Raw genomic sequence first — 69,670 nt, 5'->3', positions numbered from 1 at the left:
TGTTTCTGCCTGGATCTTTCCCAGGCCTCTGTGAAGTGGCTGCCCAGCAGGCCTTTGGCACTTGGGGATGGTCCAAGGTGAGAATGGGGGTTATTCACACCTTCCTGGCAGCAGGGGTTTCTCCCCCACAGTGGTTAACGATGTGGCAGCCAGCTCCTGAGTTCCTCCTCATTGACCCCCCAATTTACGCACGCACGCACACACACTTCCCTTTGGGTCTATTATGGTCAGTCTGCTTCATTAGAACATGTATTACAATCACCTAGAGTACAACAAGCAGAGCTTGGGCTCCTCCCTCTAAAAGGTATATTAGGGAGTTCCTGGTAGGATGCTGTTTGACAAGACCCTGTCAACGGGAAGCACGTCTTCTTATCAAAGAAACAGGCTAATGGCATGTACCTGCCTATTAGGAGGGATTCCTGTTTACTGCTCAATTACCCAGCTCATCTGAAGGACGGCATCTGTCCTCAGGATGCTGTGGTAGTTTAGGATGGGATGAGTAGGTGCCCTTTACTGCTACAGTAGCAGTGGTGATTTAGATAACTCAACTCAGACCCCACTATTTAAACAGTGGCATTCTAAGGTCCTTCCATTACAGAATCCTCACACCATAACGTTTGTGTGGAATTCCTCCTTGTTCTGCATTGGTCTACTAGTACAAAACAGTTTAATCTCTTTAGGGACAAATATCACGAGGTGACATTGATTCCTTTGTGACTAAATGTCTAGATGAGAAACAAACTAAATGAGTAAGCCCACTTTTGAAGTGGTAAGTATTAGCAGCATACCATGGTTACCGTATAGTGTAATATATTAGTAGGCCTATGTCGCTTGGTTTCCTGTGGAAAGATACATCTGAATCAAAATTGGAGGTTCTCATTAGCACAACTATAGGAGGACAGGATGGCACCATGGCCGACTCCAAGCACTTCCACTGACTCTCCCCTAACAGTAGCCAAGGAGGCCACGTCCCTTTAAGACGTAAGATCAAGGCAACACCTCTATTCAGAAAAGCTGTCTTAGCTTGGAGTCTGACAATGTGAAACATGGACAGTGCTAAAGCAGCATCAAAGCCTTTCATTGCCACAGAGGCGGGATCAAAGGGTCTGCTCTGTTGAAGAGCGGTCGTCACTTCCCCATTATTTATCATAAGGAACCCATGGGAGGGAGAAAACACCTGAGTGACTCTCCTCATGCTGATCCTCCACAGCTCAGGTCATGGAAGAGAGGACCCTGGCCCGTGGTGACCCCTGCGCCTCCCTCTTAACCCATGGCTTCAAGCATGTGATTGACATCGGGTCAGAGGAAGTGCATGGCATCTCCTCTCCAGGTGCCATTTGGGTGGAAATAGCTAGTCCATTTATTACCCAGTGTTACTGAGTGTGGGACCGGCTGGCAGGGGCAGAAGTTTCCATGGAAAAAAACCCAGGAGAAGGAATATGCAGGGGCATCTGAGGTTGAGGGTGGGAAACCTAGCCATGCTTGTTGGACCTGTTCAGTTCAATGGCTTTTAAATGTACATGTAATTGGCTCTTTGTGGCATGACTGCTGGTAGGCCCAGGAGAGGGTAACTCCTTGCCTAACTACAAAGCCATATGCTACTGGGAGTCAGTCTCGCAGCTCCTCTGTCACCGGCCCTGCTAAAGACTTGCTAAATGATCACAGGGCTCATTGGACCCGCAACGCTGCTTAGAATGTTCCAGATGTCATCTTCGAGCCAACAGCAGTATGTCAGTTTCTCTCACATTATCCAGAAAACATAATGAGAGATAATGATTGCCAAAGGAAAGGGCCACCAATTCACATTTCCAATAGCATAAATCTTTGATAGATGAAAGTACCTTGATTTGTATCATTCTGCCTGTGTCATTAATAATAATTAGGGGATCACGGTGGGAAAGAGGCAACAGTCCAAATCCTTGGTGAAATCTTCCTAAAGGGTAGAGAATGGCTCCAGTGTTCTATTGACTACATAGCCTACTATCATCCTCACTGCACCATCTTTCTGGCGGCAAAATTTGACAGAATACAGTAGCTGTAAAGAGAAAGAGAAGGGACATTTAAGTGTAAGAATCTAAGCCACACTGCCCTTCTGTGACCGGGAGAATGCAGCCGGCTGCAAGCCTGCCGTCCTCCCCCGGCTGGCAGACTGCTGCCACAGTGACCCCTGATCCACAGCGACCCCTGATTAGTGCCTGAGCACAGAGAGAAAGGGCGGCTGGGCAGCCTGCCTGCCTGCCTCCAGTAAGGCCGAGCTTGAGTCAACACATTTGTGAAGGGATGCAATTTATAAACACTGACATCTAAATATAGTGGAGAGGAACGAGACTTTGCCCAAGCCTTCCTGTTAGGAGAAAAGTGATTTAAATGTTGCTGTGTTGGGACTGGGAGCGAAGCAGAGCGTTTCAGCTGAAAAGGCCAGAGGGAGAAGAGGAGACTTCATAATGAGAGGGTTGGTACTAGGCTAAGCACTATTTTGCCCTCTTCGTTACTTTTTATTGTCTTTTCTTGTCCTTTTGGTTGACTCAGTGTCTTGCATCAAAATACACTCAAGTATAATTTACAGAAGTCCCTCGAATGTGGGGGGAAAATAAGACTGGTTTGGATCAGTTTGCCACCAGAACCCTGAGGATTTTGGGGGTAAACCACAGCATAGAATCTGTGAGGTTTCTTTCTTTTGTTTTCCTAGGGGAGGCTCTATGGCTGTGACTGGACTCACAGTCTCCAGTAAATCACAACTCTGCTATACTTAATGCTTAGCTTGTCTGAGGACATGTGCAGGCAATTTTGGCAGAATATGAAAGACAGAGCTGTTTTTTTACGCAGCAAAATGATTCCCCCAACAAGCAAAACGATACACACGCACTTACAGCTGCTATACTGCACATTATGTGTCCTTGTGCCTATTGCATCAACACAGTTTTTTCTGAGTGATTAGTGATCTGGTTGATTACAATCAAAACATTACTCATTGCTAAAGTCAACCCCAATACATTTGTGCATTTATCAGATGTAACTAAATATTGTTTAAGATACGGCCATTACTTCTGTTTGCTAAGATTATGTGTGCTTCAGTTAGCACGGTTGTTGATCCAATCCAATGGTGGGATCTGGGGATGACGTTGGTGGAGAGCGAATCAAGCCGTTGTTGTCACTATTTGACGATGCTGGTTCAAAATAAACAGATCCAGAGAGACCTGTTGAGGTTTTACTTGACTTCACATTCACATTCAGTAAAAGACTGTGAACCTGGACTCCAAACCAGGAGTTGATGGCTAAATCAAATGTTAATGGGATGGGTGGATTGGCATAGAGATGAGTGTTTACAGTATATAACTGGGCCTTCTATAGGCCCCAACACTCTTACTCCTCATTAATATGCAAGCTAGGCACCTCCCTCTGTTAACCCTCAATATAGATCTAGACAAAAGCCTGCCAGCGAGGGCAATGGTCGGTGACAGTCAGTGGCACATAAACCCAGATCCAACACAATGCTATGGGAATGAGCTGTTAATATACTGTATGAGCACATCATGGGAATTGTAGCTACTTGCAATAGCCCTGCCATAATAAATAAGAGCCATATGTTTAACACAGAGTCGAGGGCAGGGTTTATTCTCCGGAGAGAAGAAAGGCTTTCACACCGGCCACATTAATTGGCCTATTAGCATTTCTAATAGAATGTGCCTCAGCACTTGCCCTTGGTGTCTGGCTGTTTATAAAATCTGCATAGTTAATTAGATGATAACATTCGAGATGGTGCATTCATCTATTCCTGCTCAATATGAGTCTGAATCAGTGACCTAAGCAAAAAATACATATATATTTTTAATACACTGCATATAGCCATTATTATTTTTCCCTAGGTCAGTGGGTCAATTAAAATTGCATAGAAACTTTTCATGTTTTTCTCCTCAATAAATAACACTCCCAAGTTACACTGATACTACATACTGCATAACTGACAAATGTGGGAATGTGATGTTGTCATAAACATGATGACTTTGACAGCCATGACTTTGACATCAGCAAGTCATGACCGTTGATGTGACCTACAATTATGTCAAACTGTCATAATGCAGTAGATAATACCAAGCTCAAAGTCATATGAACGATAACCTATGGTAGGAATTATGATACAACATTCAAATAAAGCATCACTAACAGTTGACTCTACATAAGACTAAGCTACAGCAGGAGGTCAAAGTAAAAATATCAGTTTTTGTTTTTGGGAAAGTGCTGTATCCTAAAAACATCCTACAATCAGCAGGGATGGTTTGCCGGTCCCTTGAAGACCTGATAGAGATCTTCAGCAGCACAGGGTCAACAGCCAGAACGCACCACGTGAGACTGTGAAAGTCAGTCATGACCGTGCAGGCTAGAGGAAGCCCACGCCTTCCCCTCTGTGCTCGGTCTCTCACATCTCTGACCTCCATGGCAGCAGCTCGCTCCATGTGGTACTTCCATCTCCCCTGCTCTGCACTCTGGGGGGCGGCTCTCATGTGGTGCAGGGCCCTCTGCCGTGATTAGTTCGTACATTGTTTTTACAAACTCTGAATGAACCTCCATTGGCAGCTACTGTTTTTATTGCCTTCCTCATCCTTGTCATTAAAAACGTTTTGACACCTGAAGCCCACTACCACTTCACATTCTGACATAATTGGCACACACCCATTTACAATTCAACTACATGGAACCTTTTTTTGTGTGTGTGTGTGCTGGTTGGTATGGGTACCATTATCTTGGTGGGGGTACAGAGAGGCCCTTTTGAGGCCCTCAAAAATAAACAATTATTTCAGGTGTATATTTGTTCAGGCTCTCATGAACCTATAATAACATCCCCCAATTTAGATGAATCTAAAAGTAGGGTTTAAAAACTGAAGATGTTGTAGCCTCTTGTTTTTCTGGCCTGTTCCAGGTATTTCACGGAACCCTGTGGTGCTGAGCTACTGTAGTCAGTTGTGTGAGAATAGAGCTCATGCAGCAACAATGCAAGTTCTGTCCTTCCTTACACTCATCACACTACAGACCACAGCTGAAGACAACTTTCTTTCTCCTTTGTACGTTGAATGACTTAATCTCCACCAGTATGTCATTTTATCTGTCACTGTTTCATTCAATTAGTCCACAGAATTTCAGCAAGTCACAGCTGCAACTCATAGCCATGTCGTTGTATTCATTCAGACAAGGTTACCCAAAGAGTTTGGTGCACTTTTGAGAACTTTCCCTGCTTTGTAACTGATACAGTAGTAAGTCACGTGTGGGGCTGACATATGGCCACCAGGCATGTGGAATGGAAGGTGGAGTAGAGGGTATAGGGGTTCCTTAAATCTTTTGACTGAAGTCAATACAGCATCAGTTAGATACAGTTGAGAGCAAAGTAGATGGCCAAACGGTGGCATAAGTCTTGAGGATTGGGTTTCAAGTGCTTTGACTTTCTCCCTGGTACTTTGTGTTGGGGAGCTCCTCTCCTCTTTGTGTCTCAGGTTCACTGGAGTGACGGCAGTTGAAAGAACAGAAATCAGACACGGCTAGGCTCAACGGCACACCAAACTAGAGTGTGCACTGAACAACTCTCGCACTCTCTCTGGGAATGGCCTTCCTGTAGGATATATGCCTGAGGCCTATACCCGAGAGCCATACCTACATGAATATAACGGAAAACAAGAGTATAAGTGCTTTGAATGTGACTTTCCATTTGGGAGAGACTTAACATGTCTAAATATTACAAGATATTAAATCATATTGAAAGCAGCATTATTTTTGATGATGTAAATGTAGATATTGAAAGCTCCTAATAGCAGTTTGGTATTCAAAATAATTGTATTATGCACAAAATTGTTAGATTCTTACTTTACAAAGACTTTATTGTCTTCAAAACCCATTCCACTGACAAAAGTTGCTCTCGGTAACATGCAGTACCAAAGACATTCCTATGTACTAGAAACACCAAAACTTGAGAATAAATGTTTGTAGGCAGGGCTATTTCACTGAATGCCCCCATCACCCTGGCAACAGGATCACTCCATCAGTTCAGCCAACAGATGGTGGGTGTGCAACAAGCAGCATATGTTCCAATAAGCACCGGCTATTACTACAGATGGAGGGTGGGAAGGAGGCTGGCACTGAAACATAACCTGACATTTCCTCCTCATTTGGTGCTGCATTGTTACATACCACAAAGCGAGATTAGCCCTATGAGGTGAATAGCACTGGAGAATCTGAAGGCAAATTACTGACAGTCCATTGCATTTTTAGACTGAACGTTAACCAAACTGGGTTTGACAACTGGCTGTATATTACTAGGCAGGATGAGAAATAGGAGGAATGGTTTGCTCATGCTGACATACTGTGTGTGTATACATTCACTTCCCCTTGCTGGGTTTTATAGCTCTGTAACAAGGGTGGGTTTCATGGTACAGATGTATGATCTTAATTTGATCAACCTGTTGCAGGGAATTTAAAACTTGTTGTCGATCTGAGGTTTAAAAAGGCTTCTGAAGTTTGTAATTTCCACTTTGGAATTTCAGACTTGATTATCCCGTAGGAAAAATGTATCAACCCCTACAAAAATGTCCATTAATTCTAATACACATTTACTGTTACTGCGGGATTATTTTCCTGCTGTAGCAAACTGGCTCGTATTAAGATCCTACATCCGTAGGGTAACTTTGTTCAAAGCAACAGGTGACTTAACAAATTCCCATGGTTTGTTAAGAATGTCCTCTCTCTTTTAGTTCCTTCCTAGGACACGATTTAACCAACATACATTGAATTCAATGGTAGTAGGGCATTATTCTAAAGTGAGTTGTCACATTAACACCAACTAAACCATGCTTAGTGCTGTCAGGCAGACAATACAGAGCTATTAAAAGAGCTGGTTTCAAAGTCAATACTATTACTCAAGCTATTTTGTATTACAGTTCACACTTAACTGTCATCATATGAACAATTGGAGCCATCGGCAGTCCTTTTTGTTTTAAATAAAGGCTCTAAATGGGCTTAGATTCCAAATACAACAAAGAGAATACTGAAAGCTATGGGCTACAGTGTTGGCGAGGGCATGATACTGTTTACTTGACATGCACAAAGGCAGACTAGCACTCACACTCACCTCAACCCAGTAAATATATGCCAAGATCCAGCCAGCACACTACGTGCACGCTCTTTAGGTTGTGTTCTGTTTTTCTTCTCCATTGGTTTTTGACTTTGCGGAAGTCCATCCACAAATCTGGGACCGGTTCCAGACTTTTTAAAGAAAGGTGTCTATTTATTGTTCAGGCTGTAAATATCCCTGGCTATATTTGCTCACTTTGGCTCTTGCCATTTCAAACTATTTTTTTTTTTTTTTTTTTTACTATTGTAGTATTCTATAGTTGTCCTATCCCAGCAGCGCGTCATTTTTTATTTGTAAACTACTGTGTTTTGACTCAAGTTATAGGCTGTCCTAAAGGGGCTTATTATAGAAAACAGATTGGACATTCTATAAGTATCACCAACACTATAAGTAAACATTTATTGACATTTTTGATTGTTTATATTTTCTAAACATACACACAAAATGTTAAATTCAAGCCACAACTAACGGGTACTTGTAATCAACACCTTGATAATGACAATCGAGAGTAGCCAACCAACTGCAGTAAAGGCCCTTTCACAGTTTTTGGCACATGCTACCATCTTCACTATCCCCCCTCCCCTCTCTTCCCACACCCAACCGCCAAAACACAAAGTCAAACTGAAAACAGCAGTGTGCAGGCTTTCATTTCTTTGGGTACAGCAGTCTCGGGGCTCTGGAACGGTTGGCTGTGCCGCCGTGCCTGCAGGCCCCACCCATCCTTCTGTTCCATAGAGGAAACAGAGATGACAGTGTGCCAAGTCCTCTGGTTCCTGTGGCAGAGACCCGCCGCTCTTGCACTCCTGTCTCTCCCCCGGCCTGGCGCACAACAGGCGACTTGCTCCCTGTTATGGCCATGAGGATGGGTGCGCCCCGCCCGTCACGCATTCAGCCACCACAGCCCCCACGCGGCACCTTCAGTTCTGGCCCACTTGGCCTTGACCACAACCACAGAGCCTCTGGGGCAAAGAGACTATATTTACCATTAGGGCACATGAAGCCATGCCATAATTAAATGGGTAATTGGGGACTGTGAAACTCAAAAGGGAAGATGTGTTGCTGTTGAAGCTCCTTTGCCTCTTTCTAGGCTGCTTTTTAACTTACATGCACATATATGCTTCATTTAGCATGGTTTATGGGGGCCAGATTTAAAGACCTTGGTACCAAAATTAATCTTCCATAACTCCACATCTGAACCAGCAATCTTCCGGCTAATGGTCCTCCTCTAGGCTACCTGCTGCTACACCTTTGACATCATACTAATCGCAGCTAAGACAAACCCCTGTAGGTTACTCATGGATTCAGTCCACTGTTTTCCATAATCAGATTATATGAAAAAGGCTTGTGCAGTAGTGCTCTAACCAGCAGTTTCCTTTCATGGTGTCTTCATAGGACTTTCATTGTATTTTGTTTAAAAGCCCATCTATCTCAGTATCGTACTGAACCCTGTGACATCACCGTATCAACAACCTTTTCTCCTTTCTTTTTTCTGTAGAAATCGATCGGATCCCTTTCCTGCTCAGTCTATATGTTGCTCTGCCGCCAAGGTCAAGACATCTGTTTATATTGCTTTGTTTTTCATTTTAGCACGTGCTTCATTTTCTGCAGATAAGAGGAAAGAGCTGTGCTTTGACCACTTTGGCCAGGGAATGTGGTGAATTACCACTTGTAGCAGGTGTTCTCCTTGTCAGGAATAGGGAGGCCATGCTTGGTACACCATGCATGTCATCACCCAGCTCAGATAGACCCAAACACTCTCTCCCCATGGGCAGCCCCAGAGATTCTCCGAGTGTAAGCCTAGCGCTGCTAGCTGCCTTCTCTGTGGGAATATGGCAGCATTCTAAACACTGATAATGGCAGTGGAGCATGGCAGTTGATTTTGATAGCATTGGATGTTGCTCTTGTTCAGGGTCTATGACTTCTTTTGAAATGTGACATTTTGAAAATGATGACAATCACATCTGCGTGAATAATCACACAGTAAATTACATTGAAATGATAAAATACCCTAAGTGATACTTGATATAAATACATCAACAAAGTCAAGTAATCTCTCACCACATCTCTGAAGTGATGCTTTGGAGTTTGCTCAGATTCAGAGTAACTTGAACACTACCTCAGATCCCACTGGCCCCAGACTAACATCCTAGCAAAGGGAGAAAATGTAGGGGTAAGAAAGTGGTGTCAGTTGAGCCATTTTTAAACATTTATTCAGCATCGCTATCAAGGGAAATACCGTGTTCTTTCAAACACTGATCTACATATATTTAAGGAGATTGTGTATCCATGGAAATAATCAGAATTCATGTAAAAATTTAATAATTTGTCAAAAACAAAGTGCTCTCTTGGCACAATTTACCCCGGGTATGGGGTAAGTTGAGCCACAGGACAGGGTAAAGTTAAGCAGCCTACACATTTCTGTACCAAATTAAATATTACCACTACCCTTATAAAACAATGTCTATTTTTATTTCCCAAACACAATTCAACCCAATCACAGTCGCTTTAAAATAATTTAAAGCATATTTTAAAACACAGGTTTAGCACCTAACATACACTTTGTACTTGTTAAAACACTTTAAACATAGGCCAGGCCTTGTTGTTATCTCATATCCCAGCGATAATACCTTGCATTACGCCAGGGAAGAAAATACTTACATTTGCTCAACTGGCCATTGCCTCAATTTACCACAACGCAAACATTTTGACTATATTAGCCCACATAGCTACAAGGATGCACTTTTATGCTAGGTTTAGAACCTCATATTGAAGCTTATACAGAACTCAACTGACGTATGAAACAATCTTAAAAGTATCTAGTTAGAAGTTACATGATGCTTGTATCTAAACCTAACACATTAAATAAATTTGACTTGGTGAAAATATTTTTGGAGGACCCAACTTGCTTACCACTTTTTCCATGTGGTTTCTTCCCTCACAGTCTCCATTAAATGATGACCTCTTCCTAAACATTTGGTCAAATGACACATTTTGTGTCTGGTTTCCTAGAAACAAGGGAGGCTCAACTTACCTCTTTGGCTCAACCTACCCCACTGTCACCTATCCCTTGTTATTTTGGTATGTCAATACTTACTTTGGGATTTCAGATGCTAAACCAAGTGAAATGTAACTGCTCCCTCAGGTCCTCTTTCACTTGTTACATTCCTGTACCTCAAACAGTTAGTAAAAAATTAAAAAACATCCTACTAAGCCCTTATTCCTCTCCTTGTGACGCATATCCTCTCCTATTGCAACCAATATCTCATACAGTTACATGACCTACATTTCTCCAAGCCAATCCAACTGATAGTGAGGTTATGGTAACACAAACTGTGTTCACAAAGTTCACCACAAGTCGGTCTAATATCAGACATATCCCCTGAGTGTGTTGGGCTGTGCTGCTCTTAACAGGGCAATTCTGTAAGATGGTCCCAGCAAGGCATGTCCACTCAACACTGACAGTCAGGGGAAATCAAGATGGGGGTTCTGCCACCTACATTAAAAACAGAGGGGCAAGACAATTCAGATTTATTTTTCTTTTCTCAAGGCAATGCAGAATGAATGGATGCAGCTTGCTCATGCAACAGTATAACAAACGCAGACACTCACCTAGGTGCCAGATGGTATCTCCTTCTGTTTGGACATGTTGATCTTGGCCTGTTATGCTCTGTGAAAAATATAAAATATGATTAATTATGAATGATATATGATTATGAAAAACAGTTATTCAAAAACATTTGAAAAAACATTACGTTTTAGTCAGCTGGTTGAAAGTCATTCAACCAACAACAGAATCAAATTAGGTTGCTACTGCTTTGTTGTTGGCTGGTTGGAATAAACCTCAAATGGCACTATGCCCTGGCCCAGGCAGCAACCTGCAGCTAGTGGCCTGTCTGTAGCCTACCATGTGCCTGTGCTCTAGGACCTCTGCTCTGGGGTCTGTAGTGTTGAGGAGAGGGACAATGCTGTCCTGATGGGGATCTGGTCTGGGGTCTGTAGTGTTGAGGAGAGGGACCATGCTGTCCTGATGGGGATTTGGTCTGGGGTCTGTAGTGTTGAGGAGAGGGACCATGCTGTCCTGATGGGGATCTGGTCTGGGGTCTGTAGTGTTGAGGAGAGGGACCATGCTGTCCTGATGGGGATCTGGTCTGGGGTCTGTAGTGTTGAGGAGAGGGACCATGCTGTCCCGATGGGGCTCCTCTTTGCCTCCACTGCTCGCTGTGATCCACATGCTTCCCTGAGGAAAACACCACACAAATATTTAAATGCTCTTTTAATTATGAGTTTGAGACTTGGTATAAATATTTCGCTGTGGAGACGAAACATTAAGAATCACTCCAAACACAACCCATACAATTCTGTGCTCGCAAAGCGCCACCACCATCTCCCCACAACCCTTGGGTAATGATTACTGGTTGAGTCTAAGACATAAATTGAAGACATACCTTTGTGTACACTGAATAAAAGGAGTAAAAAACTTTTTTTTGCAGCATATGGGATCTATAAACTCAGGACAATACTTGTATGAAAGACAGAGACTTAAAATGAACATTGGCAAGGAGACAATAAAAAAAGCCAGTTCTTAAACATCGGCCTCACACACACACATGGTCGTGGTGGCTCTGTTTTCGTCTTGTTTTTACTTAGCCACTCTAATGATTAGAGGGGCCTCATTATGTTATTAGGGTCAGAATGTTTGTTTCACCTCAGAGGAACTCAATATTCTGGGACCATAACAATTTTTTTACTGAAAATCATTGTAGGGTTTATTGTTGGGCTGTGACGATACCAATATCTCAATATTTTTTCCATGGCAAAAATGAAAACACGAAGCAGACGAAACTCTTTGTTCCGTTTAAAAACCTGCTGTATGTCAAATATTGTGCGCTATAGCTTGGAAAATAAATACACGTGACTGGATGACAACATAACGATGTCTGTTTCCAACATTAGGCCTGTTTTCCTAAATAATTTAAATCAGCTTCGTGTTTTGTTTCCTTGCTACGATCCTAAAGAGTATCGACATCCTGCTATCGTCCTGGCCCTAGTAAGCATGACAGTTTTGGACAAGTTCCCATTCCCATCTATACTTCAACACTTATTTTGAGTTGTTAGATTTTGTTTACAGAACTAGTCGCTTATTCCAAACTTAAGCCCCCTTTCCACACTCAATATCTCATAGTATTTGTGGCCCACAGAAATAGGGTGTCATACATTAATTCAAATACTGTGTTTGGACAAAGAGCAGACATTACAAGTAAAATCATAGCAGCCCAAGCAAAACCAACCAAAGCTAAACAAAATGTAGTTCATATTTCACGTGTTGTTCAATGTCAAGAGAACAAACAGATGGAGAACATTTTTCGTCCGGGTTCTTTTCATCTCCAAAGAGAACCACAGTACGCTGGATGCCAGATGAGCAGTGGGGGTTGAGGACTTTAACAGGCTGGTCCTGGGATGTTATAATTTGGTTGTCTTGTTATGTTACCTAATATAGATCACATCCTATAAAAAGAAACCCAGAATTATTCTTGTTATGACAAAGCATCTTGAGGAGCCAAAATGATCTTCCACTGGAACTTTGCCAATGGACTGAGGCCCAGATGGATCTTATTATAGACTGTAGAGACTACTGGGTAATGTTCCCCCACAAGGGGCACCAACAGTCCTACATGGTAGAGTACACATTCTCTCAACTATAATTCTTTCCTTTTATTCAGAACATATGGATAATAATGATAGGCTGACTCTCCGAGCGTGGCAAAGAGTAGCAATGTCTTTGCCTCAGTAATCAACCAACATTGCAGCATAACTTTGAGGATGATCCATATTGTCATGGATTTTTTTTAAACATTAGCCTAAACAAATAGAATAAGCATATAAAAATGTTTTGTAGATAAAGTATATTGAACAGTGATTACCCACTAACTGGGCAGAATGACCTATTAATGTGGCATTATTAGCACGAATGGACTGTGTTGATGTAAATATGTGTGCATTGTTCACCGACACTCGAACCTCAACATGTTTCATTAGTAAAATGAATGGGTCTCTCACCGGGATGTGTTATCCGTGGTCTGGACTGGATGCTCTGGCCACGCCTGCTGCAGATTCCCAAGACCAGCTCTCTCAGAAAACGAAACAGGGATACCCAGGATGCCTAAACAAGAGGATGAGCCAAGTTCAGTTCAGAAAAACAGTTCCCCGCTAAGTGTACACACAAGGTAGGGTTTCCCCTACATGATTTTGACTTCTATTGGTTTCAAAGACAACTTTGGAGCCACAATGTCTGGAATTTGCTTTTGGGGCCTCATCTAAGGATAGCCACCACAGACATAGTAGCTAATAGCTATAAATCAAACTTACCACCAGTTATAGTAGCTCATATCTACACTAAACAAAAATATAAAACGCAACATGTAAATTGTTGATCCCATGTTTCATGGGATCAAGAAATGTTCCATAAAGCTTATTTCTCAAATTTTGTGCACAAATTTGTTTATATCATTGTTAGTAAGCATTTCTCATTTGCCAAGATAATCCATCCATCTGACAGATGTGGCATATCAAGAAGCTGATCAAACAGCATTTTACATTTACATTTAAGTCATTTTAGCAGACGCTCTTATCCAGAGCGACTTGATCATTACACAGGTGCACCTTGTGCTGGGGACAATAAAAGGTCACTCTAAAATGTGCAAAACAATGCCACAGATGTCTCAAGTTTTGAGGGAGCGTGCAATTGGCATACTGACTGCAGGAATGTCCACCACAGCTGTTGCCAGATAATTTAATGTTAATTTCTCTACCATAATCCGCCTCCAACGTTGTTTTAGAGAATTTGGCAGTATGTCCAACCGGCCTCACAACCGCAGACCACGTGTAACCACGCCAACCCAGGACCTCCACATCTGGATTCTTTACCTGCAGGATCATCTGAGACCAGCCACCTGGACAGCTGATGAAACTCTGGGTTTGCACAAACGAAGAATTTCTGCACAAACTGTCAGAAACCGTCTCAGGGAAGCTCATCTGCGTGCTCGTGGTCCTCACCTGGTTATTGACCTGAGCGCAGTTTGGAGTTGTAACCGACTTCAGTGGGCAAATGCATACTTTCGATGGCCACTGGCACGTTGGAGAAGTGTGCACTTCACGGAAGAATCCTGGTTTCAACTGTACCAGGCAGATAGCGTGTATGGTGTCATTTGGTTGGGCGGTTTGCTTATGTCAACATTGTGAAAAGAGTGTCCAATGGTGGCGGTGGGGTTATGGTGTGGGCAAGCATAAGTTACAGACCACGAACACAATTCCATTTTATCCATGTCAATTTGAATGCACAGAGATACCATGACAAGCTCCTGAGGCCCATTGTCTTGCCATTCATCCGCAGCCATCGCCTCATGTTTCAGCATTATAATGCACGGTCCCATGTCACAAGGATCTGTACACAGTTCCTAGAAGCTGAAAATGTCCCAGTTCTTCCATGGCCTGCATCCTCAGACACGTCACTCATTGAGCATGTTTAAAATGCTCTGAATCGACAGCATGTTCCAGTTCCTGCCAATATCCAGCAACTTCTCACAGCCATTGAAGAGGAGTGGGACAACATTCCACAGGCCACAATCAACAGCCTGATCAACTCTATGCTAAGAAGATGTGTGGTCACACCAGATACTGACTGGTTTTCTGATTCACACTCCTACCTTTATTTCAAGGTATCTGTGAGCAACAGATGCATATCTGTAATCCCAGTCACGTGAAATCCATATATTAGGGCCTAATGAATTTATTTAAATAGACTAATTTCTGTTATGAATTTTATGAATAAATGACTAAATGATGTATACATTTAAATCATTTAACTATAACTAATTGAATTCTACCCTGTTTTTCTATATTGATGAATAATGTTAGTTCATAAGAAAAGAGATTATGTAGCATGTAGGGGGGGAGAAAGGAATGTCTGTGTGTGTCTAAAGAAAACTACGTGGATCATTAACCTATGTTTGAGACCAGCTATAACTCTTTAGAGATAAGGGAAGACAGCAAGAGCCACTCTAAGTTTTCCGTATCTGGGGGGGGGGGGGGGGGGCCTGGAACTGTCAGCTAAAGGGTAATAAACTGTGGTGAGATTTCAGGAGAAAATCAAGATAATAGTGTGTAAATGTATGTGCATTAGTGTGTTGGAATGAACTTTTGGTCAGCTTTGTCCTAGTTGGAGAAGAGGCGGGACCTTTTCTTAGCTATGACGCTGTGTGTAATATATAATGTGATGTACATGGTTTTTGGAGGGGAGATCTCTCGAGAATAAACGCTATTGATTAATTTGGACACGGGTCTATGTCTATTTTATGCAAATAAGGATCTTACAAATTCTTAGAAATGGACAGAGTGTTTGCTTTGTATAATTAAATTGGTTAATGAACATATAGGAAACAAATTCCTTCATCAATTTCCTCATATGAACTGTAACTCATTAAAATCTTTGAAATTGTTGCATGTTACATTTATATTTTGGTTCAGTGTATAATCAATCCTACCACGACTACCACCACTGTTACAGTAGCTAACATCTATAATCAATCCTACCACCACTGTTACAGTAGCTAACATCTATAATCAATCCTACCACAACTGTTACAGTAGCTAACATCTATAATCAATCCTACCACGACTACCACCACTGTTACAGTAGCTAACATCTATAATCAATCCTACCACAACTGTTACAGTAGCTAACATCTATAATCAATCCTACCACGACTACCACCACTGTTACAGTAGCTAACATCTATAATCAATCCTACCACAACTGTTTCAGTAGCTAATATCTATAATCATTCCTACCACCACTGTTACAGTAGCTAACATCTATAATCAATCCTACCACAACTGTTTCAGTAGCTAATATCTATAATCAATCCTACCACCACTGTTACAGTAGCTAATATCTATAATCATTCCTACCACCACTGTTACAGTAGCTAACATCTATAATCAATCCTACCACAACTGTTTCAGTAGCTAATATCTATAATCAATCCTACCACCACTGTTACAGTAGCTAATATCTATAATCAATCCTACCACCACTGTTTCAGTAGCTAATATCTATAATCATTCCTACCACCACTGTTACAGTAGCTAATATCTATAATCATTCCTACCACCACCAGTTTCAGTAGCTAATATCTATAATCATTCCTACCACCACCAGTTTCAGTAGCTAATATCTATAATCATTCCTACCACCACTGTTACAGTAGCTAATATCTATAATCAAACCTACCACCACTGTTACAGTAGCTAATATCTATAATCATTCCTACCACCACTGTTACAGTAGCTAATATCTATAATCATTCCTACCACCACTGTTACAGTAGCTAATATCTATAATCATTCCTACCACCACCAGTTTCAGTAGCTAATATCTATAATCATTCCTACCACCACCAGTTTCAGTAGCTAATATCTATAATCATTCCTACCACCACTGTTACAGTAGCTAATATCTATAATCAAACCTACCACCACTGTTACAGTAGCTAATATCTATAATCATTCCTACCACCACTGTTACAGTAGCTAATATCTATAATCATTCCTACCACCACTGTTACAGTAGCTAATATCTATAATCATTCCTACCACCACTGTTACAGTAGCTAATATCTATAATCATTCCTACCACCACTGTTACAGTAGCTAATATCTATAATCCATCCTACCACCACTGTTACAGTAGCTAATATCTATAATCAATCCTACCACCACTGTTACAGTAGCTAATATCTATAATCAATCCTACCACCACTGTTACAGTAGCTAATATCTATAATCAATCCTACCACCACTGTTTCAGTAGCTAATATCTATAATCCATCCTACTACCACTGTGTACACTGACTCACATTGCCCTCCAGCAGCTCCTCCTGTGGCCTCCCTGAGTGAGCCAGCAGGTACTTTGAGTGGAAGAGCAGGCCGTCAAAGGTGTTCCAGGGCATCAGCTGTTCCATGGGGAAGGGGCATCCGCAAGCACTGTTGGCGGCCACCAGGTGGGTCAGCCCTCGGACAAACAGAGAGCCCAGCTGAACCGCCCGGGGCTCCACATGAGACACCTGCAGATTGAAATTGAATCAATAGAGCTCATATGATTCTCTATTCTACATGGCAGACAACCATATCTGTTCTACACCAAATGTTTCTATGGGAGTGTTCTGTAATGTATCGTCCTAACTGTATGGCATGACAACAATAGAAGAGTATGCTATAGCACATACTTTATGGAGCCAGGCCAGTTACAGTAAATACACTCTGCCCCAGAGAGTTGATCTGCACAGAGAGGAGAGGCAGGGGTAGCAGCATGACAAGAGCAGTAGCTAGCTAGCCAACAGGCAGATGTTACCTGTACAATTCTCTACATATTAACTAGGACAGGAACGCTAAAAGGTTTAATTTGGCTCTGTATTCCAGCATTTTGGATTTGTGATCAAATGTTTTATATGAGGTGACAGTACATAATATCAGCATTTATTTGAGGGTATTTTCATGCATATCTGTTTTACTGTTTAGACATGAAAGCACTTTATGTATCTAGTCCCCCCATTTGAAGGTATCATAAGCATTTGGACAAATGCACTTATAGTGTATTAAATTTTGGCAAAAGTTTAGTATTTGGTCCCATATTCCTAGCACACAATGACTACATCAAGCGTGTGACTACACAAACTTGTTGGATGCCTTTGCGGTTTGTTTTGGTTGTGTTTCAGATTATGTTGTGCTCAGTAGAAATTAATAGTAAATAATGTATGTTGTCATTTTGGAGTCACTTTTATTGTAAACAATAATAGGATATGTTTCTAAACACTTCTACATTTATGTGGATACTACCATGATTGCAGAAAATTATGAATGAATCTTGAATAATGAATTGTGACAGAGGCCTAAATAAGCATAACCCCCAGAAAATGCTAACAACCTCTGTTTTGGTAATAGAGGTTAGCATGTTTTGGGGGCATGATCTTTGTGCATTTGTAATTTTACATAAAGTGCTTTAATTTCTAAATGGTAAAACAGATATTAAAATACCCTCAAATAAAAAATGACATTCTGTATTGTCACTTCATATGAAACATTTGATCTCAAATCCTAAATGCTGGAGTATAGAGACAAATTAAGTTTCAGCTTCACTGTCCAAATAAATACATAGGGGAGTGTATTTACCCTCAGGTCTCACCTTGTCCCTCCCATAGGAGATAAGAGGGCTGATTAGGCCCTGCCAACACACAGAGACCTGCCTCCTGCCTGCTCCCCATTCAAACACATCAGCCCAGAGACCTGCCTGCTCCCCATTCAAACACATCAGCCCAGAGACCTGCCTGCCGCCTGCTCTCACTTCAAACACAGCTTCAGCTAAAGCAAACTAAGAGAGAAGAGAGATCAAGCTAAAAAGGCTGTGGTCAGCAGCCTGTGCCTTCCAGGCACACTGCCCCTAAACAAAGCACTCATCCCATATCTAAACACACATACAGGCAAGCAAGGGAAGCTACTACTTTGGGGCTTGTTTAAAACAGAGTATAGGCCTAAACTGGCCAATTTGACACGTAGTAATTTGACAATGTGTGGCTACACTTGTCCTGTTTATTGGTTGAAAGTGGCAGTTAAGTAGGAAACACATACTTGTGTGTGGGATCCCTGGCCAATTAGAAAACCAGTTACAATTTCTGTCTTTTTCTCTAAATGCTGAAGTAAGAATACTAATCTCCAGCCATGGATCCACCCTCAGTGAAGAGGGTAAAAGTTGGGAAGAGCCATGTCTTTAAGTAGATGGGTGCAGCTGTCCTCAAAGCAACTTCCCCAATGCATAAACATTCAAATCTCCTCCAACCAGACGCCCGAGACAGTCGACACTCCTGGGGGCACCCCTCTGTGTTTAGGACAACCGTCTCCTGTCCATTACACAAGAGAGGATCTTACCAGTGTATATTTGAAACAGCACCGCACATCCCATTCTGCTGTACAAGCTTAGACAAACAAGTGTCTCATGAACAGGGTTGCAAAATTCCGGGAACTTTCAATAAGTTCCCTGGTTTTCCCGAAATCCCGGTTGGAGGATTCCCGGAATACAGAGAGAATAAGCAGGAAATCTGGAATCCTCCAACCAGGATTTCTGGAAAATCAAGGAATTTATTGAACGTTCCTGGAATTTCACAACCCTACTCATGACACCAGTAGAAACTAGGAATGGTCTAATTTGGAGCCCTTGCTGTTGAATAAATGGGTTTATCAGTGTGAGTGTGGATGAGGGCTGAATGCTGGCTCCCAGCAGCTCCCTAATGCAGTGGCATCCCCTGATCCCCAGCCCTAGGCTGAATGGACATTCCCCCAGTATGAGAAAGCACTGCAGGGGGAGAGAGATTAGAGAGAGAGGAGAGAGATAGACTCTCCAGGGGCATCAGGCTGCTCCTGGAAAGTCTCCTGCCATCTGTCTCCCCCTCCTCCTCTCACTGACCCTCCCCACCCCTGGCCTTCTGAGATTTCAGGCAGATGTGACATACTTCCCGATGGGATGCAACAATGGTGTGGGGCAACAGGTGCGCGTGGAGCCCTGGAGTAGGAAAGGCAGACAAGCTTACACACACTCTGATCTGTCCAGCAGCAGGCTGTCCCCACCCCGCCCAGCACGTGTGCCTCTCTCGCTCCCTCCTCCAGTCCACCCATTCAACACCTGCTAATGTACACTTACTAAATAGAAATCTCCCCAACACAAACAATCACCCCATATCGTCTGGGATCTAGTGTTACACAAGCTGGAGTTTACTGAAGCTGTTATATAAACCAACACACACAAAATCCTTACAATGTTCAATGATCACCAGAGAAAGAAGAGTTACACATGATAGTGTCCACAGTGAGTCGATTTCTATTAATATCAGAGTAACAGTAACAATCCTGATTTGACAAGACCAGAGAAACTGACTGATGCTAGCTTTAAGGAGGATGCTATGGAGGCACTGTAAATCAGGAGGTGGCTTCCTGAATGTCTCCCACTGCTTTAATTTGTCATTGCTATCATCCATTATCTCTACTGTAAGGAGCCACTATCAACCCGGGCCCAGGAAAACCGCCGCCCGCTCTGAGCAGCCGGGGCAGAAATAGCAGGCATAGTAAGGTTTAAATTAGGGTGGGGAGCTGCAAATAGCTGCTGTGGTCAGTGTCAGGGACAGCTTGGAGTCCGTCGCCAAAGCATTGCTCTCAGGTTCAGGCCACAATTAGAGCAGTTTGGGCAGGAATGTCGCAATGCAACCCAAAATTACACCCCCACCCCCAGCAGTTTCTCCTGCTGCATCTTCTTGCATATTGAGAGAGTCAACCGAGTTTCTTCTGTGGGACTTGCTGTATCGTGGAAAAACATCTTCTTGAATATGCAGTTCTCCCAGCCCCATTCTCTTGTTGTTGTCCTGGATGCGGTTAGGGATGTATTTGTTTGAATGTGTCTACACAGTTGTCATTTAAGTGAGTGAATAATGCCTGCCGGTGTGGAGACAAACATTCACAAGACCTAGGGTGGGTCAAATAAAATCAGTGCTCCCTACCTGCTATTGTCTCTCAGTCTGTTGTCAGTAATTTGCTATAAGCCAATCATCCTCCATCCGACCTTCAACACACACTCTGAGGCCTTTGTCAGGCCATTATTTTAAGTGGTTGTTTATTTGCAAACACCTCAATGACTGGGTAGGAGCCATATGATCATGGGCTATACACTATACACTCTCCAACCTTATTAGCAAGTTGTCCTCACATGCAAAATTAGAAGACTTGGATGAGTAGTATAAAGATGCAGAGCATATACTGGAAAGACTTCTATGCCTTCCGAAAAGCTTTCCAACTATCTTCAGTTTTTCGAAAATAGAAGGGTCCCACTTTAAAACAAACAACTTTAAAAGCTAAATGAAGTCTTCACAAACTCTTAATAAGGCCTACATAGATGCTACACAAATAATTTATAAGAAAATGTATAACTATATAAGTAACAGGTCTTTATATCTGACACTTTCAGAAATGTGATATAAAGCATATATAAAGCATCTATAAAGACCTTAAATGGTTTGTCTGAAACAGCCAGAGGACACTAGCATATCTCACTCACCCTTGTGTGAAGCAGTTCTGTGTAGGATTTGTACCTGACACAGATAGCTTGGCTGAGATATGCATCTATGTCTTCCAATGAGAGGTGGCCCACCTAAAAACAAGCATGAGAAGTGTTCTAGTCTGAGGGTAATGGAAACACAGTCTTGTATACAAAACAAACATCCAAGAATGAGAAATCACTGAGAAAACATGAAAAAGGCATTATGCATAGAGCACCCTAAGTGCAGCAGTAGACATAACTATTGTTCCTTATCAGACGCTGATAGCTTCATTGTCTAGAGAGAACCACAGAGAAAAAGTTTCAATCAGAGCATCGGGGGGGTAAATTATCTACGTTATAATGTCAGTTCTCTTTTCATAACTAAGGTCAATAGTATGAGCTAGAGCAACGGCAACATTGTAAAACCCCAGAGGGGAGACTGGTTCATGTAAACTAACACTCTACTGAGACGAGAGACTGAAGTACAGGCATTTGTAAAGACAGACGAAAAAAAACACTTCACACTAAAACATTGTATTTTCCCCACCTGCATGGCAATGTAGGTCACAAGGCACAGCACAGCCATCAAAGAGCCATCCAGACGATCATGCTCCACTGAGAATTCATCCAACTCAAATACAGCCAAGAAGGTGGAGATGCGGAGGCATTTTGTTTCGGAGTCCTTCCCAAACCATAAACGCTTCAAATCTGGTTTTCCAACATGGCAAGGAAAATATTATTTCAAAGTGAGATAAATCTATCTACAGCACTTTGCATTAATATTCAATCAAATTCTTATTCCACATGAGTGGTTAAATTAATGTTAAGAATTCACAACATACCAGAGTGGTTCAGGGGCAAGGGAGAGACTACTTTGGGGTCCTTTAGTGGGTTTCCAGGAAAAACAAACCATTCCCTCACGGTTGGGGCCCGTCCACCACTGTCTGAGAAAAGATGCATGATAAATGGCAACCTGCTTCATTGAGTTGGTGCCTGGTCGTAAAACTGACAACAAATAAGAATGCAATGTCGTAATAACCATGTAATATTGTAATAACCACGTAATATACAATACCTGGATTTGTGGGTAACAGAATGCCGTAGATGCGTTCTCTGCAAGGTTGATACACAATTGCCTGTGGAGTGAGCTCAGCATCCTCCCTGTCTTCAAGTGTATTACTGCATTCCACCACACCATCATACAGTACATTGTATACCATAAAACACTCTGCTCGCATGTGCTTTTCTTTGGCTGCCTGTAAAACAGGATTCAAAACTAACATCATATTGTTTGGGCTTTTTATGTTATTATCTCTTTAAAACTGCAACAATGTATGTCTGTTTCTTCTATTGAATTACCTGGAGGATGTCAGGACTCAAGTAGCTCTTCATCAGACACACAGGGCTACGAGGAGAGGTATCACTAATGTCCCATAGCGGCTGTTGACCAGGAAGTAGATAGTACTGTACTCCTTTCTCCAGAACCTCTCTATCTGTTAGAGGCAGACAGCTAACACCATGGACTCCCTCTCTGGACAGCTTGTTGCTACTGATGAAATCTGCTAGAGCATAAATCTTCTCCCCTTGAGGTGGAGACTGTGGATGTTTCCTCCTGTAAGCTGCCAAGACATCGCTACGCAGCCGCTGCATCCGCTGCTCTGGCACCACGTCATTACCAAGGAGACACGCGAGCAGAGGGAGCTCACTCTTCTGCAGCTGGAGGGCGTGGCACAGTTTGTCTGTGGAAAACAGCACAGTGGTCATGGTGTCTAGCCTTAGCTGAGCCACAGACAGATAGGGGACTGAGTCATAGATGATGAAGTCTGTGTCCTGCCCCAGGATGCCCATACAGTTGTGACGGAGGGCAAAGCTGGCGATCTCATAGTCAGCCTCGCGAACAGAGCACCAGGTCTCCTGGCCCAGAGACTTGAGGGCAAAGCGAGAGAAGGTGGCCAGCCCTGAGGGGAGGCAGAACAGCTCCCGGCCAGGCTGTTGACCATGATACTTTAAATAGTGGAACACCCTCGCAACCTCCTCGTTGACCTTCAGTCGCCGATTCACCCACTCCGCACGTTTTTCTTCTTCCACTACCCCGTCGAAGAAAAACACAAGTCGGATACCTGCAGTCATGAATGCACCCACAAACTCCTTCAGGCAATGCATATACTCTTTCCACTGACCACCATACACCCAGGCTTGACAGCTGTACCAGTGCCTCAGACAGGCCATGCCATCCACCACCAGTGTAGGAAGAGTGGTGCTACTGCCCTGTTGGTGGCTGTTGACATGCTGCCTTGCCATCTCCCTGAAGTCCACCATCACACAGGTTTCTGGACAACATTTCTCCATAAAATACTGCAAGCCTTTTACACCCATTCCTGATACAAAGACAAACAAATTAGATAAATACGTTTTAAATAGTGTGCTGAGCTATTCCGAAAGGAGCAATATTTTACACAAGTTCATACCAGTCAATGTATATCATTCAAGTGAATTAATGACTGACTAAATGGGTAATGCTCACAGAATAATCAGGAAAATAATTTTCACAACAATTGAAACAGTTTCAAAGGTGCACGCTCACTTTGCGCGCGCTTAGATGTGCCTCACTGTCCATGCATTTCAGTCTGCAGGACTTGCATGTAACAGTTGCTACCTAGCAAGCTAAACAACCCCTGGGCCTGGCAAGCAACTACGGGTTTGCACTGTATCTGCATTCAATGCATTGCAGTCTGCGTAACTGTGTGTACGTAATGCACCAAATATCCTTCCTTAATGTGGTCTTACTTACTTCGGCGTTAAGATAACGTGGCAGCATGTGTGCTAGCTAGTCTTCAGCAGATAGGATCACTTCCTGTTTTGAACTGGACGCGTAGTTGCGTCAGCACGTAAGAGCCAAAAACACACGTGCGCGCAGGGATACCTTTTGTTTAACTTTTACACTGTTTAAAAAAAAAAAAAAAATGTAACCTTTATTTAACTAGGCTATTCAGTTAAGAACAAATTCTTATTTACAATGATGGCCTACACCGGCCAAACCCGGACAACGCTGGGCCAATTGAGCGCCTCCCTATGGGACTCCCAATCACGGCCGGTCGTGATACAGCCTGGATGTAGACTGTAACGTTCTGCATCAAGGTAACTTATGGGTCTGCAACATTTGTTTCGGTTTTTGAAACATCCCCACAGTAGCCGTTAGGGATCTTGCAACATAAAGCTTTGACCTGTTTATTAAGAAGTAGGCCTAGGTTATGATTCAGGCCTAGCTTAAATGTTGTCCCTCTTCATACCCTAATAATTGTTGACCCTTTTGAAATAAAGTTGAGGAAAGTGTTTAATCAATAGTGAAGTTGGTTAACTAGGCATAATATTGAATTGATGTTAGGCCTACTGCTGTTGAGGAGAAATAGATCATCCAGGAGTTATATTACTGTGCACACAAAGCTCTATCTTCTATTGTGGCAGTGTCTTGAAAAGTGTGAATGGGTAAGAGCATATGCGGGCTGTCACCACAGGTGCTTACATCTGTTCATCTCTGGGCAGATGCTCCAGGGACATGGGGAGCCATTCTAAAGGGGCACCGCCCCGTTAAATCCACCATTCAGTGGGATGGCGTTGTGTCGTAATTCAGATTGCCTTGCTACAGAATTGGGGTGAGGGGCTCATAACAACGGTCTGATGGTATTTTATCACTGGAGCTCATCCTGTGGGTGAAATAGCGAGGGTGGTTGGTTTTATGGGGGTAGGGATGCAATTGGCTAAAAACAAAAAAGACTGCGGCAAAGTAACAACAATATTTCCTGCTAATTTATTACGCCTATTTTAGCCTACCTTAGGCTATGCATTTATTTTAGTTCATAATACAACGATGCAAACTATTTTGCAGTGCATACTCTAGTTTGTAGGCCCAGAGGCCTTAATGTATGCTATACATCTAATCCATTGAATATGGGGTTTTCTTATGGTCATATGCTTAAATGACTAGGGTATAGACCTAGGCCTACTCTTGATATTGCAGTGTGGATCACCTCTAACCTTTTATTGACTTTCTTCACCCCCCCCCCCCAAGGACCCACCCTTGACACACAAGTTTTTTTTTAAATACCCAGAAGAGAGGCAGATGTTCTCGGTAAAGCACGCGACTGCCCACCACTCTGCTAAAGAATTCAAGAGTGGCTCAGCAGTACAAATCCGTCCTAAAGAATGCACACAAATACAGGCACGCGCGCACGCACGCTCTCACACACAGACCCACACAAACAAAGTTACCCCAATCTCCCCCCATGACCCCAACAACATACAGGGCACAAAAAACGACCTCTTTGAAATGTGTTTTTGTCCACTCACAGAGCAGCTGGCCAGAGTAATCGGACTTCTTGAAGACAAATGAATCCCATCTCGTTCATAGAATCACAGGTAAGAACACGGGTAGGCTATTGTCATTAAAATAGGGGTAGGGCCAAAGCGAACAGATGATTTGCTATTGAGTTTCTGTCGTCATGGGATTATGCTCCGCTGTTGCCTATCCTTCATCTGGAAGCAATCGAGCCACGCGACAGATTCTTTATCATTGTAATCAACACAAGCCTTTTGCAGCATCACATAGGATGCCGACGAGAGATCCATTGTCCTAAAATAAATCTAGCCCTGGAGGTTCAGCGCACTAAACAAACCTCGTTTTATGTCTGTACTCCCGTTCAGTTATATCACTTAGGCGAAACGATGGAGAAGAGATGCCTCAGCACATCTCACCTGTTGCCTGCATGCCTATTTGACAAAGCAAAACTTTAGACACTTCTTTTATTAACTGGTGTCTGTTGATGTTGTTCAAAACAATATACATTCATGTATTATTTACAACTAATAACATATTTATGCAACACAGTTATAACAGCAGGTCATCCTTTTGATCCAAAGGAGCAATTGCCATACCGCGGTACTTCAAATAAGGTCCTAAATTGATGATTGGGTTGTAGAAGTGTACTGTTAACATAGCAACTCAGGCGTTGGCCTATCTGGTCGTTATGGTGTGATGTTCACAGTGTTTATGTTCCCACGAGCAATCTATCCAGAAAAAGTTCTGGCTTCCCTAACCATATGGTCAGAATCATACCGTTGCAGTCTCTTTAACATGCTCCCAGTCCAATTTGGATGAAGACTGCAATATGTAGAGAAACAGTAGAGACATGCAGTTGAAGTTGGGGGGGAAACGACATTTGGTGAGGAGCAGATGGTTGGCTTGGGGGGCTGTCCGCGTCTAAAGGCGTGTCGTGCCCTTCAGATAGAATCCCCAAGGGCTCCCTCTTGTATTCAAAATCAATGAAAATTAAAGCGCAAAGAAAAGATGAATAGTCAGACCTCGAGTCCCTCCTTTGTTCATTGGAGCTACTGGTGGGCAGGAGTTAAAGTACAACAGCCCCCTATAGAAACACTTAAGTTAAACAGTCTCCCCATAGTCCACCTTCAGAAAGAAGGGGGAGTTCGAATAAGGAGCTTTCTGCTTGATTTAACCAAGACAGAATCGCGTGGCATAAATTAAGTTTGAAAAGAATAAGTGTAGTGAGCATGATTCTGAAGGATTTCACCATGCCTTTCAGTTACGCTTTGCTGCAGTAATCGAGAAATGTGTGCCACGTCAATATAATAAATCCCTGATAGAAGACCGATATGATGATAGAAGGGTTGCGGGAAGTGGTGAATGCGTAAACCTCAAGCACGCGGAATTGCGCACACAGCAAAGACCTGTAAAAACGTGGAGCCACATCCTTCGGATTACTGCATTGAATCAACTGGTTAAATACAATTCAGATATTAGAACACATATGGCCATGTAGACACATGAATAATGGTATTAGTCATAGTGTTTAAATGTTTTCTCTCCTACTTTTCCTTTGGGTACAAAGGTAGGCACCTATTCCAAATCTTTATTTGGATGTGTCATATCTTGAACATTATAAGGACTGTAAACAAAAAAACACCAGTCAGACATTATACACACAATGTCTTAGTAAACTCAAGAGTAGATTAAAACACACGAAACAAAAACTTAGCATAATTGCGCATGGGATCAACGCTTTCCTTGTATTTAAACTCCGCTCAAAAATGTAAATGTCGTTGTTGCCACCCGCCAGAAATTGAAATGCCGTTTCAATTAGCGTCCTAATTAAGACCACCCCGACACACACACACACCCTCTCAGTGTCACCAGAGAGAGGCAGAGTAATCAGCTTAGAGCCACCAATACAAATGATGTCCTCTTTCACATGACACAAATCTGTTTCTAAAAGTTTCAGCAATGAAAAAGAATGGACAGTTTACCAGATTTGATAGGCTAGGCCTAGTTGTTGAATAATATCGAAATAATCAAAAAAGGGATGACTTTTTCTCTGGAATAGCAAACTACTTGTTGTTTTAACTGGACATTGTTGTAGGGACGGCAGCGTGCGCCGAGGGGAGCTCTTTCTCCCTAGTACATTGTGGAGAGAGCAGGTGCTGCTGCCTGAATTAACATACAGCTGAGAGAAACAAAGAAGAAACTTATTCTTACCCCCGCACAATAACAAAGTGCCTTAATGACAGCCACGCGAATGACACACACCAGCTCAGTTTTTACTGCCCAGTGTATAAGAATGGAAAATCTATACATATATGCCTAAAGTCAACACAATATTTACAGTTGTAAAAATAAATAAAAATGAAAGCATTCACCTGTTGATGCTAAAAGTTTTCAAAACTTATAAAAGTGTTGAGGAAACCCATTGTACATGCGTAAAGTGCAAGCATCTACGTTTATGTAGTTTGGTTATATTGAATTATATCGAGATAATATCCTTAGTTTTGGGCAAGATTTTTCAAGAGCTATGGGAAAACCTGTTTAGGCTATAGTTGATCGATTTTTCCTTTTGATTACATGTAAATTCATGTTGACCATTAGTTTTACATTATGGTTAAATAAACTAATTGTAATGGTGTGAACAAACAGTTTATGTTGGCAAACAATAACAACATTTAAAAAATGAAATAAAAAGCAAAGTTTCAGAGAAAATGGGGATGAAAAGCTGAAAAAGAAGTTTGAAATAATCTTACATTGGAGGCCTGAGCTATTTGGAGCGGGTACATGGAGCCTACATGGGTCTTACGATGTGGAGATGTTCTGTGATGTCATTTGAGGTTTATGTCAGAGAGGGATGTAAAGGATTCTTGAAGGTAAAAAATTTGTTGGAATGTAAATGAGAATGTTTTGTTTTGTGCCATGGGGAAGGAGGGTTGCACATTTTACAGCTCAGTGACCATTTGGCGATCTTTTGAGAGGGAGGTTTTGAAAAGTGTCCCTTTGTGACAGCTCGAGCCAGATTGGGGAGTAGCTCATTTGCATCTCATTACTCTAGCAGCGCAGTCTGTATATAACCAGCCGCAGGCTGACTGGGATATCAGACACACGCATAGCTACATAGGGAGAATAACTGAGAAAGCATTGGGGAAGTGTTTTGGATCAGTACAACTTTTTCTCATTATCAATCAAGGGGAAATAAATAAAACACAAGCAACCCTAAAACTGGGTTGTCTCCTTTGCACCCTCAAATCAGAAGTTGTATTGAACTGCATTATCTCATAACTGGATTGGAATTAACGCATTGGCACGGAATTTCGAGTTCATTCCCACATTTTTCGTCGGGATTTTTTCGTCGCCAGCACCACTGTTGAGGATTACATTGTACTGTAAACTTTGTTCATGAAGATACACTGAGAAGCATCGAGATAAACTCCAGTTCCATTCAAAACGTCTGAAGACCGTACTCATTTTTTAATTGGGAATTTTGATAACGGAAAATAACTTTCTCGATGATTTTCTGAGCTGGGTCAAACATAAATTGCCCTGGCTCGTGGACATTTAACTATTTATTGAATATTCTCACCACAATGGGACGCCAGTCGCTCGCGATAGCTGTCATCCTTTGTATCTTGATATGCCAGGTATTGCGAATTTGACTCTCCCTTGAATTGATTTGTAATTTAAGTGTAGGCATATTCATTAGTCATGTGTACATATAGAAAACATATTACAACCTTAATGTTTTTATTGTGTTTTTACAGGGTCTTGGTTCAGGCGTTTTCGAGTTGAAGTTACAAGAGTTTCTCAACAAGAAAGGAGTGACAGGCAATACAAACTGCTGCAAAGGAGCCTCTGGGATTCAGCAGTGTGAATGCAAAACGTTTTTTAGAATCTGCTTGAAGCATTATCAAGTTAACGTAACACCGGAACCCCCTTGTACCTATGGCGGTGCGGTGACTCCTGTCCTCGGATCAAACTCCTTCCAAGTGCCTGAAACAACTGCAGAAGCATTCGCCAATCCTATTCCATTTTCTTTTGGATTCACGTGGCCGGTGAGTGTTTCAGCGCATTTTTGTAAAATTATACAATGTCGGCTTTGTCAGCAGGCTCAGGGCTCACCACTTATGGGGCATTGACAATGTCAGTAACGGTCGTGAAATGTAGCCTATATTAGGACAGGAGGGAGACTTGGGCACGTTTAACAAATGCTATCAGGGTGGGAAACTTCACATCCTCATAGATGGCATATAATTGGCAGCTCTGCGTGAAATTCCGAAACGTTTCATTTTACAGCTATGAGTAAGTGTGAACGTGGTTGAATTAAGTGTGAAGCCTAAAGGTGGCACACCTCTATTATTAGGCCTAACAGACGCCATCCTTCACATGTGAAATAGCCTGATTTTTATGGACAGTGGTGCCTCAGCATCTTATAACCCTTTGGCACAGTTGTTCATTATTATATTTTTTCCCCTTCTTTTTTTTCTCAACAGGGGACATTCTCTCTGATCATTGAGGCCCTACACACAGATTCCGATGATGATCTTTCAACAGGTAAATTCCATAGAGTGCAACAGGTCACCAAACAAATGTACATCGTCATTAATTGTAAATATGTATAGGGATATATGTACTAATTCCTGTATTCACCATTTTCAGATAACCCTGAACGTTTGATCAGTCGCTTCACCACTCAGAGGCATCTGACAGTGGGAGATGAGTGGTCCTCTGATTTACAGACTGGTGGAAGAACAGAGCTGAAGTACTCCTACCGATTTGTTTGTGATGAGCATTACTACGGGGAGGGCTGTTCTGTTTTCTGCCGTCCACGAGATGATGCCTTCGGTCACTTCACCTGTGGGGACCGTGGTGAGATCATCTGCAACTCAGGATGGAAGGGAACCTACTGCACAGAACGTAAGTAGACTGCATCCTCCTTACTTTTCCTTTCCCATACTTAGCCTACTTTAACATTTGTTGATCCGTTTTTCTTTTTCTTTGACAAAAGTATTCTTAATGTGGTTAATTTGCAGTCTTTAGTCAGAATAAATTATGTGTTATTACCAAATAGTTTCACTTATCAAACATTTGGGTTGCAACAGGTGTCTATGCTACTGTTTAGGCAAATTTAAATGAGAGAAGTTTGCCGAATAATCACACGCGTGCCATAGATTAAATGTAATGCCTGATTGGCTACTTGGCAGTGCGCTTGGCGTTGATTGGCTTAGTGCGGTGAGGCATTGTTGGAAGCGGGCAGCTGCTGAGTGAGAGTAGACAATGGAGCAGCTGTCCTACACTGGCACCATGTACACCAGCTGTCCACTCTTATCTGCACAGACTCGGGGACATTAAGGGGAGGGGCTGTATGAGCAGAAAGGAAAAAAAGGGACTTCTGACCCATAGTTAGGAGAAAAAGAAGCCTTTGTGTGTGAATCTTTTGTGTGGGAGCAACTGTGTTAAGCAGAATGTTGGTCCCCCTGGTGACAAGGGGAGCGTATTTTCTAGGTAATGGCTAATGGGGCCACCAGCCCACTGAAATGAATTAGCCAGTGTTTACTGAAAAGGGCCCATCTGAAAAGAAGCTATGCTGGTATAAACACATGTTCCAATGAGTTAGATTCCCATGATTCACGTGTGATGGTTTCTTTCATTACAGCGATCTGTCTTCCTGGTTGTGGTGAGGAGCACGGGTTCTGTGACAAGCCTGGTGAATGCAAGTAAGTCCCAATGACCTGTCCAGCTCTGTGTTAAACACCAGTCAACAGGATCACAGTTTGGTATAGTTTCATATATGCCAGTATCTAACCATTTGCATTGTGTGTGGTTACAGGTGTAGAGTTGGCTTCAGTGGGCGTTACTGTGATGATTGCATCCGCTACCCAGGATGTCTTCACGGCACCTGCCAGCAGCCATGGCAGTGTAACTGCCTGGAGGGATGGGGTGGCCTCTTCTGCAACCAAGGTGAGTTCTGTTTATCTCCCATATGCAACTAACTAGTGCTCTTCTATCATTAACCACCATATTCAGACTCTACTGGTTTTGAGACGGCAGGCAGTATCTCTTCTTTAAGACACTATACCAATCAGGTTCAGAGAATAGGACACTGCAATCCGAACTTGGTGAAAACATTGGTGGGGTGTGCTTTCTTCGCCTCAAAATAAGTCGTAGAACATCCTGGATATCACTGTACATTAACTCTCAGAAGACTAAGCCACATGTGCCATTGTCTGTTTCAGATCTCAACTACTGCACACACCACAAGCCCTGCATGAATGGAGCCACTTGTACCAATACTGGCCAGGGTAGCTACACCTGCTCCTGTAAACCCGGCTTCTCTGGGGCCAGCTGTGGGATTGAGGTCAACAAATGTTCTGACAACCCCTGCCGGAATGGGGGAAGCTGCACTGTAAGTAGTTTGGCTGAGCTGCCACTCATTAGTTACATTAGAAAGCATTTCTCAGTGATGTAATGTCACATAGTGTGTGGTTCTTCTATGCTAGAGCTGGCAAGCATTCCTTCTGGTGAATGTAGCATGTTGATAACAAGTTAATAACAAGTCGTTAGGGAGTTGTAACTTTTGCTAAGCAAGTGCTTTGTCTTTCCTCTGACAGGATCAAGAAAACACATACAAATGTACCTGCCCCCCTGGCTTCTATGGCAATAACTGTGAGCTCAGTGCCATGACCTGTGCCGATGGGCCTTGCTTTAATGGCGGACGCTGTGCTGACAACCCAGAGGGAGGATACTATTGCCAGTGTCCTCTTGGCTATGCCGGATTCAACTGTGAGAAGAAGATCGACCACTGCACCTCCAACCCATGCTCCAACGGTAAGCTGAAACAAAGTTCTCCAGTTCTGTGTTTACCAGTTGAATCTTTCTACTGTAAGTATGAGGACATGAATGAATACTGGAACAGACAGTTAACATATTATTCTAATGTCTCCAGGTGCTCAGTGTATGGACCTTGTGAACTCCTACATGTGCCAGTGCCCTGAGGGCTTCTCCGGAGCCAACTGTGAGGACAACATTGATGAGTGTGCCAACTACCCCTGCCAGAATGGTGGCACATGCTCGGATGGCATGAGCGATTACACCTGCACTTGCCCACCTGGATACACCGGCAAGAACTGCAGCTCGCCCATCAGCAAATGTGAGCACAATCCCTGCCACAACGGAGCCACCTGCCATGAGAGGAAGAACCGCTACGTGTGCGCATGTGTGCCAGGCTACGGCGGCCATAACTGCCAGTTCCTCCTGCCAGCGCACCCCCAGGGACAGCCCGGGTTAGAGGGAGCTGATAAGAGATACTCTGATGACCAGGACCAAGGCACATTCCCCTGGACCGCGGTGTGTGCTGGGATTATCCTGGCCCTGCTGCTGCTGGTGGCCTGTGCCATGCTGGTAGTTTACATACGGGTCAAGGTGCAGCAGAGGAGTCAGCAGGGAGACAACCACAGTGAGAGTGAGACCATGAACAACCTGGCCAACAACTGTCAACGACCTGACAAGGACCTATCTGTCAGCGTGATCGGCACGACGGGGGTCAAGAACACCAATAAGAAAGTGGACTTTCACTCAGACAATGCTGGAGGAGAGCAGAATGGCTACAAGTCCCGATACTCGTCAACGGATTATAATCTGGTGCATGAGTTGAAGCCAGAAGATGTGTCGAAAGAGGACCAAGAAAAGAGCGTGGCAAAGTGTTCCGAATCAAATTGTTCCCAATCTCTGTGTTCGGACAGTGATTTCGAAGATAAACACAGAAAAAGTTTAAAGAGGTGAATATCTACACATTTGGATATAAATGATGTGCTACATATGGGAGTAGTCATGCTTGTGTCTGAAGAGTCTTGGTGAATGTTGATGTTAATGTATTTATTTTTCTTGTGTTCTCAGTGACGCCTCAGAAAATAAACGTCCAGAGGAGTCGACGTGCAACGAAGCATCGATGTGCAATGACACAAAGTACCAGTCAGTCTACGTCATATCAGACGAGAAAGATGAATGTATCATTGCGACTGAGGTGAGTTGAGTAGGCTCTTTTTCACCACTGCTAATATCTCTTTTCAGTTTGCATATTTCGTTTTCACTGGTCCGCGAAAAGCTCAACACTCTGAAACTAAAGCATCTTTGCCTCTTGTCTTCCCCAGGTGTAACACCACAGCTGAGGTGTAGCTCGTCTTCTCTACAGGAGGTTTTACTCCGGTGAATGCTGCTCAAACCCAGGGGGAAGGTTTCCCTTCGTGTGACTGCTGCTGTGAGACTAAGACATTGAAAGTGATATTCAGAATGAGCTGGTTCTCGACTGAAGTAAGCACAGTGACTGCAGATAAAAAGGATGTTGGACCACACTGGCCCGCGCTCTCACAAGTTATGTTTCCCAGGAACGTGCGTAATATGGACTTGTTGCACTGCTTGTGAGGACAGTTTTTACCTCATTGCACTATGGAGGGTTGCTTTTTAATATGTATTTAAACATACACATCTGAGTTAATTACTGTGTATAATGAGTATGCACTGACTGCAGTGTATATTTGTAAATCCTTTGAGCCAGTCTTCTGAATTGGTTTAGAGAGGGGAAAACACTACCTTCAAATTTGTTAAAATACTGTTGCTTTTTTCTCAAAGATGTATTCTTTTAATTTAATTACATTATGTGTTCCATTTGTTTGTGGTTTTTGTAGAGTACATTTTGATATAATTTAAGTTCATTTTGTTTGTTTTGCAAATATGTATAATGTATATAAGGCACTTCAGGTCAATGTGACTTTGTTTTCCAACATAAATGTATTTAAGAAGCATTGTACAGAAGCTATTGGAATTGTTTTATCACTGTTGCCCATGAAGGAAATCAACAAAATATTTTTCCAAAATAAATAATGTATGAAATAATTAACATAACGTAGAAGTGTCTTTGTGATATCCACATACACCATAACATGTCACCCAAAACATCCAACATTGAATACTAGAGTTACTTCTCTTGCGTTTTCTCTTTGACATACAGTACATGCACACAATGTTTGACCTCAAGTTCTCTAAGTAGTCTCACTGCAAACTTTGTGAGTATTCTTGGCCTGATGCAACATGCAACTGTCTCCCTGTGGTACCTCACTAAGTGAGACAAAGACACACCCGGTAATCACAAATTACTACCCTCATCTTGATGGCAATTTATTTTTAGGAAGAAAGAACCCTCTGTCAAAAAAATAAACCACCCCTGGAAAATGTGCTAGTCAGAGTTTTCCAACTTAGTTTAAACCTTATCTCAATGTCATTTAGTAAAGCTGTTAGTGGTAGTGTACAAGTAACTTGCCCTTTGTACTCATCAAATACTTATTTGGTCCATACTCAAGGAGAAACCAAACTAGCATGACAAATGGTTACAAATATACACTTTTGGGAAAAAAAGGTGCCATCTAGAACCTAAAAGGGTTCTTCGGCTGTATCGAAAGGAGAACCCTTGGAAGAACCCTTTTTGGTTCCAGGTAAAACACTTTTGGCTTCCATGTAGAACCTTTCCACAGAGGGTTTTACATGGAACTCAAAAGGGTTCTACCGGAACCAAAAAGGGTTCTACATGGAACCAAAAATAGTTAACCTATGGGGATAGTCGAACAGCCCTTTCGGATATGAAACCAGGAAGAAAATACATCATTACTATATGCACAGTATTTAAGTCTTTCTTTACTCATTCATAATCAGTCTTTGAAGCACTGAGTGAGCAGTGGACAGCTGAAAACTAGACTGAATAACACATTGACTTGCAGCTGTCCAGATGGTGACTAGAGAGACACACCATTCCAGAATTGGGGAGTATGAGGCAGATACAGTATACTGTACCAGTGTATAAGCACAAGAGAGCCAAACAATAATATTGACTATAGAATGCTGATCCAGAGTTATGTTTATGTTCAATCCTTTTTCTATTTGATAAATAGCATCCATCTGTTAACATGCTACAGTAAGATACCTAAGAAATGTATCAGTTAACTGACACTCTAAAGGTTCACTCTAAAGTGAAAAATGAGCTCCTCTAGTTCGCCATCTGAACAAAGATCTGACTGCAGCAGCATTTAGATTTAGATATTAGATATTAGATCTATTAGATAGATATTCTGACCAGAATGTGTAGTTGAATGTGTACTGTCAGGTTACTCACTGAAATGATAAACAAGCTCTTGAATCAAACAGCTGTGAGAGTGTTGGCGTTTTTTACTAGCAACTTCAATCAGGGACGAGGAAAGTCAACCTCATGTTCTGACCATTTTAATGATGTGGTACAGCAAATGTTTATCAACCAGACCTGCTTTATAAACCTGCTATTTTAATCACAGTATTTCCCCAGGTTATTTGTAATGTATGACAAGCAATCTTTGTGAGAACTCACTTTGTAGTTCATTTTGATTCTTTCTTTATTGCGAAAGGGATGCTGCTGTCTTGAATAGGGTTCAAACGAGGGAAGGTCAATAGCAGCATTGACCATCTTTGGCATTACAATTCTAACAACAATAATGAAAGTGTAAATATTATTCTCTTCCCTGGAATATGCTTTCAAATACAAAGCAGAGTGTGTCTCTAAATACATATCTATTTTGTGCTTTATAAATGTAATAGAAAGTATTCTTAGCCTTGGTTAAAACGTTACAGACCACTTCCATGTGCCCATTTTGTTTGCAAATGAAATTATTTCAACTTTGTTTTAAAGCCAGCCAGAGAGGAGTGGTGAGAGAGTTTGCCCTGTGAATACAGGGAGAATATAGTGGCTCCGATAGGGACCAGTGAAAAGTATTTGCTAGTATTACACAGCTATTGGACAGTTGTTTCCACATACCATGCTAAGCTTTTAACTTAACTTTTTTCAGTCGCACAAAGGCTTTTCGCTGAGTTGGAAAATATCAGGAGACAGGCCTAAAGCAGCCCCTTTGTTTCTTCATTCAGTGTAGTCCTGGTCCACGGCTCTGCGTCCAATGGGGAATATCTTCTTTTTAATCTTTTTTTTCTTTTCAGTTTTGTGTCTATAATCAAACAAAGGTCACCGATTAATGCCAATATGCCAGAGTGTTTTGAATGCAGAACTTTGAAGGTCTTTGATCAGCATGAAATAAAGGATTGTTAAAAAGGAAAGAAGGATTTTGAAAGTATGATTGACTTTAAGTTATGTTTGGACTTACACTAAACTAACTGTTTTTTAAAACAAACTGTTTTTTACGAAAGATTCATTCTCTTACTAAATGTTTACATTTGTTTCCTACATTTTAAACTGTGTACCCTACATCTGATTCATTCTTACAGCCTGTATAAACGTATAAACGCTACAAATCTGTGTGGAATGCATTACACACAGAAAACCTATTACATTATAATCATAATCATAATGTTTCTTTTAACAAAACTATACCTATACATGCTTATAAATGTATTTGTAATGCAATACACACAATATAATGGATGTGTACGTGTGTGTACTTCTTGCGTACTTGTTCATGTTTAGGCAGGATTCTACCTTGAACACAATTCATTCACACACAAAGCTCAATCCTCTTCCCATTCCATAGCAATGATCAGAGCATTGGTTTTGATGGAATCACGCAGGGCAACTGTCTGCTTTTCAGCTATTAGTGCTGGATTCATCCTTAGGATTTGCGGCTTCTATTCATCCACTGGGGGTGGGGGGGAGCGGGTTGATCCAACTATATGTTTGGAATCTGGTGGGATGCCAAATGTTTGTGTGGGCATTCTTTTCTTTTGAAAAGATGCACATAAGCTCTAGCTCCTAAACATCTTCCCACCGCCCAACAGGACTGAGATCCCCCTGAGAACACTGAAGTTTCAACGGTTCCTGAACGTTTTGGCGCCATTCTTCAGATACATTCTTCAGATTTACATGAATGATATTTGAAGTAGATGTCTTTTGTCAATGGTGTTGATTGGATGTGACACTATCAAGTAATCAACTCACACAATATAGCCGCATGATCTTTTTCAGAACTTTCTGTCACTGTGTAATGTACTGTACATCCAAGAGATGCCCAATGGTGGTGTTGCAACATTTAAACTTTTACTTAAATGTACCCAATTGTTTCAGGCTACGGCTAACAAGCTGGCTTTGTTATCTGTAGGTTATTTCTTAAATCCACACTGGGACCTCTGTGAAGGCAGAATTAGTTTGGGCCTAATCTATATTACCATGACAAGAGAGCAGTTAGTGTTCTGGTTAGTACAGTCAATGACTTGTTTAAGTGTTACTTTCCCATGATCTTATTAATCTGGTCACAGATATCCCCCTTTTTCTTCATCCGTATTTCTTTTTATTCTTTTTCAAGTAAAAAGGAGAGATGCTGGTGTTGTGGACCCCCTTTGGACGAGTCTCTATGCGCACTCTTACTTCTGCATGGATTAGTCAATATAAAGCTGTTTTCTGCTGCCAGGCCCCTCAATGGCAAGTACAATTTTGACAGATTGTGGAGAGAGGGGAACATGGGTAGAAGAAAGGGGATCCTGGTCCGACAATGAGCCATCCTTTGTTCCTGTATAGTGGTCACCTGTCACTCCCCACAATGTGGAGCCACCCCCCTTTAGAACTACTGCAACCTGGAGCCTCAGATCTCATTCGACGAGCTATGGATAGGATTTAGGGTTGTGCCAGGGAAGTCTTGGGAAACAAAACTGTTTCATGCAGGACAATGGAAAGGACACAAAGGAAAGCGGTGGGTGTAAAAGCTAGTTTGTCATCACACAAATCCCCACAAAGGGGAATACTGTTTACACAACACTCTCGACCAGTCCCCACACCGCACACTTTAAACAGCCCACTCCATGCTCCATTCACTATAGACCGGGGACTAAACTGAAGACATTTGTAGATAAAGTTACTATGCAAAATTAAGAAGCTATTATGCAAAGGAATGAAGAGGACCACTGCTTGAAGTGAGGACGTAGTTGATAATGGACCGGCTGATATGTCCTCCTAATCACAGCAATACAAATGTTTAATGTAAATGTAGCTAAATGGATCAATTTGACAAAATAAACCCAAAGCTAGTGAATTAGATCAAATAAATAAAGGTACAAATAGAGAAGGAATTCTTGCCTCAGCCTAACAAATGTGGTAAACTCAAAATATTTACAACCTGGTCTGATCATCTTTCCATTGGCATGAACCAGCATTGATGACCATTCAAGACAGGAGAGGCATGCCTCCATTCCATTAGTGCTACTTAGGTGGAGTAAAGTAAAATTCCACATGTAGCATAATGCCCATACCCACTCTGGCCCTTTGGTGCCATAGTGGGTATGGTCATTATGGGACAGAGCTTTCTAATGATCATTAAGGGACAGAGCTTTCCACCCTCTGATACAAAACTCAGTGATCCAGCGAGCATAACAATCTCTCTTTGTTTTCTCTACGCATGTTGTAAGCTGACACTTTTACTGTCCGGGGACGGCCAGCACCCTTTCGGAGATTGTTGGTCCTCCTGAAAGCCTCTGCAGGAATCCAAGGGTTCCACATCCCCTTAGTTATGGAAAACAGACAAGAAGTCAGGCCTAGCTCCTCATCTGTCCAAACAGAGATTGTGTCAACATGTCAGGCAAATATGGCCGAGTAATTCGGGCAAAGGTAGTAAACAAGCTTGAGAGTGGAGGTAGAAATTTATTGAGAAGAGCTTATTAAAATCATTTAATTTGATTGAACATGTTTGAGAATCAACGTGAACTTTGGATGAACTGTGAAATGCCAGCATCTTGGTATGCCTGAAAATCCAGCCAACATCAATACATAAAATTGTCCTGCATGCACTGAGTACTGAGTTTATATTTTCTGAGTGCAAGATGGACGCATGCACAAAAAATGCAAACAAGCGACTTACATCAATTACTTTATTGATAATCAACAGACCAGCAGTTGACATTATTTACATGTACAGTTGAAGTCAGAAGTTTACATACACATAGGTTGGAGTCATTAAAACTTGTTTTTCAACCACTCCACAAATTTCTTGTTAACAAACTATAGTTTGGCAAGTCAGTTAGGACATGTACTTTGTGCATGACACAAGTCATTTTTCCTTCTAGGCAGAGTTGCAAAGAAAAAGCCTTATTTCAGACTGGCCAATAAAAAAAAACAATTAAGATGGGCAAAAGAACACAGACACTGGACAGAGGAACTCTGCCTAGAAGGCCAGCATCCTGGAGTTGCCTCTTCACTGTTGACGTTGAGACTGGTGTTTTGCGGGTACTATTTAATGAAGCTGCCAGTTGAGGACTTGTGAGGCATCTGTTTCTCAAACTAGACACTCTAATGAACTTGTTCTCTTGCTCAGTTGTGCACCAGGTCTGCCCACTCCTCTTTCTATTCTGGTTAGAGCCAGTTTGCGCTTTTCTGTGAAGGGAGTAGTACACAGCTTTGTACGAAATCTTCAGTTTCTTGGCAATTTCTCGCATGGAATAGTCTTAACTTCTCAGAACAAGAATAGACTGATGAGTTTCAGAATGAAGGTCTTTATTTCTTGACATTTTGAGCCTGTAATCGAACCCACAAATGCTGATGCTCCAGATACTCAACTAGTCTAAATAAGGCCAGTTTTATTTCTTCTTTAATCAGAACAACAGTTTTCAGCTGTGCTAACATAATTGCGAAAGGGTTTTCTAATAATTAATTTGCGTTTTAAAATGATAAACTTGGATTAGCTAACACAACGTGCCATTGGAACACAGGAGTGATGGTTGCTGATAATTGGCCTCTGTACGCCTATGTAGATATTCCATAAAAAAAATTGCCATTTCCAGCTACAATAATCATTTACAATGTTAACAATGTCTACACTGTATTTCTGATAAATGTGATGTTATTTTAATGGACAATAAATGTGCTTTTATTTAACAAACAAGGAAATTTCTCAATGACCCCAAACTTTTGAACGGTAGTGTATGTCAGAAACTGTAAGACAGTATAATTATGAATATTTTCTGTGGTCACAAACACATTTGTTTTATAATGCACAGCTTGTCTGAAGAGCAAACACTTGCTTAGGTGCCAAATGTTATTCTTAAGTGTGGCAAAAGCAAGCCTCTTTTGTGGTGTGGCAATATCATGCAAGTCTTTTATGTTGTCTGCAGCTTAGCAGGCTGCGAGTGAAACAGACCAATGGCAGTCATCCTGAGGAGGAGGACAGTGAGCAAAGTTTATCATTAACATCTGCTGTGTCTTCCCCACCAACCCCATGGTGGGCTATTATGTTGTGACACTGTGGACATTGTCAAGAGTTAAAAGTCGGTCCCCAGGGACCAAGCTTCTTTGAATCCCTTGTGCTCCCAGAAGGGGCTCTTGGAAATCGTACCAGCTGACAGATACACCCCAGGAGACAGGGAATCCACCAACTCAAACCCCAAACCCAGCTTTTACAAATCTTTTAACTGACCACATTGGACAGATAGTTAGTTCTAAGTTATCAAAGCAAGTGTGGGTGAAAAAGACACATTTTTATAGGTTCATTTTATTTTCTTTAACATTTTTCTGTGCTCATTAACTTTCCAGTTCAGTATAAATTTCAGCAGTTCCTCCTTGATTACCGATGTCATTAAGCTCATCTTTTCAAAAGTGTATTTTTTTTCATGCCCTCATAATAAAAGTGACGATCACTGCGCAGAGGCAATGACAACAGGTTTTTAATCATGGCAATAACTTCCTTTGCACGATTCGTGGGAACCGCCTGCGGCAGACAATGATTGAATTCACAATGGTGCATACAAAGGCCACCTTTGGGAGAAACCATATCCAACAGCATGCTGGGAAAGGGGAGCAATGGCAGCAGATGTTGTCAGAACTATAAGCAACAGATGCCTCCTTGCAAGTATTCAGCCCTGCGCACAAGCCAAGCCGAAGAGCTCAAGAATGGGAGTGCAAACAAATAATAGTGGATGTCTCTGTTTTGGTGGAGAGTAGGAGAATGTGCTGAGATCAAGATACGATTGATTTGTGATTATTTAAATTTTATTCAACGCTGGTTACTTCTTCTTCTTCTTCTTTTTTAAATCATGCCAAAATAATAAAGATGTCCAAAAAATTCTGGTTAAAGTCAATAACATGCATCTTTCAGACCAGGAAGACAAGTCAGTCATTTATATTTATCAAATGTTCAGTGAAATGGTTCTCATATCCATATAACATTATCATGAAATAGATTTTTTTTAAGTAAATTAACAATGATTGTGTTTTATAAGCTGTGAGTAAAATAAATGGATCATAATGGGTTTTATCTAACATACCCATTTTGAATAAAGCATCCCCTAAAAGGCATATGTTCTTTATTTTGTTTATAAAACCTAAACCCAGGCTTTGAAATCACTGGTGATCCAGTCCCTGCTTGGTGTCTTTGCTTTGCTAACTCATAGACTTGCTCAAAATGTCTATGTGTAATCACAATCAGAATGATCAACCCTGTATCACAGAGAAGCCACAAGGAACTCAGTGGCATATATGAGTAGCAATTATATTGCTGGGAGGTGATTACAAATAGTGTCAATGACTCTAGTTGCATTTATTTTGTGAGTTGCTGTTGTTGTTCCCAATCAATAATCAATGGTGTTTTCTTCTTCTTTCCTTTGTTTTGTGTTGCCTGTCCTTGTGGCCCATGTGGGTTCTGGTCAACATGGCTACGTCAGGCCATAGAAAGTCACACAGAGCAGCTGGCTGTGCTTGTTTGTGTGGATCCTCTGAATATGAGTATTTTCTGAGGGCCCCTCCCTGACCTATGGGGGTCACAGGACACAGGACCTTGATCCCAGGCACCATAATCGACACAGTTCCACAAAAAAAGCCACAACACTTCAATAAATAGTGTGCCCCTGTCACATGTGAGCAAATATATAACGTGTATATAAATGCACAGCACCTAGACTCTCGTGCTCGGAAAGCTCGGGGTTGCCAGGTCTTCTCCATTGAAGCGAGAGTGGGGCGTGCCCCTTGGAGACAGTGTTCAGTGTGGGGTGTGTGGGAATGGACCTGTGGACTGACGCCTGATTAATGACCACAAACACTGAATGCTCTGCTCTCTTGAGATGATAATCATTTCAAATGGCAGATGGGTAGGAAAGTTGAGGTTAGGCCACAATCAACTCGCAATGAATGAAAATCCCTTCGGTTGAGAACAAAGGCGAAAGTATCCCATGTTTTTTGTTGGCCTTTAACTTAAGGCCAATTACTTGGGGGAAACAAGAGATGGGACCGATGTGTGCTGTTCACTAGATTAACAATGAGGAGGCATCTCACTGGGATTATTGTGACTAGACATGTTAGATGTGACTCATCGTTTCTGTTGTTTATTTTTATTAATAAGTATGGATAGTTACAATCGTGAGAAAAAAACAATTGAGGGAGAGGAGTAAATTATGTCATTTGAAATAGTACTGAAGTAATGGAAATAAATCAAATATGTGTTAAGGTAAATAACTAATCCATTTCCAGAGGAGCGTTATCCAATGTTGTACTTCAAATTTATGCTCCAGAATTAGTAGGGTAGCAGTGGGCAGAGAGATGTAACAGGTGCTATGACTTGATGCCACCTCACACACCCCTCTGACTTCTCGTACGCCTCTAAAGCACATTCATCACTGGGCCTCTATAGCTGTAATGCACTGCTGTCATCCCTAACACTGAAACTGTATCTGTGAGCCTCCACTGCTGACACAAAACCTAGAGAAATTCAGTCTCACATTCAGACTACCGACAATAATGATTATTATATTATAGATCCTTTCCACCTACAGTAGGTGCTCAAAGCGCTTTACATAATAAGGGGGGAAACTCACCTTTTCCAGTAACAATGTGTAGCACCCACTTGGGTGATGCACGGCAACCATTTTGTGCCAGAACGCTCACCACACATCAGCTATCATGGTGGAGATGACACAAGACGCAGTGTGAGTATGCAAAGTCATGGTGGGGGATGGATGAATCCATATACATCAGTGCTGAACAGCCCCTATCTCACCCACCCATCCCCCGAGTGCATTGTCCCTCTCCTCTTGTGTCTGTGTCGGACTGCTCTAGCCAGTGGAACTCTAGGGACCTCACTCTGGCTCCAGTCTGCCTGTGATGCCATGCGGCTGGGAGTTGACACGTACGCCTCGCCTAGCCACTCCGACAGACAGATGGTGAGCAACACCCATTAATGGGCTGAGCAGCATTGCTTCGTCCCTGCCCTGGTAACTGCCGGCATGTGCTGGCATTTTCTCATCCCTCTTCCCCAGCAGACTTGCCAGGCCCTGGCTGGCTTGTCCCACACTTCTCTCCAGAGTATGTAAATAACCAGACAGAAAAGGCCTGCTTTCGTCTGAATATGAATAGAGGAAAAAAGGAGGCTGAGGGAGAGAGAGCAAGAGAGAGAGAGAAAAGGGGGGTAAACCATAGCCCCCCACCATCGCCCCTTATAGACTTCATTATAAAAACAAAACTCAGACAGGACACAATCAAACTGATTAAAACAATGAGATATGCCCCATTGTGTTCCAGCGTTTTTTCTTCTTCATTGTGTTTAGCATAACCATAACAATAATAATTGTTATTTTGGTCATTTACAGCAAACATTTTACTTGAACAGAGAATTGAATTTGGTTTGTGATTAGTCTCATTCTTTGAAAGGAGTAACTTCTGAAGGGATCTAATGAGTGAGCTGAATTGACCCCAGTCTCTATGAATGAACACACACATCAGAAAGTCTAATCAGAGAGCAAAGCAAGTCCTAACGCATGGACAAATGGCAAAACACACGCTGAACCACACTAATCAAAATGAGACAGATCACTGAGAAAATGTGGGTGAATTAGCTATGTTGTTATGTACATGTAAAAATGAATATTCCACACACACTAAAATGTTTATTCTATTCTATTGAGTCATTTACTTTTTGTTCGTATTCTTAACTTTGATTATTTCTTATTGTTGTTGCATTGTCCAGAAGGAACCTTCAAGTAAGCATTTCGTTGAACAGTATATACCATGTGTATCCTGTATATCTGATCAATAAAACTTGAGGTATTAGTCACACGGTAACAAGTGTGATTGACCTAGGTTTCATCCCTGCCTTTCTCCATTGACACAGTAAAGTAAAGTGTGTGGTTGAGCATGATGATCAGCTTGATGTGTACTGAACAAGCCTAAATACACTTTTGCCAAGGGATAATTACACTTTTTGAAATAACATTTACATAGATGAGATGTTTTCCTGTCAAGGTCCAAAGTTAATTCATCTTTTGAATTTAAAGAAAATATTTGTGCTCCTTTTCACATTGAAGTACTAAAGAGACTGGGTATCAGTTTTGGAAAATTCATTTGTATCTATGCAACCCCTATTGGAAACTACAATATGGTTCAAACTAGAGTGTTCCTCCCAGACCAGGGAGGTAGAGCAAGCCTTCAAGGCAAACAACGATGCTTCCTCTGCTGGTAGGATAACAGAGAGTTGCTGATTAAGAATGTGTTGGCCGAGGGGGGATCGCAGGCTACCAGAGTTATTGCAGCAGGAAACTGTGCCTGCTTCCTCCCAGGAGTCCCCTGAATAGAGCAAAAACAAGTGATAGATTTAGACTTGGATTAGGAGATTAACACGTTGTACATGTTAATTGGTCTAATTACTGTTAAAAAAACAGCATTCAAAATTGTTATTTTGTTCCCTTTGATTGTCCATCAATTGAGCGCAAAGTTTTTCAGATAGTTATGAACCTGTCATAGACATAGGTAATGAGGAATGCAGCTGCAGTTATGTCGTTGTAATAACTAATATGATAACAATTTGACGGGAAAGTAGCACAATAACAGCATTGTCATAGAGTTGTTTCTTTTCCATGTCCTTTCCGTATTCTGTATTTGAACCTTAACCACAAAGAAACTCATTGCCCCTCAGTACGAGGGAAATTTGGGAGCAAACTGTGCATTCTGACTGGACAGAGAACCATATGGTTAGGATACAAATCTCTTCAATAGCTTCTCCCTTGTCCACATGGAGGGGGACAACCTCTCTGCCTGTCATCTACTCCAGTATAATCAAACTAAATCAAACTCTCTGCAATGACAGTCAACACGAGACCCTAAAACAAACACAGAACACACTTTCCCTTCCCAAGTTATCGTGTCAGAGCAAATAAAGCAGCCACGTTCCCCAAATGTTGGCATTTCTTTCAGAGAAGCCCGCTGCTAGCTGTCAAGTGGGATGAACGTTAAAACCGTTTCGGGCCGGCCCAGTTAGCCACTGAATGGGGCTTTCTGCCTGGCCTGCCTAATGGGGCGCCAGTGTTAAAAGCAAATGTGCTGCTGCACAGGGTTTACCGCATGCCCGGATTTGTCATTTGTGAGATTTCATTTGTCCAAGAATGAGCCCGAGTCAGAGGTCAGTGGGCAGGAGAGCAGACCTGCTGACAAGTTCACCGTGCACTGGGGACTAATGAGAGCGCTCCGCCAAGTAAACGGAACAAAGGCAGACGGATTACATGAACTCATTTGTTGACTGGAATCAATAACACTAGTCACTTGGACTCACATTTTCATCCTACGGTCGCCACTGGCCTGGCAAAGGCGCCCATTCAGAAAGCGTCACATGTCGTCCTCTCGCCCCATGCGCACGCCGGCTCGCGTAGCAGCGGGCGACATCGATTTTGTGTCTCATTCCACTTGGCTTGCAGCATTGTCATCATCCTTTTGGTGGGGAGCAGAGGAGGGGTAAAACAGAGCTAAATACAAAATGATCACTTTGACAAACTTAGAAACATTATTTGCTCTGGTTAAAGCTAATTGGGCAAGAACAGTTTGTGTGTATGTGTGTGTGTGCATGTGTGTTCCAGAGGAATGCTTGAGATATTTTTCACACAGATGAGGTCTGGGCAAGAGATTTACTGAGGAAGTGCATAGGGACCAAGAGGAAGCCCTTGCTAGTATCCGCCCTCTATCTGCTGAACAAGGAAAGGGAAATAGAGATGCTAGTGTAAACAGTGCTACAGCAGTAAACCATCTGATTATACCTGAAACAAAGTAGAGAGTATTTACTTTTTAACTCCAACATTGATTGATTGCTGCTGGTTGAAATTACATCATGTTTGTGCCCATTGATTTAATTTGGTGTTTCCAAAAACAGATGATAAAAGCAGAGAAATTGGCTGTCCACATATGGAGCAGCAGATTATCAATTGGGTAGTTTAATCCAAAATCCCACTAGGGACAGGACTGTTTCCAAAACAGTCAGTATTCTGTCCTGGCGATATGTAAGTGTTACTGAAAAGTGCAAGTTTTTCTATTCTTTAATAAAGAAATTATTCCAATGCAGCTGCAACAAGCTTACTCAGATGTGCAAGTGTTTTTCCTAACCCCCTGACTAGACCGGCCACGTTGCACATTCATGTGATTCAATCATTTCATCCACACTGCTTGCGTGCATCAACGAGCATCTGTGATGCAAGAATGCTAATGGTGCTGATTAACTGAAGACAATGTGGGGCTATGAAACAACGGAAAACATTCACATTTTTGCAAATGTATAAAAAATACAAAACTGAAATATCACATTTACATAAGAATTCAGACCTTTTACTTAGTACTTTGTTGAAGCTTCCCGAAATAGCCCGGCTGTTTTCAGTTAGTGTGCGAACTATCTGGAGGCGAATGTCTGAGTATTGATGTAGTCACCTCGTACAAGAACTTGGGAGTATGGCTAGACGGTACACTATCCTTCTCTCAACACATATAAAAGCTGCAGGCTAAAGTTAAATCTAGACTTGGTTTCCTCTATCGTAATCACTCAACCCTGCTGCCAAACTAACCCTGATTCAGATGACCATCCTACCCATGCTAGATTAAGGAGATGTAATTTATAGATCGGCAGGTAAGGGTGCTCTCGAGCGGCAAGATGTTCTTTACCATTCGGCCATCAGATTTTCCCCAATGCTTCTTATAGGACACATCACTTCACTTTATACTCCTCTGTAAACTGGTCCCCAAAGCACACACATGCCTGGGTCGCTACTCTTTTCATTTCGCCGCAGCTAACGAAAGGAAAGAGCTACAAAACACACTCAAACTGGACATTTCTTCATTCAAAGACTCAATCATAGACACTCTTACTGACAATTGTGGCTACTTCGCGTGATGTATTGTTGTCTCTACCTTCTTGCCCTTTGTGCTGTTGTCTGTGCCCAATAATGTTTGTACCATATTTTGTGCTGCTACCATGTTGTGCTGCTTTTAAGTTTTTAAGCCTTAAAACGGCAGCCATCTCCACCGCCGCCATTCTTTCAGATTCGTCAATCCTTGAGAGAGGTAGCCATAGAGCCTCTAGGCCTGCCAGTCTTTGTTTTGTTTTAGTTAACTTCTTTAGTTTTGGACCATTGTAAATATGTATATTGGTCATCTTTTTGAACAACAAACAATAATTGGCTTGGGCTTGCCGACCCATATGAGTCAGGACGGAGGTCATACATAGCTATGTCCCTGAGTTTGGTCACGGTGTAAGAAGTATTTTGTCAGCAATGAATTCTGCATTGATCCTTTCATGTTTGCTTTCCCACAATTTAGATGTATTGATATTGTTAAAGTAGATCATAAAAAGTGTATTTATGATGAAATGTCATTATGGGTCTACAAATCATGTAGTATCATAAAATTATCTGCAGCTCTGCAAGTAAATACTGTAAATGTGTGACTTTTATCAACAGACAACCTAGACAACAGTGCTGATACGAATATACCAATGACATTAGATAGTTCTCAGCTAATGGTATGTCCTAGTTGGAATTTGAAATATTGAAGAGAAACTTCCTTTTCTGTGATGGTATGTGAATTTCCAAGGAGCTCTGACCTAGGCTACCGTTGGAGCCCTTAGAGGAGTGACACTGAGAAAACGTCCTCTGAGACAGACAAATGGCTCTTACTTTCACCTCTTTGCCGACTCAGGATACAGTAGCAACAGAGAGAATGTGCATTTCATGGCAAAAAACATTTGACCGGAATAAAAAATACTTTTTTTCAAACAAATAGAATACTACTCTAAATGTTTCAGAGACAAAACACCATTTCCAAAAGTAAAACATTCATAATTAAAAAGAGACCAGTGAAAGTGTTATGTTGCCCCAGTTTCCCTTTCTGCTGCAGCTGAGTTATGAGTATGAGGATAAGGCACTCTTGCCAATATTTACTGACTCAGTCAGGAAGTCCTGTACAAAGTCATTATCATTAATCTGTCGAACAATTCGCCTGACAACAATACAGTGAGAGACACTAATGCAGAGCAGTTCAGAGCAGTGTGAAAATGGACTCTAATCTCAATCCATTTATCATACTCATGCATGTCACAGTGATATACAGCAGGGGTAAATAAACTGGAAAGTTAAATTGTCTCTCTTAATCTCATAAAGCACATATTAAGTATGAAAGAGTTCATGAAGTTTATACACGTGATCATAATTAAAAAAAACCTGCAAACAAGTTCTGAAAGGATTTGCCTTTGTTTATCACCAATATAAACACTAACTGTATGTAATCACCATTATAAACACTAACAGAATTCATATAATCACCATTATAAACACTAACTGAATTAATGTAATCACCATTATAAACACTAACTGAATTCATGTATGAGTATGGTCCCGCGTGGCTCAGTTGGTAGAGCACGGAGCTTGCAACACCAGGGTTGTGGATTCCTTTCCCACGGGGGGCCAATACAAAAAAGTATGAAAATACACTACATGACCAAAGGTATGTGGACACCTGCTCTTTGAAAATCTCATTTGAAAATCATGGGCATTAACATGGAGTTGGTCCCCCTTTTCTGCTATAACAGCCTCCACTCTTCTGCGAAGGCTTTCCATTAGATGTTGGAACATTGCTGCGGGGACTTGCTTCCATTCAGCCACAAGGGAATTAGTGAGGTCGGGCACTGATGTTGGGCAATTAGGCCTGACTCGCAGTCGGTGTTCCAATTCATCCCAAAGGTGTTCGATGGGGGTTGAGGTCAGGGCTCTGTGCAGGCCAGTCAAGTTCTTTCACACTGATCTCGACAAACCATTTCCTTATGGACCACGCTTTGTGCACGGGGGTATTGTCATGCTGAAGCAGGAAAGGGCCTTCCCCAAACTGTTGCCACCAAGTTGGAAGTACAGAATTGTCTAGAATGTCATTGTATGCTGTAGCATTAAGATTTCTATTCACTGGAACTAAGGGCCCTAGGTCGAACCATGAAAAACAACCCACGACTATTATTCCTCCACCAAACTTTACAGTTGGCACTATGCATCGGGGCAGGTAGCGTTTTCCTGGCATCCATCAAACCTAGATTCATTAGTCAGACTGCCAGATGGTGAAGCGTGATTCATCACTCCAAAGAACGCGCTTCCACTGCTCCTGAGTCTAATGGCGTCGAGCTTACACCACTCCAGCTGATGCTTGGCATTGCGCATGTTGATCTTAAGCTTGTGTGAGGCTGCTTGGCCATGGAAACGCATTTCATGAAGCTCCCGACGAACAGTTCTTGTGCTGACGTTGCTTCCAGAGGCAGTTTGGAACTCGGTAGTGAGTGTTGCAACTGAGGACAGATGATTTTTACGCGCTACGCGTTTCAGCATTTCGGTGGTCCCGTTCTGTGAGCTTGTGTGGCCTACCACTTTGTCGCTGAGCCGTTGTTGCTCCTAGACATTTCCACTTCACAATAACACTTACAGTTGACCAGGGGCAGCTCTAGCAGGGCAGAAATTTGACCAACTGACTTGTTGGAAAGGTGGCATCCTATAACGGTGCCAAGTTGAAAGTCACTGAACTCTTCAGTAAGGCCATTCTAATACCAATGTTTGTCTATGGAGATTGCATGGCTGTGTGCTCGATTTTATACACATGTCCTCAATGGGTGTGGCTGAAATAGCCAAATCCACAAATTTGAAGGGGTGTCCACATACTTTTGTATATATAGTGTATATGCTCTCACTACTGTAAGTTGCTCTGGATAAGAGCGTCTGCTAAATTATGTAAAATGTAAATGTCATTATCCAAGACATTGGGGACCAGGGGGGCTGGTGAGCGTGTGGCTTGGCTGTGAGGTAGGCTACAGGGTCCTTCCACTCTGCCACCCTCCTCAGGGACAGAAAGAGACTGCATAAATGCCTGTCCAGGGAAACGTGAACAAATAGTGCGTTTGTGCCTTACCCTATAGGGTTAAAGATGCAATCCAGGATCCTAAGCACAACGAATTCTCAACAAATAGTACAAATTGGATTCGTTACATATCATACGAATTGTATGATGTAACCATACGAAATGGATGACATAGTACAAAAAAAGGTTGAGCACTTTTGGCTCATGAGCGCCACTTTCAGAACAACTGGCTGAAATTATACAAACGTTTGAGAGTGCATTTTTAACTGAGCCCCTCAATCTCTAATTTTTATTAATCAACCCAAAAGAACATCCAACCGCTGGTTGTTAGATGAGACGCTTGTTTGAGTGTGTTTGTCATTTCAGCTAATGATACCACATCAACTAACCATGTTGTGGTTTAAAGATTCACCTATTGCTTAACTAATACTGCGCCTGTCACATCCAGCAGAGTTCGTGTAGCAAATGGTGTTCCAGTAAGCTACCTGTATTATTTCAATTGTAAAAAGTATTGTTGATAGCCAAGATATGAGGTTGTGATAGAAACCATAGGCTAATTTGGAACTCGAAGCAATGGGATCCCTTCTTCCTCATGACTCACGTCATGTCCCAACAGTCTTGCCAAAGATATTCCTCAACACAGTAATGGACTCCTCTCCTCTGTGACCTGTGCTGTTCCTGCCCCTGCTCCACAGTACTGTCCAGACAGATAGACAGACGGACGAACAGCACTGCTGAAGGGAGAGGCTGGATCACAGAGTGCCTGCCCAAATGATTAGTCAGGAACACAGACAGTTTCCTTGGAATCAGTGCCCATTTTCTATTCAAGCTAGCTGAGAACAAGTCTTTCCTTACTCGGGCCATTACCCTCCCATATCCTGAGCCCACCCTTTCCAACCGCCACGCTTGTTACAAACTTAACTGTTTCAACACCCTTAAAGGAACAATGTTCAACTCATTGTCTGGAGCCTTGTCCCAGATCTCTGCCTGCACCCTCCCCTCTATTCTATCTTGTCATCGCTTTTGAGACCCAGTTCTTTTAGGCCACACTGACCACCGCCATGTGTATACTGCATGTATTTAATTTTGAACTAACCCAAAATTATATAAAGTTCTATACAGTGGTATAAGTAAAGTACTTAAGTAAAAATACTTTTTGGGGTATCTGTACTTTACTTACCTATTTAAATGTTTGCTAACTTTTACTTCACTACCTTCCTAAAGAAAATAACATACTTTTTACTCCAATTTTTTAACCTGACACCCAAAGAACTCGTTACATTTTGACAGGAAAATGATCCAATTCACACACTTATCAAGAGAACATCCCTGGTCATCCTGGGAACCTAGAACCCCACATAGAAATAATAAACTAGACTAAAACCCCTAGTCACGCCCTGACCTACTCTACCATAGAAAATACAGGCTTTCTATGACCCCCCCCCCTCTGACCGCATAACCTGAAACAAAAAGGGAGGGTTAGGGGGGGTGTCTAGTGGCGGTGGCGGCTCTGGTGCGGGGCGATGTACCCGCTCATCTGCCAGCATCGGGGGCTGCTCTGGTGCGGGACGAAGTACCCGCTCATCCTGCGGATCCAGCCATGGACCTTGAGGTTCCGGACCGTTGACTGTCGCAGGAGGTTCCGGACCGTTGACCGTCTCAGGAGGTTCCGGACCGTGGACCGTCTCAGGAGGTTCCGGACTGTGAAACGTCGCCGGAAGCTCTGGACTGGGAACTGTCGTCAGAAGCTCTGGACTGGGAACTGTCGCCGGAAGCTCTGGACTGGAAACTGTCGCAGGAAGCCTGGTGCGTGGGGATCGTCGCAGGAAGCCTGGTGCGTGGGGCCGGCACTGGTGGTACCGGGCTGGTGACACGCACCTCATTGCGTGCGCGAGGAACAGACACAGGACGTACTGGACTGGGGAGGCGCACTGGAGGCCTGATGCGTGGGGCCGGTACAGGTGGCACCAGACTAGTGACACGCACTTCAGGGCGAGTGCGGGGAGGAGGCACAGGACGTACTGGACTGGGGACACGCACTTCAGGGAAAGTGCGAGGAGCAGGCACAGGACGTACCTGCCTGGGAAGACGTACTGGAGACCTGGTACGTATAGCCGGCATCAATGGTACCGGAACTTTAACACACTTCGCACGGCAAGTGCAAGGAGCTGGCACAGGACGTACTGGATTGTGAAGGTGCACTGGAGACCTGGTGCGTATAGCCAGCATCAATTGTTCCGGAACTTTAACACACTTCTCAGGACGTGAGAGAACAACTCTCCCATTTCTCTCTCCTCCAAATTCTCCCTCTTCTCCCAGACTGGCTCTGGTTCACTCCTCGCCTCCGCCGACTGCTCCATGTGCCCCCCCCAAAATGTTCTTGGGGTTTCTGTGGCCTTCCTCCCCGACTTCGTCGCTGTCCCTCCTTCGCTGCTTCCGCCTGCTTCCATGGCAGGCTCTTGTCTACTGCCATTATTTAGTCCAAAGTCTAGTTCTCATATTCTCTCTCTGATCTCCTCCAAAGACCAGGATGCCATCTCCTCCCAGGCACGCTGCTTGGTCCTTTGTTGATGGGATATTCTGTCACGCTGTTCGTAATAACGGTCGGACTAAGGCGCAGCGTACTTTGAGTTCCACATAATTTATTAAAGAAGTGAAACTTTAGAAAGACAAAACAATAAAGAATAAACGAACCGTGACAACAATGCAGTGCTAACAGGCAACTACACAGAAACAATATCCCTGCTACTTAAGTATGATCCCCAATTAGAGACAGCGATAGCCAGCTGCCTCTAATTGGGAATCATACACAAACACAGAAAATTAAACCTAGAACCCCACATATAAATAATAAACTAGACTAAAACCCCTAGTCACGCCCTAACCTACTCTACCATAGAAAATACAGGCTTTCTATGGTCAGGACGTGACACATCCCTATTGCCTCTGATCTGGCAGACCCACTAAACGCAAATGTTTTGATTGTATATCATGTCTGCTTTCTGGAGAGTGCCCCTGGCTATCTGTAAAAAAAATTACAACTATTTATACTTTCACTTAAATTTTTTATTCCATTTACTTTTGATACTTAAGTATATTTAAAACCAAATTCTTTTAGACTTTTACTCAAGTAGTATTTTACTGGGTGACTTTCACATTTACTTGAGTCATTTTCTATTAAGGTAGCTTTACATTTTCTCAAGTATGACAAGTAGTTTTTCAGCACTGGGTTTATACTTGTTGACACTTTTCTAAATTACCATTTGCATGTTTGGCTGTAATTTTAGGGTTCTAAATTTGTCTGGTAATAAAGGTGCATTACACAACATACACTTCTGTTCCGCATTTTTTTACATAAAGGCCATTATAAACCACGTTTCCATCCACAGTTTTTACGTGAGTAAAGTCATACCGTATATAAATAAATCAAGACAGCTGCGATGGAAACAGGAAGTCAAATCAAATCAAAGTTTATTTGTCACGTGCGCTGAATACAACAGGTGTAGACCTTACAGTGAAATGCTTACTTAACCAATAGTGCAAAAAAATGTATTAGGTGAACAATAGGTAGGTAAAGAAATAAAAGAACAGTAAAAAGACAGGCTATATACAGTAGCAAGGCTATAAAAGTAGCGAGGCTACATACAGACACCGGTTATTCAGGCTGATTGAGGTAGTATGTACATGTAGATATGGTTAAAGTGACTATGCATATATGATGAACAGAGAGTAGCAGTAAGGTAAAAGAGGGGTGGTGGGTGGCGGGACACAATGTAGATAGCCCGGTTAGCCAATGTGCGGGAGCACTGGTTGGTCGGCCCAATTGAGGTAGTATGTACATGAATGTATAGTTAAAGTGACTATGCATATATGATAAACAGAGAATAGCAGCAGCGTAAAAAGAGGGGTTGAAGGGGGTTGGGGGGGGGGCACACAATACAAATAGTCCAGGTAGCCATTTCATTACCTATTCAGGAGTCTTATGGCTTGGGGGTAAAAACTGTTGAGAAGCCTTTTTGTCCTAGACTTGGCACTCCGGTACCGCTTGCCATGCGGTAGCAGAGAGAACAGTCTATGACTAGGGTGGCTGGGGTCTTTGACAATTTTTAGGGCCTTCCTCTGACACCGCCTGGTGCAGATGTCCTGGATGGCAGGCAGCTTTGCCCCAGTGATGTACTGGGCAGTACGCTCTACCCTTTGTAATGCCTTTCGGTCAGAGGCCGAGCAATTGCCGTACCAGGCAGTGATGCAACCAGTCAGGATGCTCTCGATGTTGCACCTGTAGAACCTTTTGAGGATCTCAGGACCCATGCCAAATCTTTTTAGTTTCCTGAGGGGGAATAGGCTTTGTTGTGCCCTTTCACGACTGTCTTGATGTGTTTGGACCATTCTAGTTTGTTGCTGTTGTGGACACCAAGGAACTTGAAGCTCTCAACCTGCTCCACTACAGCCCCGTCGATGAGAATGGGGGCGTGCTCAGTCCTCCTTTTCCTGTAGTCCACAATCATCTCCTTAGTCTTGGTTACGTTGAGGGAGAGGTTGTTGAGGTGATCCAGTGTTGAGGATCAGCGTGGCAAATGTGTTGCTACCTACCCTCACCACCTGGGGGCGGCCCGTCAGGAAGTCCAGTATCCAGTTGCAGAGGGAGGTGTTTAGTCCCAGGATCCTTAGCTTAGTGATGAGCTTTGAGGGTACTATGGCGTTGAACGCTGAGCTGTAGTCAATGAATAGCATTCTCACATAAGTGTTCCTTTTGTCCAGGTGGGAAAGGGCAGTGTGGAGTGCAATAGAGATTGCATCATCTGTGGATCTGTTTGAGCGGTATGCAAATTGGAGTGGGTCTAGGGTTTCTGGGATAATGGTGTTGATGTGAGCCATTATCAACCTTTCAAAGCACTTCATGACTACGGATGTGAGTACTACGGGTCTGTAGTCATTTAGGCAGGTTGCCTTTGTGTTCTTAGGCACAGGGACTATGGTGGTCTGCTTGAAACATGTTGGTATTACAGACTCAATCAGGGACATGTTGAAAATGTCAGTGAAGACACCTGCCAGTTGGTCAGCATATTCACAGAGCACACGTCCTGGTAATCCGTCTGGCCCCGCAGCCTTGTGTATGTTGACCTGTTTAAAGGTCTTACTCACGTCGGCTACGGAGAGCGTGATCACACAGTCCTCCGGAACAGCTGATGCTCTCATGCATGCCTCAGTGTTGCTTGCCTCGAAGTGAGCATAGAAGTGATTTAGCTCGTCTGGTAGGCTCGTGTCACTGGGCAGCTCGCGGCTGTGCTTCCCTTTGTAGTCTGTAATAGTTTGCAAGCCCTGCCACATCCGACGAGCATCGGAGCCGGTGTAGTAGGATTCAATCTTAGCCCTGTATTGGCGCTTTGCCTGTTTGATGGTTCGTTGCAGGGCCTAGCAAGACTTCTTGTAAGCTTCCGGGTTAGAGTCCCGCACCCTTTAGCTCAGTGAGAATGTTGCTTACCGGAGTGTGTTGTCCTATCTTGCCGGTGCAGCATATATCCCGCTAGCTGAATATCCATGTCGTCATTCAGCCACGATTACATGAAACATAGGATATTACAGTTTTTGATGTCCCGTTGGTAGGATATTCGTGATCATACCTTGTCTAGTTTATTGTCCAATAATTGCACGTTGGCGAGTAGTATTGACGATAACGGCAGCTTTCCCACTTGCCTTTTCCGGGTCCTGACCAGGCATCCGGCTCTTTGTCCTCTGTACCTGCGTCGCTTCCTCTTGCAAATGACGGGGATGTCGGCCCTGTCGGGTGCTTGGAGAATGTCTTGTGAGTCTTGCTTGTACAATTTCAGAAATGTTAACAGACAATTTGTTCGTTCAACATTGATTACTTACTTAATTATTTTTGTCCCGGGTGGGACATAAGGCTGAAACAATCTTCTGCCACTGGAGTATGTCTTTGGCCACAGTTTGCATCCCGAGAGACACATCACTTCCAGCTCAGCCACCGCTGTCCGTCGCCATGTTGTTTTTGGCCTGCCTCTCTTGCACTTCCTCAGCATATGGAAGTGCAATAGGCATCCTCAGAACATGACCGGGCCAACGTAACTTGCATATTTATTTTCCAGGACAATGTTTTTACAGCCCGTCCTCCTATACAGGTTCTCATTGGAGATCTTGTTTGGCCTTGAAATGTTGGAGTTCTTATGGGGCAACCATTGTGGAAGGCATTAACCTTGCTCATCTCACTTGACTACCCTCAAGCACTCAGAACCATATAAAAGCAGCAACTTCCCATTGCCATCATAGAGCCTGATCTTAGTTTTGAGGCTGTATACTTTTGAGCTCCATATGGGTCGGAGTCGACTGAAAGCTCCTCTGGCTTTGTTTAGTCAGGCCTTGATGTCTTTTTTGGATCCGTTGTCGCTGCTGATTAGGCTTCCAATGTAGGTGAAGTTGTCGACATACTCAAGTGTAATTGGAGGTGTTGGTGTTGTATTAATGCACATGACTTATGTTGATATGGAGAACAGTCTGTTGCGCGTATATGCTGAGTCTGTCCAACTTCTCCTGGAGGTGGATGTATTTGGATCAAATAGAGGCCAGATCATCAGCAAAGTTGAGGTCCTCTAGATGGGAGAAGAGGGTCTAATGGATTCCTTGGGCATGGTCAGATGTTGTTTAACACATTACCCAGTTAATGGTAATAAGAAAAAGGATTGGAGAGAGGATGCAGCCTTGTCTGACACCAGACTTAACTTGAAATGGCTCTGTAAGAGAACGATCAAGCATGATGATACATTTAACGTGCTCATAGTACTTCACAATGAGGTTGACAATCTTGGGGGGTATTCCGTGGGCTCCAAGGATCCTCCATAAGCTCTCATGGTGAACACTATCAAATACCTTCTTGAAATCAATAAAGTCGAGATAGAGGGGTGCATTCCACACAAGGCACGGCTTGATGCCATTGCGCAGGGAGAATACCTGGTCTATGCATCCTCTTCCTTTGCGGACAATATGCCCGGAACTTGCAGCTAGCTAGCGGCTATCCGTGTGACTATTGGCTAACGTCGGTCCCGGAGCAAACATCAATTATTCGAGAGCTAGCCAGCTGAAGAGTTCCATCAGCCACTCCTGGGCTACAATCACCTATCCGGACCCGTTTTACTGCTGATGCGGAGCCCCACCGGGCCTTCACGACTGGACTACCGATGTTATCTGCCCGAGGGAGTTATCCGACTTGCCCCTCCGTTGCGACGTAACCTGAATGCCCATCTGCGGCCCGCTAATCGTTAGCTGTCTTATCGGCTGCTATCTGAATAGGTCTATCGGACAATTTTCTTGGGCCACTATAACTATAACTATTTTGCCAATTGGATTGGTCCCCTCTACCACACGGAACCCCACTAATCTACCGACGGAAACGCACGAGGTGGCTAAAAACAGACCTCCATCCTCTGCCAACTTGCTACCCATGGCCCGGCTAGCTGTCTGAATCGCCGTGACCCCAACCAACCTCACTACTCACTGGACCCTTTTGATCACTCAGCTAAGCATGCCTCTCCTTAATGCCAATATGCCTTGTCCATTGCTGTTCTGGTTAGTGTTTATTGGCTTATTTCACTGTAGAGCCTCTAGCCCTGCTCATTATACCTTATCCAAACTTTCAGTTCCACCACCCACACATGCGATGACATCATCTGGTTTCAATGATGGTTCTAGAGACAATATCTCTCTCATCATCACTCAATGCCTAGGTTTACCTCCACTCTATTCACATCCTACCATACCTATGTCTGTACATTATACATTGAAGCTATTTTATCGCCCCCAGAAACCTGCTCCTTTTACTCTCTGTTCCAGACGTCCTAGACGACCAATTCTCATAGCTTTTAGCTGTACCCTTATCCTACTCCTCCTCTGTTCCTCTGGTGATGTAGAGGTGAATACAGGCCCTGCAGTACGTAGCTCCACTCCTATTTCCCCAGGCGCTCTCTTTTGATGACTTCTGTAACCGTAATAGCCTTGGTTTCATGCATGTTAACATTAGAACCCTCCTCCCTAAGTTTGTTTTATTCACTGCTTTAGCACACTCTGCCAACCCGGACGTCCTAGCCGTATCTGAATCCTGGCTTAGGAAGACCACCAAAAACTCTGAAATCTCCATCCCTAACTACAACATTTTTAGACAAGATAGAATGGCCAAAGGGGGCGGTGTTGCAATCTACTGCAGAGATAGCCTGCAGAGTTCTGTCCTACTATCCAGGTCTGTACCCAAACAATTTGAACTTCTACTTTTAAAAATCCACCTCTCTAAAAACAAGTCTCTCACCGTTGCCGCCTGCTATAGACCACCCTCTGCCCCCAGCTGTGCTCTGGACACCATATGTGAACTGATTGCCACCCATCTATCTTCAGAGCTCGTGCTGCTAGGTGACCTAAACTGGAACATGCTTAATAACACCCCAGCCATCCTACAATCTAAGCTTGATGCCCTCAATCTCACACAAATGATCAATGAACCTACCAGGTACCACCCCAAAGCCGTAAACATGGGCACCCTCATAGATATCATCCTAACCAACTTGCCCTCTAAATTCACCTCTGCTGTTTTCAACCAAGATCTCAGTGATCACTGCCTCATTGCCTGCATCCGTAATGGGTCAGCGGTCAAACGACCTCCACTCATCACTGTCAAACGCTCCCTGAAACACTTCAACGAGCAGGCCTTTCTAATCGACCTGGTCCGGGTATCCTGGAAAGATATTGACCTCATCCCGTCAGTAGAGGATGCCTGGTTATGTTTTTTAAATGCCTTCCTCACCATCTTAAATAAGCATGCCCCATTCAAGAAATGTAGAACCAGGAAATGATATAGCCCTTGGTTCTCTTCAGACCTGACTGCCCTTAACCAACACAAAAACATCCTGTGGCGTTCTGCATTAGCATCGAACAGCCCCCGTGATATGCAACTTTTCAGGGAAGTTAGAAACCAATATACACAGGCAGTTAGAAAAGCCAAGGCTAGCTTTTCCAAGCAGGAATTTGCTTCCTGCAACACAAACTCAAAAAAGTTCTGGGACACTGTAAAGTCCATGGAGAATAAGAACACCTCCTCCCAGCTGCCCACTGCACCACCGATAAATCCACTATAATTGAGAATTTCAATAAGCATTTTTCTACGGCTGGCCATGCTTTCCACCTGGCTACCCCTACCCCGGTCAACAGCACTGCACCCCCCACAGCAACTCGCCCAAGCCTTCCCCATTTCTCCTTCTCCCAAATCCAGTCAGCTGATGTTCTGAAAGAGCTGCAAAATCTGGATCCCTACAAATCAGCCGGGCTAGACAATCTGGACCCTTTCTTTCTAAAATTATCTGCTGAAATTGTTGCAACCCGTATTACTAGCCTGTTCAACCTCTCTTTCGTGTTGTCTGAGATTCCCAAAGATTGGAAAGCAGCTGCGGAAATGACAATACTGTGCAGGCGTATTCATTGACCTGGCCAAGGCTTTCGACTCTGTCAATCACCACATCCTCATCGGCAGACTCAATTGCCTTGGTTTCTCAAATGATTGCCTCGCCTGGTTCACCAACTACTTCTCTGATAGAGTTCAGTGTGTTAAATCGGAGGGCCTGTTGCCCGGGCCTCTGGCAGTCTCTATGGGGTGCCACAGGGTTCCATTCTTGGGCCGACTCTCTTCTCTGTATACATCAATGATGTCGCTCTTGCTGCTGGTGAGTCTCTGATCCACCTCTACGCAGACGACACCATTCTGTATACTTCTGGCCCTTCTTTGGACACTGTGTTAACAACCCTCCAGACGAGCTTCAATGCCATACAACTCTCCTTCTGTGGCCTCAAACTGCTCTTAAATGCAAGTAAAACTAAATGCATGCTCTTCAACCGATCGCTGCCCGCACCTGCCCGACCGTCCAGCATCACTACTCTGGACGGTTCTGACTTAGAATATGTGGACTACAAATACCTAGGTGTCTGGTTAACTCTCCTTCCAGACTCACATTAAGCATCTCCAATACAAAATTAAATCTAGAACCTAATTCACAACAAAGCATTCTTCACTCATGCTGCCAAACATACCCTCGTAAAACTGACTATCCTGCAGATCCTTGACTTTGGCGATGTCATTTACAAAATAGCCTCCAACACTCTACTCAACAAATTGGATGCAGTCTATCACAGTGCCATCCGTTTTGTCACCAAAGCCCCATATACTACCCACCACTGCGAACTGTATGCTCTCGTTGGCTGGCCCTCGCTTCATATTCGTCGCCAAACCCACTGGCTCCAGGTCATCTATAAGTCTTTGCTAGGTAAAGCCCCCCATTATCTCTCAGCTGACAGGTCACCATAGCAGCACCCACCTGTAGCACGCACTCCAGCAGGTATATTTCACTGGTCACCCTCAAAGCCAATTTCTCCTTTGGCCACCTTTCCTTCCAGTTCTCTGCTGCCAATGACAGGAACGAATTGCAAAAATCATTGAAGCTTGAGACCCATGTCTCCCTCACTAGCTTTAAGCACCAGCTGTTAGAGCAGCTCACAGATCACTGCAAATGTACATAGGCCATCTGTATATAGCCCATTCAACTACCTCATCCCCATACTGTTATTTATTATTTATTTTTCTGCTCCTTTGCACCCCAGTATCTCTACTTGCACATTCATCTTTTGCACATCTATCACTCCAGTGTTTAATTGCTATATTGTAATTATTTCGCCACTATGGCCTATTTATTGCCTACCTCCCTTATCTTACCTCATTTGCACACACTGTATATAGACTTTTTCTCTATTGTATTATTGACTGTATGTTTGCTTATTCCATGTGTAACTCTGTGTTGTTGTTTGTGTCGCACTGCTTTGCTTTATCTTGGCCAGGTCGCAGTTGTAAATGAGAACATGTTCTCAACTAGCCTACCTTGTTAAATAAAGGTGAAATAAAAAATAAAAAAATAAAAAGACCCTGCGACCACGGAGAGGTAAAACCCCCTCTATTTATGGAAAAATTGCCCTGATTAACTCCTTAGTCATATCTCAGTTTACTCAGTTATTTATGGCGCTGCCTACTCCTGATGATTTGTTTTTCTAATCATATGAGCAAAAAATATTTTGCTTTATCTGGGACGCTAAACCAGACAAAATAAAGCATGCCTTCTATATAATGAATAGGGTGGGTTGAGATTATTAAATATAAAAGCACTAAACCTCTCTCTAAAAGCTTCACTTATTCAAAAGTTTTATTTGAAGCCTAAATGGTTCTCTAGTAGATTACTAAAAAAAAGCTCATCCGTTGTTTAAAAATTGCCTTTTGGCCTTTGTGCAGATTGCCATGTCTCATTTTCGATCAATTGAAAATGATACTTTTTTCAAGGTATCTCTCTTTTTCAAACAAGCATTGCAGAGCTGGATACAATTTCAATTCCATCTACCTGAAAAGATAGAACAAAAATTACAACAAATATTATGGCTGAACTCAAATGTGCTGGTTGATAAAATACCTGTATTTATGGGAAAGATGTTTGTAAAGGATATTTTGCTCTTAAATGACATTGTAAATTGGAATGGTAGAGTTATGTCGTTAATGGAGTTATCAGAATTGTACGGGAAGGGCTGCTCAATCCAAGAGTACAACCAATTGATTACAGGATTACCCCAAAAATGGAGGAGGCAGGTGGCAGCGGGAGGAGGTAGGGAACTGGTCTGTCTGCCCAATATATAGGATCAAAACTGGCGGAGGAATAAAAATAGCATAAATAGGAAAGTATACCAGTTTCATTTGAGGACCAGGATGTTGACAACTGTGCCATACAGATGGCAAAATAGTTGAGAAGAGATTTTGTCACGTCTGCTCCTCCCCTCCGGCGTACGACTTCGCCAGAGTACTAACCACCGGTCCTGGGATTCATCATTACGCACACCTGTTAATCATTATGATTCACACCTGGACTCCATTACCTTCATGATCTCCTCCCCTTTATATGTCACTCTCCAGTTGATATTGTTCTTGTGTATTGGCATTCTGCATTATGTTAGTGTCGTGTTCTTGGTGTTGTTGTTTTACTAAAATGTTTCACCTGCTTCGGACTCACCGCCCCATCATTACAGATTTTTGATGTCCCGGTTCCATGGTACAGGGTGTATGAGTTGATATATAAAATGACGCAAGATTCAAGACTTTGTGCTTTTCAGCTAAAATTATTATATAGAATTCTTGGGGCATAAAATCATCGAAGCTCTGCAGATTTTGTTGTGAGGATACAGAATCAATAGACCATTTAATTTGGTATTGCCCTCAGGTAGCCTGTTTCTGGTCTCAGGTTCAGGAATGGCTGAAAATGCATAAAATTGATCTAAAATTGACCCTAGAAATAGTACTGGTGGGAGATCTGGAGAGACCAGGTCAGTCAATTACTAATATATACTAATACTCTTAGTAAAACAATTTATATTCAACTCGCAATCTGTGGATTCTATTCATAGATTGAAATTGCACGTTAAACACAGCATAGTTGAAAGATATATGTTGCATAGAAATCTGAAGAGGGTGGCCAGCAGAGATAGGTGGGATGGTCTGAGGGTTGGGATGTGGAATTGCTAGGCAGGGGGATAGAATGGTCAAAGATAAAAGTATAACAATAAAGTCAAAATAAAACATAATAAAAAGTATGTTTGAATGACACTGAGTGTTTTTACAGCTAATGCCGTTTTGCCCGAGGCTGACGCCGTGCAGGTGTTTGTACACATGCATATACACACACTCTCATACACACACTCTCATATACATACACACACATGTAAATAGTGCCAGACATGCACTCAAACATATACAGTTGGCCTCGCTGTTATGATTTTAGTTCCTTTGTTTTTTTGCATTGTTGTTTTCCTTTTCTGTTTCTTTTTTCTCTTTAGTTCATTTTTGTTTTTTTGGTGCATTGGAGGGGTTATTGGGGGTGGGGAATGGAATTATTATTATTTTTTACTATTTTTGTATTTTTTTCTTGGGGGGGGCTGTGGGAGGGGTCTCGGATGGTTAAGGGATAGCTCTTGGGGAGTTGTGGGGGAATATTGGAGGGTTTGGGTCCCTGTCTTTGGCCTTGTGGGAGATCTGTCGACGTGCCCTTGAGTAGGGCGTTGACCCTGGATGCTTCTGTGTGTTTCTCTGAATGGGAGTCTGTTGGATGACTGGTGTGGTGTAGTTGTTGAGCGGCTTCACTGCAAGTATATTGTATGCATTGGATATTCAATAAATACATATATATATATATATTTTTTTTTTATAATAAGAAAATTACAGATAAATTCAAAATGAAAGGCTACAAGGACAAAACACTTAATGCTGCAATGATGAAAATATCTCAAAAACCAACAGAGGAATTGCTAAAAAACTAAACCAAAGAAGAAAACACAACAGTGTTTTGCACTAAGTACACCAAGTGTTCAGAGAAAATGAAAGCAATCCTGAAAAAGCACTGGCATATTCTGCAATCAGACAAATAAATTGCACACCTCTTCAAGCAACCCCCACTGGTGGTCTATAAGCGTGGACTCAATAGCGGGGATAGCTTAGTGAGATCTGACCTGCCCCCTGAGCCCACTCAGACTCTCTTGACACCCATTCCAAATGGGAACTACAAATGTGGCTCATGCGCACAGTGTAATAGCACTACAAAAACATCCTTCTTCAGACACCCACATACAGGTAGAAAAATCCCTGTTAGGGGTATCATCTAATGCAAGACAAAGGCTAACCATGTGTATGTGACAAATAAAATTGGATTTGATTTGAAAGGCAGTAATCTATCTCATCACCTGTACATGAGGGAAAGCCTACAAACAACGCATAGCTGAACACCGCAGCTCAATCAGGTGTAAGAACACTGACTATGCAGTAGCAGCTCACTTTGTTGAAGCTAACCATTCCATCTCCTCCCTCAAATAAATACACAGGCATCGAGCATGTTGCTCTACCAAGGAGAGGAGTTAACATCGGAGTTAACATCGAGCTCTTACTACTACAGAGGGAGGCCTACTGGACATCCTATTTAAAACACTGACCCCTAGTGGTCTGAATATTGACTGATCTCAGGCCCTTGTGACAATTTATAATTTCTGTGAACAGGTCTTGTAAACTAATGTATTATTTCTACAGCTTATCAGAGTACACCCAATACAGTGGGGTAAAAAAAGTATTTAGTCAGCCACCAATTGTGCAAGTTCTCCCACTTAAAAAGATGAGAGAGGCCTGTAATTTTCATCATAGGTAAACTTCAACTATGACAGACAAAACGAGAAAAAAAAATCCAGAAAATCACATTGTAGGATTTTTAATGAATTTATTTGCAAATTATGGTGGAAAATAAGTATTTGGTCACCTACAAACAAGCAAGATTTCTGGCTCTCACAGACCTGTAACTTCATATTTTAAGAGGCTCCTCTGTCCTCCACTCGTTACCTGTATTAATGGCACCTGTTTGAACTTGTTATCAGTATAAAAGACACCTGTCCACAACCTCAAACAGTCACACTCCAAACTCCACTATGGCCAAGACCAAAGAGCTGTCAAAGGACACCAGAAACAAAATTGTAGACCTGCACCAGGCTGGGAAGACTGAATCTGCAATAGGTAAGCAGCTTTGTTTGAAGAAATCAACTGTGGGAGCAATTATTAGGAAATGGAAGACATACAAGACCACTGATAATCTCCCTCGATCTGGAGCTCCACGCAAGATCTCACCCTTGGGGTCAAAATGATCACAAGAACGGTGAGCAAAAATCCCAGAACCACACGGGGGGACCTAGTGAATGACCTGCAGAGAGCTGGGACCAAAGTAACAAAGCCTACCATCAGAAACACACTTCGCCGCCAGGGACTCAAATCCTGCAGTGCCAGACGTGTCCCCCTGCTTAAGCCAGTACATGTCCAGGCACGTCTGAAGTTTGCTAGAGAGCATTTGGATGATCCAGAAGAAGATTGGGAGAATGTCATATGGTCAGATGAAACCAAAATAGAACTTTTTGGTAAAAACTCAACTTGTCGTGTTTGGAGGACAAAGAATGCTGAGTTGCATCCAAAGAACACCATACCTACTGTGAAGCATGGGGGTGGAAACATCATGCTTTGGGGCTGTTTTTCTGCAAAGGGACCAGGACGACTGATCCGTGTAAAGGAAAGAATGAATGGGACCATGTATCGTGAGATTTTGAGTGAAAACCTCCTTCCATCAGCAAGGGCATTGAAGATGAAACGTGGCTGGGTCTATCAGCATGATAATGATCCCAAAGACACCGCCGGGCAACAAAGGAGTGGCTTCGTAAGAAGCATTTCAAGATCCTGGAGTGGCCTAGCCAGTCTCCAGATCTCAACCCCATAGAAAATCTTTGGAGGGAGTTGAAAGTCCGTGTTGCCCAGCAACAGCCCCAAAACATCACTGCTCTAGAGGAGATCTGCATGGAGGAATGGGCCAAAATACCAGCAAGTGTGTGAAAACCTTGTGAAGACTTACAGAAAACGTTTTACCTCTGTCATTGCCAACAAAGGGTATATAACAAAGTATTGAGATAAACTTTTGTTATTGACCAAATACTTATTTTCCACCATAATTTGCTAATAAATTCATTAAAAATCCTACAATGTGATTTTCTGGATTTTTTTCCCTAATTTTGTCTGTCATAGTTAAAGTGTACCTATGATGAAAATTACAGGCCTCTCTCATCTTTTTAAGTGGGAGAACTTGCACAATTGGTGGCTGACTAAATACTTTTTTGCCCCACTGTGTGTTCCCCCTGCTGATGATGCTTATTATGCATTATGGTTGAACCAAAAGATTACATGTAACAAAACATTTAATGAAATTTGAAATATTTAAATATATAGGGGAAATTAAATGAAACAATGAATGTTGATGCTAATGTTATGCTAATGCTACTGATAACAATGGCATAATATATTCAATATGCTGTAGGCTATTGTCTTTCAACAGTTTCGCTCAATTCATTCTGATCAACCTAGCAATTACAACACACCCCTCACTATTGTCATTGGTTGCACTAATTGGTTGTTTGTCTACATAACCTGGTTCAAGCATTTATGACATTACCCTGAAGAAGGCACAGTGATGCCGAAACATTGGTGGTTTTTAACCAATAAATGACTGGGAGGTTATACATATGGAGTGTGCGACTGTTTTTATAGCTTACAGTTTATTCACCATTAGTCAGCACCTCTACACTAAATAATTTTCTCTGGGTGTGCGCCAGCTCAAGTTTTTTTTACTTACAAAAAAAAGTGAAAAACAGCGCAAAAAACACACAAAATAGCACAATTGGTCAGGAGCCTGTAAAACGGCGGCCATCCCCTCCGGCGCCATTCACAAAGATGAATCAATAGAGCGGAAAATGCAAAACACATCAAATGTTTTTTATTCAGTACATGAGAACTTCAGCACAAAAGTGTGTTTTATGTGCAATACATCATCACGCACATCCTTTTATCTGCAACAAGTCAGTTTTGATGGAAAAAAACCTCTGGTGGGAAAATTAGATTTAAAAAAAAAATGCAGATTTGATTATATTCGCATTGGTATAATTGTTTAAAAAAAACGTATTTTTTTATACTTTACATCATTCAGTACATTCCATTTTCCATCATGTGTTCTTCATAATATCAAAAACAGTGATAAATTATTTATTTACATTTTTATCTTGAAATTCCATCTCTCAAGCCTGCCAATAAAAGTTGTTTTGTTGAATTTTTTCTTCCCACCGGCCAAATAGAGAAAAAAGTTGAGGATGAAAAAAAATAAAAGGGGGCTTGTCACTTGTGTATGGTTGGCAATGTGGACTGACCGAGTGAGTGCTGGGAAAAAAAAGTTTGGGAGCGTGGCCCACATGCTGGCCAGCGACAGCGAGCTGGCCCGGTTGGGTTTATGAAGTGGAAAGTTTAATGAAGTAGCGAGCGAGGGGATGGTTGGGACAGTTCTCCCTGCACAGATGGCCCTTTGTAACTCCTGACACCTGCCAGCTGCTCCGGCTTCAAAATGATGGCGCTGGGGGGAGCAGAGTGAGCACGGAGAGGGCCCTGCCTTCTAAGCTGCCTACAGTGGCTGGGGCTGAACCCCTGACCCCTGGTGTCAGACAGGGCCACTGAATGTTTTCTCTCCTCTCAGTGGGTCTCCAGCCCCTGTCTATGGCGCCTTTCTCTCACCACAGTGGGCTGCTTGGGGGGACCGCCCCCTTCGGCCACCCGTCCTCAGCCCCACCACGGCAGATCGTTTCTGTTTGGTCACTTCTTTCTCTGAGACAAACTGGATGAAGGGTGTCCTGAGACTGAAAATCAGACTGCTGTTGGATCTATTTGGATCCAAGCTCACTAAATGGCCAACAATTAATTAACTTTTCAAACATTTAATGTATTTTATATGAATGAAAAACATCCAAGAAATACAAGAGCTTCATTGGTTTTTCAATTGTTCCAACAGATATGACACAGTATTGTTGAATAAGGCCTTGTCCTTCTTAGAGATAAAAAAACTATTCAGACCTCTTCCCTTTTTCCACAATTTGTTATGTTACAGCCTTGTTCTAAAATGTATTAAATTAATTTATTTCCTCATCAATCTACACACAATACCCCATAATGAAAGCAAAAACAGGTTTTTAGACATTTTTGCAAATGTATAAAAAAGCAAAAACAGAAATACCTTATTTACACTTAGGTTGGAGTCATTAAAATACATTTTTTCAACAATTGTTTACAGACAGATTGTTTCACTTATTACTGTATCACAAGTCCAGTGGGTCAGAAGTTTACATACACTAAGTTGACAGTGCCTTTAAACAGCTTGGAAAATTCCAGAAAATTATGCCATGGCTTTAGAAGCTTCTGATAGGCTAATTGACATTATTTGAGTCAATTGGAGGTGTACCTGTAGATGTATTTCAAGGCCTACCTTCAAACTCAGTGCCTCTTTGCCTGACATCATGGGGAAATCAAAAGAAATCAGCCAAGACCTCAGAAGAAAAATTGTAGACCTCCACAAGTCTGGTTCATCCTTGGAAGCAATTCCCAAATGCCTGAAGGTACCACGTTCATCAGTACAAACAATAGTACGCAAGTATAAACACCATGGGACCACGCAGCCGTCATACCGCTCAGGAAGGAGACGCGTTCTGTCTCCTAGAGATGAACGTACTTTGGTGCGAAAAGCTCAAATCAATCCCAGAACAACAGCAAAGGACCGTATGAAGATGCTGGAGGAAACAGGTACAAAAGTATCTATATCCACAGTAAATCGAGTCCTATATCGACATAACCTGAAAGGCCGCTCAGCAAGGAAGAAGCCACTGCTCCAAAACCGCCATAGAAAAGCCAGACTACGGTTTGCAACTGCACATGGGGACAAAGATCATACTTTTTGGAGAAATGTCCTCTGGTATGATGAAACAAAAATTTAACTGTTTGGCCATAACGACCATTGTTATGTTTGAAGGAAAAAGGGGGATGCTTGCAAGCCGAAGAACACCATCCCAACCATGAAGCACGCGGCTGGCAGCATCATGTTGTGGGTGTGCTTTGCTGGAGGATGAACTACTGCACTTCACAAAATAGATGGCTTCATGAGGAAGGAACATTATGTGGATATATTGAAGCAACATCTCAAGACATCAGGAAGTTAAACCTTGGTCGCAAATGGGTCTTCCAAATGGACAATGACCCCAAGCATACTGCCAAAGTTGTGGGAAAATGGCTTAAGGACAACAAAGCCAAGGGAGAACCTGGAGTAAACCTGGCACCATCCCTACGGTGAAGCATGGTGGTGGCAGCATCATGCTGTGGGGATGATTTTCAGTGGCAGAGACTGGAAGACTAGTCAGGATCGAGACAAAGATGAACAAAGCAAAGTACAGAGCGATCCTTGATGAAAACCTGCTCCAGAGCGCTCATGACCTCAG

The 69,670-nt window shown here is 42.6% G+C and overlaps 2 protein-coding genes across 2 annotated transcripts; one reads left to right on the top strand and one right to left on the bottom strand.

Moving 5' to 3' along the window:
- Positions 1 to 9,305: 9,305 nt before the first annotated feature.
- fam120b (family with sequence similarity 120B) lies at positions 9,306 to 24,132 on the bottom strand. Its single transcript, XM_055890096.1, has 11 exons — positions 24,043 to 24,132; positions 22,611 to 23,629; positions 22,327 to 22,507; positions 22,094 to 22,195; positions 21,799 to 21,959; positions 21,270 to 21,362; positions 17,032 to 17,238; positions 13,175 to 13,277; positions 11,022 to 11,354; positions 10,727 to 10,784; positions 9,306 to 10,610 (listed from the first exon to the last, which is right to left on the bottom strand). The coding sequence occupies exons 2-11, from the start codon at positions 23,625 to 23,627 to the stop codon at positions 10,580 to 10,582; spliced, it is 2,286 nt and encodes a 761-aa protein (XP_055746071.1). The 5' UTR covers positions 23,628 to 23,629; positions 24,043 to 24,132; the 3' UTR covers positions 9,306 to 10,579.
- Positions 24,133 to 28,686: 4,554 nt separating this feature from the next.
- On the top strand, positions 28,687 to 34,473 carry LOC129828847 (delta-like protein D). The gene is made up of 11 exons (XM_055890095.1): positions 28,687 to 29,225; positions 29,346 to 29,636; positions 30,075 to 30,135; positions 30,241 to 30,498; positions 31,238 to 31,298; positions 31,412 to 31,542; positions 31,818 to 31,987; positions 32,193 to 32,409; positions 32,528 to 33,359; positions 33,478 to 33,604; positions 33,732 to 34,473. Exons 1-11 carry the CDS (start codon positions 29,172 to 29,174, stop codon positions 33,735 to 33,737), a joined length of 2,208 nt encoding a protein of 735 aa, XP_055746070.1. The 5' UTR covers positions 28,687 to 29,171; the 3' UTR covers positions 33,738 to 34,473.
- The last annotated feature ends 35,197 nt before the right edge of the window (positions 34,474 to 69,670 follow it).

Source organism: Salvelinus fontinalis, chromosome 30 (assembly GCF_029448725.1).
Source record: "Salvelinus fontinalis isolate EN_2023a chromosome 30, ASM2944872v1, whole genome shotgun sequence".
In the NCBI taxonomy this organism is placed as follows: Eukaryota; Metazoa; Chordata; class Actinopteri; order Salmoniformes; family Salmonidae; genus Salvelinus; species Salvelinus fontinalis.
The sequence above is the reverse complement of the archived record's forward strand: the minus strand, read 5'-3'. Positions and strand labels throughout refer to the sequence as shown.

Bases quoted from the DNA above. Each gene is read 5' to 3' on its own strand.
- fam120b (XM_055890096.1), bottom strand. From the start codon at position 23,627: ATGGGTGTAAAAGGCTTGCAGTATTTTATGGAGAAATGTTGTCCAGAA. The intron at 21,960-22,093 runs GTATGTTGTGAA...TTGGAAAACCAG, and splicing joins CTTGCCCCTGAACCACTCTG to ATTTGAAGCGTTTATGGTTT. The intron at 10,611-10,726 runs GTGAGTGTCTGC...TTTTTAATGTAG, and splicing joins AGATACCATCTGGCACCTAG to GTGGCAGAACCCCCATCTTG.
- LOC129828847 (XM_055890095.1), top strand. From the start codon at position 29,172: ATGGGACGCCAGTCGCTCGCGATAGCTGTCATCCTTTGTATCTTGATA. The intron at 29,226-29,345 runs GTATTGCGAATT...GTGTTTTTACAG, and splicing joins TTTGTATCTTGATATGCCAG to GGTCTTGGTTCAGGCGTTTT. The intron at 30,499-31,237 runs GTAAGTAGACTG...CTTTCATTACAG, and splicing joins GGGAACCTACTGCACAGAAC to CGATCTGTCTTCCTGGTTGT.